Consider the following 71,914-nt stretch of genomic DNA (forward strand, 5'->3'; position numbering starts at 1 on the left):
AATTAGTGCGTGAAAGGAGTATATTGTATTATTGCAAGTTGCTCCTTTCACGCATGAATTTCGTGCGTGAAAGGGTCAAGCTGCATTTTTGCAGTTTGGTCCTTTCACGCATGAAATTCATGCGTGAATACTATTTATGTGCTTTTTTTTTTTCTGTACTACTTTGGTTCAACTTTTCTTTTTTTGTACTACTTAAGTCGCGGATTCTACAAACAACAACTAAAAAAAATTGTGGGCCCCTTTTCTTAATATTAGAAACAACAACTAATATTAAAAAAAGAGCCAGTTGAGGCTCACTTTATCGTCGTCCGTTGGGCCCCTCTTCTTAATAGTAGAAACAACAACTAAAAAAATTGTGGGCCCCTCTTCTTAATATTAGAAACAACAACTAATATTAAAAAAAAAATTGTGGGCCCCATATATATTAAACAACAACTAATATTAAAAAAATAGTGCAAATTAATCATGTCCAAAAAAAAGCACCCCGTATTAAAAAATCAAACAATATTCATGTAATTTCCAAAGTATCTCATTAAGTCAATAATGATGGATTCATTGCCACGTGTGTATTCGTAGCAAACACTAATATAATAAAGTTTTAAATACGGAGCATATTAATTGTGTTTTGAACATAGTATCCCATATTGACAAAATCAAGCAATATATAAAAAAAAGTGAATCCATATTAAAAAACAAACAATTTAAAAAAAAAAGTGCAAAAAAATAAATTATGGGCCCCATAATTCTAATATATATATATATATATGTTTTGAACATAGTATCTCATATTGACAAAATCAAACAATATATATAAAAAAAAAATTTAATCCCATATTAAAAAAAAACAATGTCAAAAAAAAAGTGCAAAAAAAAATTGTGGGCCCCATATTTCTAATATATATATATATATATGCATAAAAATAGCTCATTAAGTCAATAATTATGGATTTATTGCCGCGTGCGTATTCGTAGCAAACACTAATATAATAAAGTTTTAAATACGGAGCACAAACTATAATGTTATATTAATCGTGTTTTGAACATAGTATCCCATATTGACAAAATCAAGCAATATATATAAAAAAAAAAAAAAAAAAAAAAGTGAATCCCATAATAAAAACACAAACAATGTCAAAATAAAAGTGCAAAAAAAATTGTGGGCCCCATAATTCTAATATATATATATATGCATAAAATAGTGCAAATTAATAATGTCAAAAAAAAAAAGTGCACCCCATATTAAATATATATATATAACATAGTATCCCATATTGACAAAATCAAGCAATATATAAAAAATAAAAAAAGTGATTCCCATATTAAAAAAACAAACAATATAAAAAAAAAAAAAAAGGTGCAAAAAAAATTGTGGGCCCCATAATTCATATATATGCATAAAAATAGTGCAAATTAATAATATCAAAAAAAAAAGTACACCCCGTATTAAATATATATGCATAAAAATAGTGCAAATTAATAATGTAAAAAAAAAAAAGTGCATCCCGTATTAAAAAATCAAATAATATTCATGTAATTTCCAAAGTATTTCATTAAGTCAATAATGATGGATTCATTGTCACGTGCGTATTCGTAGCAAACACTAATATAATAAAGTTTTAGATACGGAGCACAAACTACAATGCTATATTAATCGTATTTTGAACATAGTATATATATATATATATATATATATATATATATATATATATATATATATATATATATATATATATTATCACTATCTAAACACAACTACATATATATAGATACACTATAATCTGAAGTGTGCGCACAGGCATAAGCCATCTAGTTAGTTGAAGAATTATGAGTAAAAATCATACTGCCTCCGTCTAAATTTATATGACACCGTTCGAATTTCGAGAATCAAACTTCTTTAGTTTGTCTGTGAATTATGATATACAGTTCAAAAAAATTATGAATTATGATATACAGTTCAAAAAAATTTAAAATAATAATTTATATATTTAAAAACTACATAAAAGTATTGTGGGTCACAATATTTAACAATTTAAATATTTAAAAGAGATACGACTAAAAGTTGTTTGAGTCTTGAAAAAAAGTGTCACATAAATTGAAACAGAGGGAGTATACCACTTAAAATATTTTTTACATAAAAAAAATAATTTTAATAAACATATTTCAAGTTAAGTTGAAATAATGAATAAAGTAATAAAATAAACATTTATTTGCAAAAAGTACTTGGCTTATGTCCAAAGGCTTTAACCTCAATAGGTAACTCGAAGTAGAAGTTATGTCCAAAGGATTACCCCAGTAGGTAGTTCGAAGTAGAAAAGCAAGTTATTTAATTTATTGTCTAATTTGAATGTTGTCCTTAATCTTTTGTAAGTATAACAGTTTATTACTAAAACTAGGGCGTACAAAGTAAACCGACAAACCGCACCAAATCGCTAAACCGAGTTAAACCGAGAAAAAAACTCGATTAGTGATTTGGTTTGACTTGGTTTGGTGTTGAAAAAAAAACCCGACTATAATTGGTTTGGTTTGGTTTTAAGTAAAAAAAGTCAAACCGAACTAAACCAACCCGACATTACTTGTATTCAATTTTTAAATTATTTTATACATAAAAATATTTATTTGTAATGTAATTTATAACTATTTCTTAAATTTTTTCGTAGTTTTTTCATCTATTATCATATTATTCAAGCTTGAACTTAGAATTTTGAATGTCAATAAGTTTTATATCCTATGGATGTTAGTAACTCAAATAAAGTCCAAGCCAAAACCAACTCAACACTAATGCTAACAAAAGAAATTCAGTTTACCACTAGGAATGACAATAATATTGGATATCTATTCTTTAGTTTTGCATAATTGATTTAGAGAGTGAAAATACATAACTTAAGTTTTTTTTTCTTTGTCATGTAATTAATACTTATTTAGCCGTACTTATTTTAGCATGACTTAGTATTTTTAGATTATGGTCATTTTTTTTATGGCTTGTTAATTAGCAATATTTATTTTAACCGATTTTATTAGCTTTTGTTGAATATTTTAATACAACGTCATCACTCTTCTCACATTTTGGGTTATTTTCTTAAGAAACACCTTAATTATATAGTTGTATCTTACTAGGACTAAAGAAATATTTGAAGTAAAAGTTATATCTTTTGTATCAAGACTATTCCGAAAAAAAAACCCGAAAACCCGAGAAAACCGAATAACCCGAGAAAACCCGAGGTTGAAAAACCCGATTTTTTTTTGTTTGGTTTGGTGTATAAATTTAAAAACCCGACGCAATTGGTTTGGTTTGGTGTTTAAAAAATCCGAACCAACCCGATCCATGTACACCCCTAGCTAAAACTAAGTGAAAATTATAAAAATGATTGACTTCCCATTCAAAAGTGTCAAACCAGTTGTTGAAGGGTGAAATATCCTCCGTGCTGTTGCGGGCTGGGCATAAATACCGAAAATTAAAAAACAGGATCGAACCGAACCGAAAGAACCGAACCGAACTAGTTCGGTTCGGTGTTTGGTATTCACCTTCAAAAAATCGAAACCGAAATAGCCGAACCGAACTTTGATGAAACCAAACCGAAAAACCGAAATTTATACATTACCCAAAAAAATTAAAATAGTCCAGACCCATTAAGTTTAAGCCCAAAAAAAACCCAATTGTAATAAGCTCTCTTTTGCTTTTGTATCCCTAATTTTCCACTTTAATTGAGAAAATCAAATATCCTTAACAAAGAAAGGTGACTAGGATGTGTCTTTAGGATTAATGTATGTCATTTATATGTTTTCTTAATTATTCTTACTGTATGTATATAACACCTAGTAATCCTATATTATGGTTATGGCTTTCTGTTCTTGTGTATCCTGTTTGTTTGATTTTAATTTTAATTTGTTAGTTTTATGTTTGTTTGATTTTGATTTTAATTTGTTAGCTTTTGAGAATATGAATTAGTGTAAATGGAATCGCTTCTAATATCATATAAAAAAAATGAATTGAAAAAACCGAGACCGAACCGAACCAAACTTCAAAAAACGGAAATCGAAAGAACCGAACCGAACTAGTTTGGTTCGGTATTCGGTGTCCACCTTCAAAAAACCAAAACCGAAATAGCCAAATCGAAGTTTGATAAAAATCGAACTGAAGAACCGAACGCCCACCCCTAGTTGCAACATTTTGATTCATATGGAAACAATAAACATTTACTAACTATTTATGTATATATTCGTTGGTGGAGCATATATTATTTTTTCGTTTTTATAATAAAAATAAATACACATCTTATAGTAGTACTGTAGTAATGTACATGTGATGCAATAAAAGTTTTTATCTTAAAATGAATAATTTTTAAAACGGACAAAAAATGTGGCGAATTACTTATTTGAAAGTGAAAAAAGCAATTAGCTTTAAAATATCACATTTAGTTGCCGTAAATTTTAATTCGTACGAATAAGGTGAAAAGTTGTACAAAGACATTAATGTAGGGGCAATTCGCAAAATTGCCCTTCTTTTGGAGTGGTCTTTAAATTTTACCCCTCATATTTACGGTCTTTAAATTTTGCCCATCATATTTGTGGTCTTTAAGTTTTGCCCTTAGCTTGGATACCTGAGGTTCTGGGTTCGAACCCCCACTCAGGCATAAAATAAAAAAATAATTTCGCAAGGCAGGGTTGGAGGGAGTGTATGCTGAATCCGGCATAAAGTCCTTAAGGAAAAACTAAAGTTATGCCGGAGGGGGCATAACTTTTCCTCAAGGCATAGTTTAGTTATGCTTTATGGGGCAAAACTTTTCCTTAAGGAACTATGCCTTATGGGGCAGACTTTTAATTAAGGCATAACCAAAAGTATGCCTCATAAGGCAGAACTTTTCTTTACGGCAAACTTTTAGTTATGCCTTAAGGAAAAGTTCCGCCTTATGGGCATACTTTTAGTTATATTTTATGGGGCACACTTTTAGTTAAGGCATAACTAAAAGTCTGCCCCATAAGGCGGAACTTTTCCTTAAGGCATAATTAAAAGTTTGCCTTGAAAAGTAAAATAAAATAAAAATATATGTCTCAAGGCAAAGTCTGCCCCCTCCGACATAACTTTAGGTTTTTTCTTAAGGATTGTATGCCGGATCCAGCATAAAGTCCTTAGGGAAAAACTAAAGTTATGCCGGAGGGGGCATAACTTTTCCTCAAGGCATAGTTTAGTTATGTCTTATGGGGCAGAACTTTTCCTTAAGGAACTATGCCTTATGGGACAGATTTTTAATTAAGGCATAATCAAAAGTATGCCTCATAAGGCAGAACTTTTTCTTAAGGCAAACTTTTAGTTATGCCTTAAGAAAAAGTTCCGCCTTATGGGGCATACTTTTAGTTATAGCATAACTAAAAGTATGCCCCATAAGGCGGAATTTTTCCTTAAGGCATAATTAAAAGTTTGCCTTGAAAAGTAAAAAAAAATAAAAATATATGTCTCAAGGCAATGTCTGCCCCCTCCGGCATAACTTTAGTTTTTCCTTAAGGATTGTATGCCGGATCCGGCATACACTCCCCCCAGCCCTGCCTTGCGAAATTATTTTTTTATTTTATGCCTGAGCGGGGGTTCGAACCCAGAACCTCAAGTATCCAAGCGAAAGGCAAAACTTAAAGAACACAAATATGAGGGGCAAAATTTAAAGACCACCCCAAAAGAAGGGCAATCCGTGCAAAAAAATGTTAATGTAGGCATCTAGAGCCTGTTTGGATGGGCCTAAAAAAGACAGCTTATATGTTGTTTTCAGCTTATAAGTTGCTTTAGATAAACTAAGCCAAATGGGTCAATTATTTTTTTTGGGCTTATTTTAGCACAAAATGCTTATAAGCTAGCCAATCAAACACTTATAAGCTGTTTTCAGCAACTTATTAGCCAATCCAACGGGCTCTTTTGAACTTATAATAAATTTCTTCTTCCCATCTATTGGATTACATTACAACATTACAATGAAAATAAAGTGAAATTTTTTACGAAGGCATTAATGTGAGCATCTAATCGTTTGAACTTAACAACAATTTCTTCTTATCAGCTATTGAATTCATCATTATTTTCGAGAAAATAGCTACAGTGCATCCTAACATTTGACCTGATTAATTATAACGCACTCAACCTTTACGGGTGATCTATTATCCCCTGGACAATTTTAAAGTGAAATTAATACCTCCCTGAAAAGCCATAACCAGATCTGCCTCAGGTGGGTGAATTACACACGCCTTATACATGTATTTTACCACCAAAACCACCAGTCACCCCCTTTCTCACCGGAAAAAATGGCCAAATCTGGCCACTTGTGTATTGTTCTGGCCAGATCTGCAAAATGACAAAAAATGGCCAAATCTGGCCACTTGTGTATTTTTCCATGGGAATTTTCCATATCTTTTCATTGGGAATTTTGCGTTAGTCACACCCTTTCTCATCAGAAAAAAAAGGCCAAATCTGGCCACCCCTTTCTCCCGCTAATAATTGGCCTAAAAATGTTTTAGCTTATCTTTTTCAATTTGGTGTTGGCTTTTTACATCTTAAAATGGTATAGTTTTGGAGAAATGGTCCTCCAAACTTGGAAGAGAATGTGTGGCTTCTAACAGTGGCAACATAGAATATGAAAGGGTGTAGATTAGAATGTGGAGGGGTGTAATTAATTCTCAAACTGATATTGTAAATTGAGGCATAGCAGTTTCCAAAGTGCTTTTAGTGCTTTTTAATAGGAAGAAACTGTTGGTTTTTATATAATTGATTGTCCGTGCATAGAAAATAATTGTCGAAAAAATCGCTGGAAACTGCATATTTCCGGTGAGAGAAAGTGTGTGTAACAAAGAAGAAGAAAGGAATAAAAGAGAAAGAGAAAAAGTAAAATGAAAAGTAGAAATGTTGAAAAGTATTATTTTAATATTTTTATTTGTTTCTCACTCTTTCAAAAAGAGTGAATTACACTCTCTGTGCCACCTCACCATCCAGGAATGTATTAATCTCACTTTAAAATTGTCCAGGAGGGTAAAAAGTCACCCGTAAAAGTTGAGTGTATCATAATTAATCTGGCCAAACGTTAGGGTGCACTGTAGCTATTTTCCCCTTCAAGGATTATAATTTTTCACCAAAAAACCAAAAAAAAATAAAAAATAACAGCCCTTTACTTAGAGAAGAAAGTTATTTTATTTTTCAAATATTTCTAACTATTTCCTCTAGTCCACAATAAGTGATTTTCCATCTTTCAAATTTAAACCAAAATAAGTAATTAAAAAAAAATCAAAACGATATTAATTTCCTTTTTTTGAATTTACCCTTGTCTAGTAAATAATATGAACAAATTTCTAAAGTCTTTTCACATTTTCCTATAAGTAGATCAAGGTAACTTTATCTGAAGTATATAAATCATATGGATAATGCCTTTTTAACCTTAACCAATTTTTCCAGTCTTTGAAGTTTCTTTAGTTTTAATTTAGAATAAAATATCCCTAATATTCTAAAATAGTCCTTTGTTTTAGGCTAATTAATGTTGTCAGTGATTTTCTTAACGATTTTCTTAATGGGGGTGTCAAAACTTTAAAGATAACTTATTGTAGATTGGAGAGTGTTAATACCAACTGTTTCAACTAACAATTAGACATTGTTGTCTGTAGGGGTGTACAAAGCAAACCGACAAACCGCACCAAATTGATAAACTGAGAAAAAAAATTGATTAGTGTTTTGGTGTTGAAAAAAAAAAACCCGACCATAATTGGTTTGGTTTTAGCTAAAAAAAGTCAAACCGAACCAAACCGACCTGACATTACGTGTATTTGATTTTTAAAATATTTTATACATAAAAAAAATTATTTGTAATGTAATTTGTAAATATTTCCTAAATGTTTTCATAGTTTTTTGTCTTTTATCATATTATTTTAAGCTTGAACTTAGAATTTTGAATGCCAATAAATTTTATATCTCGTGGATGTTAGTAACTCAAATAAAGTCCAAATCAAAACCAACTCAACACTAATGCTAACAAAAGAAATTCAATTCTAACACTAGGAATGACAGTAATGTTGGATATCTATTCTTTAATTTTGCATAATTGGTTTAGAGCGTAAAAATACATAGCTTAATTTTTTTCTTTGTCATGTAATTAATACTTATTAGCCGTACTTATTTTAGCATAACTTTAGATTAAAGTCATTTTCTTTATGGCTTATTAATTAGCATACTAACCGATTTTATTATCTTTTTTGTGAAATATTTTAATACGATGTCATCACCATCTCACATTTTATATTATTTTCTTAAGAAACACCTTAGTTATATAGTTGTATCTTACTTGGACTAAAAAAATATTTGAAGTAAAAGTCATATGTTTTGTATGAAGACTTTTTCGGAAAAAGACCCGAAAAAACCGAATAACCCGAGAAAACCCGAAGTTGAAAAACCCAAATTTTATTGATTTGGTTTGACTTATAAATTTAAAAACCCAACACATTTGATTTGATTTGGTATTTAAAAAATCCGAACCAACTCGGACCATGTACACCCCTAATTGTCTGTCTTTAATATATCACTAAACACCCTCGCGCCCTTTCCTTCACCTTGTACAGTTTTCATGTCACCTACTTTTATGCCATATCAAATGTCCAAAATAATTCCAAAAACTCAGAGGTAAAATAATTCCATATCAATTGAACCATAGGTCCTATGACCAAATAAACGTTTTGGCAAAATACAATGTCACACAAAATAGTCAATGTTAAGTTTCAACTAAGAAAAAATTATAGCCGACGCCTCGTCTCCAAATCATACTATTCAAAAGACTGAATAACTCGGTAACAAACATGCCCTGCTACAATACATTAATACTGTGTAAAAACAATTTCTAAGGATCCATTACAAATATTACACCTTGATCCTAATCAGAGGATCACTATGGAAATATAGGGATAAGCTACAACAATTTATATCTCCTAAATCTTACATTTGGAATGCTAGTCCAAAGGCAAAAGAAAAGAAAATTTGTTTACAGTCCCCCACCCTTCTACAATTTTTCTCCAGGTGCAAGACAGGATAATCAGCTTTAGTATACTGCAGGGAAGAAAAAGAAATTGTTTGTTTGCTAAAGAAAATGATACAACATGGATAAACGTTGAAGAAGAAGTCATCGGTTCACCAACCGTGGAGTGTTCCACAATAAGAACCCATCTACCACATCACCACCACACCTTTCACTCTAGATTTAGCCAACACTTCGAGTGCAGCTTGTTAGGCTCATCGCTTTTGATTCATTGCCAGTAGTCGAAGAGTTCATTTGCTGAGGCATGAGCATCACGACTGAGCGCATACCTATTCTCCTTCTGCACCGTGCCATGGCAAGAAAGTTAGGCCAATTTTTGTGACTTCAAATTTGAGTTTTTCTTCTCTCTTTTTTTTTTTTTTTTGGTTTTTGGGGGTGGGGTGGGTTGGGGGGACAAGCAGGATATTTTACTCATCACAACCTCAATTCAGCAGTTACTATTTGAAAGCTCTAACCAAAGCCTGTATATGAATCTAGAGGAAGAGGGCTTGTGGTAGGAGATCTTGCCAACCAAATAAAACTCATCGAAGGACTGTATAAGGCTTATTTTGGCAACAAAAAGTGGTGAGCTTGCATATATGTTGTTTGATGGAATATATTGCCGAGACCTAGTAGTTTTTCTACCCTAACAAAAAGAGCACAGCAGATTTTAAAAATTATAACGTTCTATCCCAAAATGAAAATAATCCTAACTGATCAACAAGTTAAATTGGTGGTAGATAAAACCAACTCTTCTTTGTATCAAAATGGTTATGATGACACAAGTACATTAAAGTATGAGGCATCTAAACGCATTCAAACAATGTAGTAGCAAAAGGCATGAAGATTGATGATATGCTATGGCGTGGAACAAACAGTGGAAAACAGCCCTGTATGGGCTCATCCCAGGTACCAAATCTGTTAAATATTTAGGCAATTCATTCTGGCTACGAAACTGAAACGTTGATTCTATTAACCAGAATTGAAAAAAGACTGGGAGGAGCGGAGAGATAGATAACAGAACAAAACTATTATATTGATCAAGAAATTAGAAAAAAGAAATACGTTGGAATTGCTGAGAAAATGGAGAAATAAGGAATAGTCACAGTAGGAAGGATGGAGCAAAGTTTGTGAGCAAATCTTTGAAGTTGATACTAACTGAGTAACAAGAGGAAGAAGATAAAGATGGAGGTTAGTTGGGAATGGTTACCGACTTATTACAGTTAGTGTATGAAACTTTTGTTGGATAGGGTTGTCTCGGATGGTGGCAAGAAAGCACTTGGAGGAGCAGATTCAAACGAGAAAGACACAGAGACCTTGAAGAGATGGAAACTATGGAGATGGGCTTGTTTTATTCTATTTGTATGTTTGGTGAAAAACACCATACCGCATTATGTAGGTAGCAGAATTACCACCAACTTGGTGTACGTAAAAAAAAAATAAAAAAAATACTGTCTTGTTTAAAATTGAAAAAAAAATATGCTCAGACTTGAGGGAAAGAATGTAGAACTAACCTTTGGATGGATCAACATGTACAAAGAAACTTGCAGCAACAATGAGATAGCATAGGATAAGCATCAACCCCTTAAAATAGTTTGATGTTCCTTCCTGCATTGTATAAAGTAACAATCATAGTTAGTAGCAAGCCTTTCATGGCTGACTAGTCTAGTGTAGGGAGTAGGCTGAACAACATCATTTATTTTATTCAATTTTCTGATTTTCAAAGGGAGGATGTGACAGAAGGGAAGTTAGAAGACAAACCTGCAGCATAAATGCCACAACTAGCACTGTGATAAAGAGTGTAGCAGTCTCAAACAATTGAAAGTTCAAGTCCATTGGTTTTCCCATGAACCAACCAACAACAACACAAAATGGAATCTGCATTATCAAAAGCATGAGATCTACTAATAAGCAACTTGATTTATGAGCTCTATTATAAATATTTAACAAATAGCACCCAGAAGGTGCAAGCAAAAGTATTTACAGATTAATAGCACAAGTATGTAAAATAAAAGTAGACGGTTCATCTTGATTTTCTGAATAGAGCTTTCTGTGTCTTTCAAACACCTCCCTTTCTTTCCTTCCAGATGGACCACCAAGCTTTATTATAAATTTTGAATAACTAAAAACTGACTGCACCAAATATACACCAACCAAAAAAGAGAAACTAAACAAAGAAATAATAAATATCCAGTATGCTCTTAGGACCGCCTGTATGAATTTAAATAAATAATAAAACCTAAGTTTCTTTGTTATCGGATAATTTCTAAAGCTAGTTCAGATGATTACTGCATCACACTTTAGGGTCTTACCACAAACATTGATATCTGAGTAGAGGACCCAATCGCAACTCCAAGTGTAATGTCCTGCAAACAATACCCCCTAAGTAACCTATTCCGGAGCAAATGAGATAGTGAGTATAGTTTTACAAGAACTCACAAGCTTATCTTTCATTGCAAACATGATTGCACTTGCATGTTCTGCAGCATTTCCTACAAGTGGAAGCAAGATGACACTAATAAAGGACACAGGCATGTTCATTGAGTCAGATGCTCCCTGAAATCATGATAGCAACACGAGCAAATTAGGATGAAGAACATACAGCAAATCAAAGTCAAAAGAACTCAAACAAAGTTTTACATAGCTTTTGATAATTAATTACCACAAAGGGAGAAAATATAAGGAGAAGGAAAGCTATGACAGTAAATATCTCAAGGTAAAAAATCGTTAGGCTATCACACGGGTATTAGCATCTAACTTCCAGAAAATGCTAGCCTTTCCAATACACCGGTTAAAAGGGCCTAAACCAAGATTTTTAATAAAAGAAAAGAAAAAGCAACGTCACCTGTATGGCATCCACGAGATACCCAGATAGCACAGATATCCATACTGTCAAAATAGCAAGCCACCCTATAGCTTCCAATTTTGTTATCTCAGGAGCCTCTTCTTCATAAGAATCTTCAGCATTATTTTCTCTATCCTGTTCAGATATAAGAGAATAATTAGATCAAACTAATACATCCTGCTGCAACACAAGTTGGTGTGAAAGTCAGATATCATGGCACGCGTTTATCTGTAATAATGAAATCTTCTGCAAACCTAACTCCTCCATAACAGGCATCTGATTACTATATAGGAAAGCATAGTGTCAATGGCTATTGCTGCAGACGGCCTCGGAGAAATACAAGCTGAATAATAGAGGAAACAAACTAACAACCTATTCCAAGATTTTCAGCAATTTACCTCTTCGATAGAGCTATATAGATTTGGTTGACTCTTGAGCTGAAAATATAGGTAACTTGCATATGCTACCAGCATTATGCAACTGCTAAATCTTGAAAGAGCCAGCTCTGACTTCCCAAAATGCACTTCTGTGTGGGTGAAATGAAGCACGGCCGGAAATAATATGCCCATGACTGCCATCAATAACAATCCTGAGTTCACAAGGGCAGTCGCCTGCAATTTAATGATTTTCATTAGCAGTAGCATATAACATTATAGAGAGCAAATTGGAGCTGAGATAATACGAAATTACACTCTTCATTGCAAATTTCGTGAGGACATGATTGATCAGAAGATAATGACCTTACTAAAAACCTGGACTTTCTGGTGATGAACAATCCCGCCACAGAAGAAGGCACATCCAAGCACCAAGAGCATATTTGATAAAATGGAACCCAGCAAGGATTGTTTAACAACCCTCATCATCCCATTATTCAACGCATATAATGAGATTATCATTTCAGTCGCATTGCCAAACGTAGCATTTAGAAGGCCCCCAACTATACATCAGAAAACAGGAAAAGTCATTCTGATAATCAAAAGAAAGTGTCGTGAGGGGAGGGGGAAATATGTGTCACAAAAGATATCTCTCCAAGTGAATGCAAGTGTTTGCACACTTCCAGCAAATGGCGATGAGAAGAACAGAAGTACAGGAAGAGCATAAACCATTTAAATAGGGAACAAGAAAATCCTATCGAGTGACTAGAGTCAAGGAGGATAATATCCACAAATTTATTTCAAGGGGTTTCAATTTCCTGATGACTCAATTTCTCTGTAAAAAGGAAACGTCAACTCACTTTTTCAAGTTATTCTATGACTGAATTCACATTCAACTTAAACACTAAAAAGCAAGAACTTTGAGAAGCTCAACCTAATTGTTTTTAGGTTTTTGATAACCATGATGTCCGGGACAGTTTGTGTACCATCAACTAACTCCACAGGTACCTGCTACCTCCCACCGGCACAGTTACCATGTAACTCTGTCCACCAAGGTTTGTAAGATGGGAAGAAATCATATAGTGCTTTTGTCCCTGCTGGGATTTGAACCTGTGACCTCATGGTTCTCAACCCACTTCATTGACCACAAGGCCACACCCTTGGGTGCCTCAACTTAATTCTCTCAGTATGTAATTCCAACGGGAGAAGTTCAAAACTTATATTCCTCAAAAATATAAACAAAGATCAAGAAAATGGCAAAACTACCAAAAGAAAATGGGTACCTGTAGGCCCCGTATAGAATGCAAGCTGCCTGTATCATGACAATGAAAGAAGTCAATGAGCATGTAACATAACATTAGTAGAAGAGGATAACTGAATAACTTGAAGAGCATAAGCATACTCAGTTGCATAACCCAAACGCTCAGCTAAGGGTGTAATGCCCACCAAACTGAAGAAAAAGACCCATTCCTGAAATATCAAGATGAACCCCATAAATAAGGTTAAAAAAAAAGGTTCAATTGGAGGGTGTGTTTGGTATGGAAGAATTTCCAACTTTCCCATGTTCGGTAGGTCAAAAATTTTGGGAAACATTTTCTCTAGGAAAACAAATTCCTTAAAAATGAGGAAAATGACTTCCCTAATGAAAGCAGGGAAAACAAGTTCCACAAGTGACATTTCAAATTGATTGTATCCTCCCCATCCTCCAACACACCTCACTTCACCCCCCATCCCCACCACCCCACACTCCTACCCCCACCCCGCCTCCCATAGTATTTGTCTAGATTATATACAAATGCTTTTATAATAATAACTTTTGCTTACGTACCAAAACAAGAAAATAAGTAAGAAATCCACTTATTTTCGTGGAGAACATTTTCCTTCATACCAAACACACCCAAAATGGAAACCAACATGGCTATATTTCAACATGTCCTTCTTGCCAAAGCTAAAAACAGAGATATATGGGAATAGCTTGAAACTCCTTACATGTTTTTTAGTAAGATAGTGCAGCAGTATCGCCAGTGGTCCAAAAGGAAGCAAAACATTGATCTTTGCTCTGAGTATCACAATGTATATACTCCTGAAAGTGCTGATCTGATGCATCTTCCTCAAGACTCTCGACGAGTAAAAACTTCTAGGCAACGCCCTATGAGCTGCCTCAAAATGCATACTCTCTATCTTGTTTGTAGCATGAGATGAGCTAAAGGGGGTCTCTTCATCACATTCAATGTCTACTTTTTCCCCTATAGATCCCATCTCAACACTTACAAAAAAGAGCCAACTGTATGTAGCTGATAACATGATAATGTTGGGTCAATTTTCAGGCCAACAGATAAATCCAAAGTTTATTTCTCAGATGGTCACTCAACTAATAATTATTATCTCGTAAAGTCACTTTCTTTGTTAAAGGAAATTGAAATCAAGAAGAAAGGTGACTTTTTGAGATAATAACTATTAGTTGAATGATCATTTGATAACATGATAATGTTGTGCTAAAGTTCAGGCCAACAGATAAATCCAGAGTAGAGTTGATTTCTCATATGGTCACTCAACTAATAGTTATTATCTCATAAAGTCACTTTCTCTGTTAAAGGAAATTGAAATAAAAAAGAAAGGTGACTTTATGAAATAATAACTATTAATTGAATGATCATCTGAGAAAGAAATCCAGATTTCTCAGATGATCACTCAACTAAGTAGTTATTATCTCAGAAAGTCACTTTCTTTGTTAAAGTAAATTAAAATCACGAAGAAAGGTAACTTTATGAGATAATAGCTATTAGTTGAATGACCGTATGAGAAATCAACCCGATAAATTGATCATTTCACTAACATTACATCAATGAATCAATGGCAAAACCGGAGTTGATTTCTCGGATGGTCACTCAACTAAAACTTATTTTCACATAAAGTCACTTTCTTTGTTAAAGGAAATTGAAATCAAGAAGAAATGCGACTTTCTGAAATAATAAATGTTAGTTGAGTGTCCATCTGAGAAATCAAATCTCGTCAACAGATAAATCCGTAACTTACTAGTATTAAATAGTGAATCATTTAACTAACATTACCTCAATCAATCAATGGAAGATGCTCACACACATAAGTGAAACCTAATTCAGAAAAAAGAAAAACAAAAGAATTTGAGAAACCCATATAAAATATCTCACAAAATTTTAAAAAGAAGAAGAAAATTGCAGTTAATTGTAATTACCACAGTAAATAACGAGTCACCCAATCAAATCCTCAACTGATTTGAACAGCAAAAGGTCAGTATATTAAAGAAACTTGAATCAAAGTTAACATCAAATTAGAAGAAAAATGAAACAAATATATATATATATATATATATATATATAAAGATATTATGTTTTGTTATGTACAAAAGAGAAATAAATACATAGAAAAATCCGTCATTGAAGCGTGAAAAGGCCGGCGACAGGGAGGAAGAAGAAAGTTCTGCGAAGTAGCGCCTAAGTTCATTTTTTAATTTGCTTTACTTTACTTTATTCTAACTATTTAGAAGAGCCGGTTCCGGTTGGGCTCCTTTTTGGTCGTCCAACCGGCTCCTTTTTCATCGTCATTTCCAAGTTAAAAGAAAAAAATTATTATGAGACCCATATATATTAAAAAACAACAACTAATATTATAAAAAAAAAAAATTGGGTTCCATATTAAACACCAGCCAGTATTTAAAAAAAAAAAAAAAAAAAAGTGGAACCACCACATTCAAACTCACAGGAAAAAAAACGTGGACTCCATATTAACAAAATCAAGCAATATTAAAAAAAAAAAAAAAGTGAATCGCATATTAAAAAAACAAACAATGTTAAAAAAAAAGTGCTTAGAAAATCAAACAATTAAATCAATAATGATGGATTCATTGTCACATGCCTATCAACCCATTAATGGGAGCAAATGAAATTATTGTAGAGCAACATACTTAAAATACTTATATATATTAAAATAAGATAGAATTTAATTACTTTTTCATTTTTTCCTTACTCTAATAAATGTGAAAAGAGATTAATGTCATAAAAGAAAAAATATTATTAAATGGAGATCAAATAATTAATAAGGTAAATTAGTGAAATTATAACCGTGCAAAAGAAAACATGACAAGTAAAATGAGTTAAACAAAAAAAAAAAAAAGTGAAACTCACCATCTCCAAACTCACGGGAAAAAAAAGTGGACCCCATATTAACAAAATCAAGCAATATAAAAAAAAGTGAATTCCATATTAAAAAACAAACAATGTAAAAAGAAAAGTGCAGATTTTGTATTCATAGCAAACACTAATATAATAAAGTTTTAGATACGGAAAACAAACTATAATGTTATATTAATCGTGTTTTGAACATAGTATCCCATATTGACAAAATCAAGCAATATAAAAAAAAAGTGAATCCCATATTAAAAAAAAACAATGTCAAAAAAAAAAGTGCAGACTTTGTATTTGTAGCAAACACTAATCTAATAAATTTTTAGATACGGAGCACAAATTACAATGTTATATTAATCGTGTTTTGAACATAGTATATATATATATATATATATATATATATATATATATATATATATATATATATATATTATATGCATAAAAATAGTGCAAACTAATAATGTCAAAAAAAAAAGGTGCATCCCATGAAGGGTGGACCCCATACTAAACAACATCAAGCAATATAAAAAAAATTAAAAAAAAAAAGAGTGGAACCCACCATCTCCAAACTCACGGTAAAAAAAAGTGGACCCCATATTAATAAAATCAAGCAATATCAAAAAAAAAAAGTGAACCCCATATTAAAAAAAAAATAATGTCAAAAAAAAAAGTGCAGACTTTGTATTCGTAGTAAACATTAATATAATAAAGTTTTAGATACAGAGTACAAACTACAATGTTATATTAATCGTGTTTTGTATATATATATATATATATATATATATATATATATATGCATAAAAATAGTGCAAATTAATAATGTCAAAAAAAAAAGTGCACCTCATATTAAAAAATCAAACAATATTCATGTAATTTCCAAAGTATCTCATTAAGTCAATAATGATGGATTCATTGCCGCGTGTGTATCAATCCATTAGTGGGAGCAAATGAAATTACTTTTCTTCAAAAGGTTAAGTAGTCAAATCATACAATTTTTTTTTTATGTTAGCCGGAGATCTAATGTAGATATTAAACTGTTGTATTTATTATTCCGCCATGTCATTTATTTGTTATGTTTACTAAAATAAATATACTTAAAATATTTATATTTTAAAATAAGATAGAATTTAATTACTTTTTTTTTTATTCTTACTCTAATAAATGTGAAAAGAGATTAATGTCATAAAAAAAAATATCAAATGGAGATCAAATAATGAATAAGGTAAATTAGTCAAATTATAATTCTAATCGACGTTTTCTTAAAAAAACATCCAAAAGACAACATGACAAGTAAAATGAGCTAAACCGAGAATATTTACCAAAAATTAAAAAATAGTATTTCTTCGTTTAAATAGAAAATCAATTTCTACTTTGCTTCGTTTTAAACATGTAAAATTAATTTAATAATTTGAATTAGAATTATCCAAATCAAAATTTGATAAAAAAATAATAAGTATTTTGCACCTTTAAATTAATCGAATTAAAATTGAAAGTATGAACTGATGCTTAAATATTGCTATTGTTTTATCTCAAAGAGAGGAAAATTGTTTCCTTTTAAACAAGTCTTCTCTTTTAAAAAATATTAATAAATTTGCCGATTTTGTATTCGTAGCAAACATTAATATAATAAAGTTTTAGATACGGAGCACAAACTACAATGTTATATTAATCGTGTTTTGAACATAATATATATATTATCACTATTCAAAGACAACTATATACACATAGATGCACTATAATCTAAAGTGTTGGGCATAGGCCGTCTAGTTTATTATATATAGTATGGAGTACTAATGATTGTATAGTTATTATTTTTCTAATATAAAGTTAGGACGTGTAAGATGAGATAGTGATACAAGACACCCTTTTTTTTTTTTTTTTTTTTTAATTTTTTCTAATATAAGTTAGGACGATAAGATGAGGTAGTGATACAATAGTTTTTTCTTTCCAATGTTGAAGTACAATAGTGGAGTTGGATATTTGGGAATTTTTTATTACTCCAAGTATTTCACTTTAGCTTGACTAAATTGCCCTTTTACTCCGTCCATCTCAATTTTTGTGAAATTTTAAATTGGATACGGAGTTTGAAAGATGACTTTTTAAAATTTGTAATCTAAAATAAATATGTAGGACTATAAATTATAAGGGTAAAATAAAAAGTTTAAAATTAAATTATTACTAAATATAGAAAAGTGATATTTTTACAATGGATTAAAAAGAAATAAATATCACATAAATTAGGACAATTGACCCATTTGAGGTGTATTTTTTATTCAGGTAGGAAAAGGAAACAACTGATAATTGGGATGTGAAACTTACGAAAAAATGATAGTTCAGATCTACAATAATAACATAATTCAGATGTGTTTTTGACTATTAACTCTTTTGCTTTTTTATAAGTTAGAGAGGGGGGAACGGCGACTGATAGATAAGAAAAAATTTGTCCAGAGCATTTGAGCATTTATCACTAAGTTAATGGTTAAATGATACTTCCTCTATCCCAATTTATGTGGCATTTTTCGGTTCCCGAGATTCAAATTGCATGAATTTTGATCAACATCTTAAGATGTAATTTTTCACCAAATTGATATGAGAAAAGTTTCACCTTATAGTACTTTTCATGTAGTTTCAAATATAAATTTAAATCTTAAAATATTGAGTTAATCTAACCCAATTTAACTTCAAAATTTAGTCAATTTGACTCTCGAAAAGTGAAAGTGCCACATAAATTGGGAAGGAGGGAGTACTATTTATTTACATGGGAAATAATTACCTATATCGGGTGTTTACACCAAAACTGATGTAATATACTGTAGTTAAGTAATTTATTGTAGTAAATATATACATTTACTAACCATGGTTAAGTGATGTTATTATATATTCATACATATGGCATACAATCATTGATTTGGTGTAAACACCCAGTGTGAATAAAGTTTTACTGTATTTACATTTAAGATTTAGCTATTAAAGTTAAATTATTTGACTTCATATAACTATATAAGTATTACCCTAGTGTAAGCCTCTTAAAGTTAAAAGTTATTCTACCTCCAAAATTCAAACTTCATACCCATACACAACCAATTGAACTCCTCGCCTTGTTTTTCAGATATAGAATGAGTTTTAAGCTAGTATACTAGTATATGCAACAATTTTTATTCTCTTTTTATAACCACATAAAGTGAATTTGAATAATATTCAGAAGCTGCACGAGTCTTCTTCATTGCCGTTGTGACAATATTGATACAGAAACAGTAAAACAAGAAAACAACTTATCAAATCACTGTGTCCCTTGAAAGTTCTTTCGGACCAATTATGGTACAAATCGTTTAGCCCTCCCCAAAATTCAACAACACTTCCAAACACTTTCACTAAGTCCAAAATATTCAAAAAGTAAGTTTTACAAAACTAGATTTGAAAAAGGCCTTGCGTACAGGGATTTGGCGGGGTTTGGGGTGGGGGCGCACAAATCAACCTATTTTGCCTAAAAAGCCCAATTCTAATGTGCGCCTCTTTTATTCTAGCTCATTTACTAATTCAATGAAGGACTTCTCAATATAAAGAAGAATGAAAGACTTTCCACCACCTATGAGGAACATTTGCACTTCATAGTGGACAAAAGAGAAGTGAGACAAAAAGAACCACAATGAAACTTTGGCTTTGCATTACCAATAAAAAAATGACTAGAAAAGTAATACATAACTCTCACAGACTAAACCATCTCACCTTCTGTTTTTCTTTTTATTCTTTTCCTATTCTTTTGGTGCTGGTTGAGGGTTGAGGTGGTTAGCGGGTGAAGGGTTGATTGGTAAACGCATACTTTGGTTGTACTTGCAACAAGTTGCCTACTTGATCATGGAGGTCTATTCCCTCCATCTTATTTTCCAAGGCAATCTCAGAATAGATATTCATATTCCACGAAGAGAAGGAATAATCTGACATAAAGTTGGCATGTTGAACTAAGAAAGAGAAACAACAGTTCTATTTGGATTTACGAATAGTATGCTGCACCGCTCGAATTCTGCAGCACAAATTTCTAACTAATATTAGGACCATGTTTCCTTTTGCATTAGACTAGGCAATGTAATATGAGTATAACTTATAAGACAGACACTTCAGCAATAAAGGAAGAACCATCACTTGTTATGCTCGAGAAGAAAGCCTTAATCTTTTGAATTAAACAGGAATATAATTCAGAGTGGTTGCTTTTAATACAGTTCCAGTGCCAGGACCAGGGCAGTACAAAAATTCACATAATATCAAAAACAAATCGCAAGATCCAGCCTTGTTCTCATTCTTCAGGAGTATCAGAGCGGATGGCTGCAAAAAGACCAGTACAAGTATTTGTTAGAAGAACGAACATGCAGCTTTTTCCATGAAAAAGAATTTTTTAAAGTAACCAAATAACACATGAATGGTCCAGCCAACCCTATACTCTATCCCCTAAACCTTTTGACTCTTTCAAAAATGGGGAAAAAACACACTGCAATCATGTAAAAACAAGAACCTGATACTTTCTGGTATATTTCATGTCGGATAAATTATTGTCTTTATCCAGAAAAGAAATGACAATAGGATACAAGCATAAGCCCTTCACTTTTTTTTTTTTTTTAGTGGTCAAGTATTTTTGTTTTTTATGGTCAAGTATCCCATCCCCTTTCCCTTCATTTAAGCTTTTTCATCCACCGTCATCCTCACTAGTTCAATCTTGAGAGGCAATTGTTAGACAACAACCTTGGGAACTAGGATTCGCCTTCTATGTGGATACTGCCATCTACTTAAACCAAAATTTTAGTAGGCAAGAGGTACTTGATATATATACTGGTGGAGTGTAATACGTACCATTGAATAGGTTTCCTTCTTGTGTGAGTTTAATGCCGAAAAAATATATTCGACAACGACCTAGTTTTTTTCTTTTTTTTCGTAAACAAGGACACAATGACCTTTGGGATGTGGCTATCTTTGTGTAGTTTTAATGACATCTAGCCCCATACTGCACATCAAAGCTTGCCAGCGAGGATCTTTACAAGAGGGAAACAGGAAAATAAATGTGGATAGTTCAACAACCTGAATACAATTTTTTCAACAATAGCAACAACTACTACTACTACTACAATACTACTACGCCTCAGTCATAAACAACTTGTGTCGTTGGGTCGACTATATCAATCCTCCCTAACCACATTCCTCGTGCAAATTAATCTCTGTATCGTAAGATTCATCATGAATTGACTAGTTTTAGATTGGCTACCAGCCAACCATAATCCTCCTACTTTATCCGGGCTTGGGACCAGCAATATGAGCAAGCTCAAACTGGCAAAGTTAGCCAAGACTAACTACAATTAAGTAAAAATCCAATGACATCAGGTCTCATTCAATATAATGTCTTTATTAGATCATATGAAACCAACGCAAATAACATGTTGAGTTAGGGTAATGGTACTGCCCCGAGGGGTTTAATCTAGTAGTAAGAGCGCAACACATACGTCACGAGTTCGAACTTTGGCGCATACAAAAAGCCCCTGGTATTTAAAGAGTAAAAGGCAAAAATATGGTACTGCTTATAGACAATTGTTGATGGATTTAAGTAAAATTTCACGGATGGTCAAGCGGTATGATCTATGTCCTTGCAGATAGTTGGGAAAGTTCAGCCTTGATTTGTATCCTCATCAAGACAGATTATTTGTATTCTTATTATGACAAAAGAGTCTATCTGTATCCTTGTGGAAACAAAGGCAAGATGAAAGTGCGTCTCAATGACATGCTATCACCGCCCTTTGCGGAAACTAAAAGGCTGAATAACCAAAAAAGGTAAACTAGAAGACACTAAATGTTTAAATTCAAACGATAAAAGCAAATATAAGAAATCCATGTGAGTCTAACTTCCACATAAAAGAGTAATAGGAAACACAAACCAAGAAAATTAATGACCTAATTATGATCTGCAATAGGCACACCTATTGCATTATCTAACTGATGCTAAGGAGAGCGTGCAAAAGATACAAAACCACCAAATTCTTTTTGTGTTTAGGAACCCAAAAAACGATTAAATGTAGGTGTGTGAGAATGTAAGCATAATCCCTGCACCCAAGGATGTGGCCTACTAATTAATGAAGTAGGTTGGGAATCATGAGGTGCCAGGTTTTTCAACATCTACCTCTTGGTGCACACAAGCTGCCCAGACACTACAATTATAAAAATCATGTAAGCACGATCTCGGAGATACCCTAAGGGGTCATTTGGTAGGAGGTATTAGAGAAATGATATTGGTATTAGCTTTTTTTTGACAATGATAACATTGATATTGGTATTAGCTTTGGTATTATTTAATCTCTTGTTTGGTAGTGTTTTCAACCTACGTATGTTATACACCTTATAAGTAATGTTGGGATTAGTAATGCTAGCACATTATTTTTTATTGACGGTTTGGTTTGTTGTATTAAATGCATAGGGTGAGTTAGAATCTAGCATTACTAATTCCAACATTACTAATACATCCTATTCAGACTATTTTTATACACCCTGTCAAACACCCCTAACAGAGTTAACAACACAAACAAGAACCTCAAATTGAACATACCCACAATCAGATCCCAACCCACCCCCAAAACCCCCAACCCACCTACCCACCATCTGCCACTTAAAATTCTGAACCTTTCCCGTTCTATTACCCATCAAATCAATGTGATAGTCCAACTTCGACATAAAAGAGTAATGGGAAACACAAACACAACCAAAGAAATTAATGACCTAATTATCTGATCTGCAATAGGCACACCTATTGCATTATCTAACTGATGCTGAGAAGAGAGTGTAAAAGATACAAAACCACCAAATTATGTTTTTGTTTAGGAACCCAAAAAACTATTAAATGTAGGTGAGCGAGAATGTAAGCATAATCTCTCCACCCAAGGATGTGGCCTCCTGATTAACGAAGTGGATTGGGAATCACGAGATGCCAAGTTTTCCCCACCAACCTTTAGTGCACAGAGTTGCCTCGTACTCTTTGTTGTTGGGAGGCAAGAGGTATCCTATTTATTTTGTTTAGATAACCACGGTGTTTGGGCTAGTTTGTGCATCTTGACTAGTTCCACAGATATATGTTACCTGCCACCAGCAACAAATTTCAAGTAACTCTATCCACCAAGGCACAGATGGAAAGAAATCACCTAGTATTTTTATCTCTGGTAGGAATTGAACCTGAGGCTCCATGGTTCTCAAACCACTTCATTGACCACTAGCCACACACTTGGGTATCCTGTAGAATTAGTCAAGGTGCACACAAACTGCTCGGACACCACGCTTATGAAAAAATGTAAGCACGATCTCTGATCTATCCAACAGAGTTAATGTAAGGAAAGGATCGTCGATTAGGGTTTTTTTGAAACTGGTAACTTTTTCTATATTTCATATGTAGCAAACAGTACTTAGGTAGTACTGAAACCGTATTTACAAGAAAGTCTAACTTTTACTGCCCTCTCTCTATATTGTATCTAAAACATCAATTATAGTGACAGTATCATTGAGTAGATCTGCTTGCACCAAAAACACAACAGCAAAATAAAGCTTAACTTGATCTTCTGCACCCCATTCTCCACATTCTCAAAACATCTGGAGTTTCTCTCCTTCCAAATTGTCCACCAAATGCAAGCAGGGATAATTCTCCATCCAGTTCTGTCCTTTGCCTGTAAGCCTGTTTCCTCCCAGCTTTTAAGAGCATTTGTAACCTTCCCAGGCATGGGCCAGGAAATGCCTTTGAGATTAAGAATAATTCTCCATAGATGAGCTGTTATCTTACAGTGAAGGAAAAGATGGTTAACTGTCTCTGATGTTTCCACACACAAAAAGCATCTGGAACATAAAATGAAACCTCTTTTCATCAAATTATCTTATGTAAGAGCTGCTTCTTTAGCCAGTAGCCACACAAAATAGGTAACTTTGTGAGGAATTTTTGTTTTCCAGATGTGTTTCCAAGGCCAGTTGGCTATCTGTTGATTGGAATGATTCATCAACTTGTAAGCTGCATTAACTTTGAATAAACCCTTACTGCTGCCTTGCCACCATAATATATCTCCACCTGTCTGTAGTCCACTAAACTGCTCTAATGTACTAAAGAATTCAACCACTCTTTGCACTTCCCAGTCATTGATATGTCTTCTAAAAATGATGTTCCATCCTTGAGGTGTCCACATCTCTGCTATAGTCCTTTGCTGGTTTAGAACTATATTGAAGATATCTAGGAAGACCACATCTAATCTGCCAACTTCATGCCAATTGTCCTTCCAAAAGCTAGTTTTACTCCTATCAAACATTTTGATCTTGGAATTATCCCTCAACTCACTCCACAGTGTTCTAATGGATCTCCATAGGCGAACCCCAAATGGTGTAGTGACCTCCTTAGTCATCCATTTGTCTTCCTGTTCATACTTTGCTTTAATAATATTCCCCCAAAGGAGTTGATTCTCGTTGGTGAACTTCCACAACCATTTCATTCTAAGAGCTTCACTCTGAATCTTCAAGTTCTTGATCCCTAACCTTCCAAGATTCTTGCCAAAAGTGATTGCTTTCCACTTAACCAAGTGGTAACGTTTCTTTTCTTTGTTCCCATGCCATAAAAAATTCCTCCTGATGCTATCCAACCTATTGATGACCCCTGTTGGGATCGTCGATTAGGGTTTCCTAATGGGGAAGGGGGAAAATGAGTTGGATCGGTGTAATAGTAGCTACAAGGGAGCTACGTGGCAGCTTATGAGCCAAGCAGATGGCATGCGAGAGGGCACCTGTTGGAGCTGAGTAATTCATTTAGTCGGTTAAGAATCAACGGCCATGATTAATTCACTTAGCAGTTAAGTTAAATTATCAAATGGTAAGTTAAATAATCAAACGGTGGAGGATTATTCAGTTAGCTTTAACTACTTTGGAGGAAAGAAAAGGAGATAACTTTGAGTTGGTAATTCTTCTATTCAATTCTCCCTAATTCTTGTTCTTCTTCACCTAATCTTCTTCTTCCACTACTGCTCTAATACCCTAATTCTGCTATTACAGGATTGGAACTCAAGCTGGGATTCTCTTCTATTGTTTCGATTGTAATCATTTAGTTGGAATTAATAAAACAGTTCATTTTTTGTGTTCAATTCTTTTTCTTCTTCTAGATTCCTAATTCGTTTAAGCACAGTACAATTAGCAACGCAAACAAGAACCTAAAACTGAACACACACACACACAAAATCAGATCCCAAAACTCCTATGCTTTTCCTTTCTATTACCCATCAAAATAAGCAAATTTGAAAAAGAAAAAAAAATACAACTCCCTCCGTTTCAATTTATGAGAACCCATCTGACTAGGCACGGAGTTCAAGAAAGAAGAGAAAACTTTTATGAGTCACGTATATTTTGAGTGGCTAGATAGTATTGCATAAAGATAAATTGTTTTCAAATATAGAAAGGGATCGTTCTTTTTGGCACGGACAGGTTCACATAAATTGAAATAGATGGAGTATGAAATAATTACTGGAATACTTGGAAATAGGTTCACATAAATTGAAATAGATGGAGCATGAAATAATTACTGGAATACTCGCTCTGTCCCAATTTATGTGGCACAGTTTGAATTTTGAGATTCAAACCTTTTTATTTTGATTGTGGATTTAGACATAGAATTTTTAAGTTTTTTCAAATAAAATTTACATATTTGAAAACTACTTAAAAAGTATTATAAGTCACTATAATTATTGACAATTCAAAATATATAAGACATATGAAAAAATTACAGTCAAAAGAACAACTAGTTTCAATCTCGAAATCCGAAAGGTGACACATAAATGGGGACAGAGGGAGTAACAACAACAACAATATACCCAGTATAATCCCACAAGGTGGTGCCTGGGGAGGGTGGAGTGTACACAGACCTTACTCCTGCCTTCCTAATCTCACAAGGTGGTGCCTGGGGAGGGTGGAGTGTACACAGACCTTACTCCTGCCTTCTAAGGTAGGGAGGTTGTTTCCGATAGACCCTCGGCTCAAGAGAAGGTGCCAAGGCAGTAGTAGTAATAATAATAATAATAATAATAATAATATCAACATATAATACGATAAATGCAGTCAAAGAAAGAAAGAAACAATCAAGCTATAATAGAGATCTAAAAATAAGCGAAAGAAGAAAGGTAATAATGACGGAGGGAGTATTATGTTACAATTGAATCAGCAGAAAGATCTATAATTTCACGCAGCAACCAACGTTATTAGCCATACAAAAAAAAAAAAAAAGGAAACAAAAAGAGACAGAATGCTTACTGGGTTTTTGAGGTTTGCCATTTTCCCATTTGGAAATGGTGTAATGGACCTTCTCACGGGACAGTGCGTCGGATTTGTAAGGCTCTTTAAGGCAATTCCTAAGCAAATTAGCACACAAGTTTGAATATGTTATGTAAGTCATGCCTGCTGATCTCCAAAATGGTGCTGCTGCATTCGATGCCATTTCTCAGCCTTTCTCTTCTTCCCCTCTATGCTCTTTCCTCAAAAGGTATTTGTATCCTGGTCGAACTTCCCTGAGAAAATGACAAAAATAGTCCCTTATGTTTGAGAGTAGGTTCAAAATGGTCCATTCAGTATATACTTAAGGGATTATTTTGAACCTATACTCAAACAAAAGAGACAACTTTGGGCATTTTCTACACTTCTCTTAAAGAGAAACGATAGGGACAATGGTACTTTTGATCCCCTAAATTTTGAAACATTTTGTTTTTGGTCCTTCTATATTTCACTTGGCATAGTTAACCTTGAATTATTATTTTTTAAGAAAGAACTGAAGAAAATGTACTAAATCGGTGACAGGCGAGAACCTTAGGCTCCTTATAAGGCTTGCGCAATCCTCCTCCCTTTGAGCTAGCTTTTAGGGTATGAGTTAGGCCCAATGCTTAATTTGACATGATATCATAGTCAGGCCCGATCTGATGTGGGCCCCAGAAAAAGAAAGGGGTAGAATGCCACCGGACCAATTGACCAGTCCCAGACCAATAGGTGGGGGGGGGGGGGGGGGGTGAAATTTCCCCTGGTCCATAAATGTGCTCGCTCCAGACCGGATAATGGACCATGGATAGAAAGAATGCTCGGATTTGGGCGTGAGCGGAGTGAAGAGAAATATACCACATCGGTATCAGACAAGAATCCTTGGCTCTTTTTAAGGCTTGGGCAATCCTCCTCCCTTTGAGCTAGCTTTTGGGGTGTGAGTTAGGCCTAAGGCCTAATTTGACATGGTATTAGAGCCAGACCCAGGCTCGATCCAATGGGGGCCCCGGGAAAAAGAGGGGGGCAGAATGCCCCCGGCCAATTGACTGGTCCCGTACCGATGGTGGTTGAAAATGCCCCCGGTCCATGACTGTGCATACTCCAAACTAGACAGTGGACCCTAGATAAAAAAGAATGTTCGGATCTGGACGTGACGGGGGAGGGTGAAGAGAATTTACCACATCGGTGATAGACGAGAACTCGGATTCCTTATAAGGCTTGGGCAATCCTCCTCCATTTAAGCTAGCTTTGAAGTGTGAGTTAGACTCAATGCCTAATTTGACAAGAACCTTTAATTTTTTTAAGAAGAGCCACAAATTAGTTAAAAAATGTACGTTTTAGTCCCTTTATACTTAATATCAATACAAATATAAGACATGTACATGTTTAATTAAATGGTTTGATGTAGACAATGTGTTGACTTTGCAAAGATTGATAAGTAATAGGATCAAAGGTGTATATTTCAATTTATTAACGGTTAAATGTGTTTAATCAAATATTATGAGGATCAAAATTGATATTTTAGAAGTATTTATGGACTGCAGAGGTATAGATACACCAATTTTTTAATGAAGGATGTATCTGCTTTAAATCGTAAAGTTGAGGAGCATATTTGTACCTTTTCCCTTAATTTATTGATTCTTCCTATAAATCATATAGCTCCAAGGATGTAAAAGGTACATACAGACATTGGATTACGGGCATACAATGCAACCTTTTCTTTGGTATAGGGTAGATGCGACTCCATACACAAATAAACCAAAATTGTGGTGGGACGATAGAATCCTTTGAATTCTGAAAATGAAAAATAAATCTTGATAGGAAGTATGTCCCTTTTAATGAGTCTTACTATGCAAATTTGAAGTATTTGGAGCTCCAAACTAGATACCGAACATCAGGTAAGAAAAAAAAAAACTTCATATACCAATCGACAAGCACAAGAAAAACGAAGAACCAAGGATTGTTTGGCTATGTGGGTGGACCCTTTTAAACGCTTACAATAGCCATAAGAAGTGCATGTGTAGCTTCTTTTATGAGCACCCAGACCTTAATTCTATTGGGGTATCAACTACCAGAATTCCTAGTTGGTGGAAAAATAAGTCTTTTTTTTTTAATAAGTTGGATTATTGAAACCGTAGGTCAAGGAAGTTGAGATATAGGAACCCTAAAATCCTACTTGAAGTTTTCGAACTTGTTTTCCCTTTTCCAAATATAATTAGCAAAAAAAAATATTGAGATTGAGATGCAGTTCCTTTTCCATATAGAAATAGCAAAAATAATAATTAATGGTCAAAAACACTTAACTATTACTTTTTCGCGAGTTTCACAGCACAACTATTTGTTTCATTTTCCTACATGAACTATCACTATCTATATATTAAACCACATCTCAACTATCAGTTATTCCTTTTTTCTACCGATAGGGTTTAGGGTTTTCAGGTAGAAAAAAAGGAATACCGGATAGTTGAGGTGTTTTAATATATAGTTGGTGATAGTTTAGATACAAAAAGGGAACAACTGATAATTAAGGTGTCAAACTCGTCAAAAAGCATAATTCATAATTGAGGTGTCAAACTCGTCAAAAAGCATAGTTCATACGTGTTTTTGACCAATATCTCAAAAATTAAACTATAAATATTGAGGTGCTGTTTTGCCCTCCACTACAACACTTATCACTTCTGCCGCTCTTCTCCAACTGTACCAAACGATCATAATGTCAAAGAAGAAAGTACAAAGGAGGTCAACATCCATTTACCTTACGATTCATACCATATTTTCCATACTTACTATCCTTCCTGTTAAATCTTTATTGCGTTTCAAATCTGTTTCTAGACCATGTGCTATAATATCTGACAATAAATTCAAAAAGATTCACCATAATCAATCCAAAGCATTGGGCCGTGAATAGTTGTTACTTAAACAAAACTCTACTGGCCACTTTGAGTTTCGAGACCTTGAAAACCCCCAAATAATTCCGATGGAAAAGCAACTATTTCCTCTAAAAAGATTCCAACATGCTGAAATCTCGTGCTCATGTGATGGCTTGGTACTTTTAAAGGACCACAATGAGTATGTTTTGTGGAATTCATCTACCAGAGAATATTGAATTCTTGAATCATGTCCTTATTTAAACGATGACGACAAATATTGCACGAAAGCTTGTGGGTTTGCTATGATTATAACCTTGAGGACAACAAGGTTATATTGATATGTAACTTCTTGTTAGAATATGTCCCAAAAAGGTTTCACGAAATTGTCCCATTCCAACCGGGATTCGATAATTGTCCCATTCCAACTGGGATTCGACTGGCTTGTCCCATTCCAATTGGGATTTTGAACGTCTTCAACCCCTATTTAAAGGATATTTTCAGCCAGAACATCAAGAAAAAGGAGAACAATTATCAAGACTACACACAAGACTATATTCCATACTTAGGTTAGAGAGAGTTTTCATTGAGAGATTGTAATCTTTCGTTTCTTTTGATCTCATTATGCTTCGACACCCTATTGAGATCGTTTTGTACTCCTCACCTTATAGTTGATTTCTCTACGCTTCGCACCCCGTGAGTTTTCCCGTCTTGGGTTTCCAGTTAAATCTTATGTTCATTACGTTTATTGCTTTCTTGCATTATTGTTCTTGTGTTGGTGCATCCTAATCAGTTCCGTTGCATCACTCATTTAATTCTTAACAAGTGACATCAGAGCGTTCAAGATCCAGGATGTCTACCGTAACCAAGTTTGATATCGAGAAGTTCGACGACAAGATAAGCTTCAGTATCTGGAAAGTTCAGATGCAAGTCGTTCTCACTCAGAACGGATTAAATAAGGCTCTTCTTGGGAAATCCAGGAAACCCGAGTCTATGATAGATGATCAATGGGAGGAATTGGATAAAAAAGCGCTTTCAAATATCCAACTATGTCTATCTAAGACGGTTCTTCGCGAGGTTATTCATGAGACTACTACTGCAGGCCTCTGGTTGAAGTTAGAGTCACTCTACATGACAAAAAATCTGGCAAATAAAACTCATCTGAAGAGAAGGTTATACACATTATCTATGGCTAAAGGTACCCCCCATTCAAAATCATCTTGATGAGTTCAACTCTATTATTCTTGACCTAGAAAATTTAGACGTTAAGGTCGAAGATGAGGATAAAGCAATATTGTTGGTGGTCTCCCTACCTTCTACGTATAAGCACTTCAAAGAAATCATGCTATATGGTGGTCATGAAATACCGAGTTATGAGGATGTCAAATCTAATTTGTTGTCCAAAGAATTTTTTTATTTTGAAGTGCGATATGAAGACAAAGGAAAAGGTTTGTATGTTAGAGGAAGATCCCATGATAGAGGGAGTAATAGAAAGAATTTTAGGTCCAAGTCTAGAGGCCGTAAATTCAACAATGATAAATTCTACAAATACTACAAGAAGACAAACCACATAGTTAGTGACTGTCATAAACTGAAGAATAAACTAGAGAGAGAAGAAAATAACAAAATGCTATAGAAAACCACTGAAGCAAGAGTTGTTGAAAGTGATTCCGAAGGTGATGTTTTGATGGCTGTCTCTGTTGATAAGAAAAATTCTTCTGAATGGGTTTTTGAATCTGGATGTACATATCATGTGTCCCCTCACAAGGACTGGTTTTTAACATATGAGAAAGCTTGTGGTGTTTTCCTAATGGGGAATGATCCCCCAAGCAACATTGTTGGGATTGGTACTGTAAAAATTAGGACCCATGATGGTGTTATCAGGACCTTGACCAACGTTCGTCATATACCTGACTTGAAACGAAACCTTATTTCTTTGGGTGCTTTTGAATCTCTTGGATGTAAATATTCAGCTGAAGGTGGAGTTCTCAAAGTGTCAAAAGGTGCTCTGGTCTTGATGAAAGGAACAAGACGTGGGACCTTCTATTACCTGCACGGTTTAATTGTGACGGGGTCTGTATCAGTTTCTACTTCATTATCCGTCACCCGTGTATGGCATATGCGTCTGGGCCATATGAGTGAGAAAGGTATGACCATTCTGAGCAAAAGAGGTCTTCTTGGTAAAACTGGTACGAGTAAACTTGACTTTTGTGATCATTGCGTTTTTGGGAAATAGAAGAGAGTTAGTTTCTCCATAGAAAAACACCATACACTGGGCATTCTTGACTATATTCATTCAGATTTATGAGGTCCCTCTAAAGTTCCTTCTCTTGGAGGAAAAAGCTACATGTTGACTTTTATTGATGATTTTTCTCGTAAGGTCTGGGTTTATTTCCTAAGACAGAAAAGTCAAGCGTTTCCCTATTTCAAGAAATTCAAAGCCCTTGTTGAGAATCAAACTGGCCAAAAAATTAAGAAGCTCAGGATTGATAATGGTTTGGAGTTCTGTAGTAATGAGTTTAATGAGTTCTGCACTATTTATGGTATTGCTAGACATAATACTCTCGTTCATAAGCCCCAGCAGAATGGAGTTGCAGAACGTATAAATAGAACATTACTTGAGAGAGCCCGTTGTATGCTCTCAAATGTTGGTTTATGGCACCGTCGTGATTTCTGGACCGAAGAAATTTCTACGGTTTGTTACCTCGTCAATTTGTCTCTACATTCATCTATTGACTTTAAAATTCTTGAAGAAGTTTGGTCTGGTAATCCCGTTGACTACTCTATTCTTAGAGTTTTTGGATGCACTGTTTTTGCTCATGTTGATGATGGGAAGCTAGCCCCCAAGGTTGTTAAGTGCATGTTTCTTGGTTATGCTTCTGAGTCTAAAGGATATCATTTGTGGTGTCCTAGCTCCAAGAAAATTATTCAGAGTCGGGATGTAACTTTTAATGAGGCCGTTATGTTATCTTCTGGGAAAGAGTCTGTTGTTTCCTCTACGGGTAATGATGATATGAAAGATGCAGTGAGAATGTGGAGGTAGAAGTGAGCCATAAAGCTCACGAAGTTGGCCCTATTTCTTCTACAGTTCCTCAGGCTAGCGAGGAGGCTCCTGTTGATGAGCCAAGTACTAGTAGCACACGTCCCGTCGAGCCACAGGTGGAGGATGATCATGTTATTTCTCATGATAGATCGAGACGAGTTATAAAGAATCCCGCTCGATATGCTGACACTGATAATGATGGGCTTATTGCTTATGCTCTTGCAGTTGCACAAGAAATTTTCAAAGGAGTTGATCCTTCTACTTAGTCTGAGGCAATTTCTTGTCCTAATTCCTTAAATTGGTTAGTAGATATGCAAGAAGAGATGAAAAGCTTGCGCAAAAATAATACATGGGAGTTTTGTGAGCTGCCCAAAGGCCGTCGTGCATTGACTACAAAATGGATTTACAAACTAAAAGATGGTATTCCTGGGGTTGAAGAAGCAAGATGGAAAGCTCGTTTAGTGGTTCGTGGTTTCCACCAAAAGGAAGGTATTGACTTTTATGAAGTTTTCTCTCTTGTTGTTCGTCATACCTCCATTAGAGTGTTACTTGCTATTGTTGCCCTTTTTTACTTGGAATTGGAGCAACTTGATGTTAAAACTGCGTTTCTTCATGGAGAGTTGGAAGAAGAAATTTATAGAAAATAAACCAAGGGTTTTGTTGTTCCTAGCAAGGAGCAATTTGTTTGTCAGTTGAAAAGATCTCCTTAGGGCCTTAAACAAGCTCCAAGACAGTGATACAAAAGGTTTGATTCCTTTATGATTGGGCAAGACTACACACGTAGTAAGTATGATAATTGTGAGTATTTTCAACAATTTCCTGGTGGTTCCTTCGTTTACTTGTTGTTATATGTTGATGATATGTTGATTGCTTCTAAAGACAAGTCTTTGATCAACAAGTTAAAATCTCAACTTAGTTCTGAGTTTCAAATGAAGGACCTTGGTGTAGCTAAGAAGATTCTAGGTATGGAGATTCACAGGGATCGAAAAGTTGGGAAGATTTACCTATCTCAGAGGAATTATTTTGAGCAAGTCCTCGATAGATTTAATATGTTTGATTGTAAACCTATTTTTACTCCGTTTACTGCTCTTTTCAAACTGTCTGCTGAATCTTGTCCTAAGTCCAAGGAGGACATTGAGAGGATGTCTACTATCTCGTATGCTAGTGTTGTTGGTAGCCTTATATATGCTATGGTTTGCACTAGACCTGATTTAGCTTTTGTGGTAAGCATGGTGAGCCAATACATGCATAATCCTGGAAAAGATAATTGGAATGCCGTGAAGTGGATTCTTCGTTATGTGAAAGGATCCGTTGATATTGGTTTGGTATTTGATAGAGCTAAGGCATCGTCTTATGATGTTGTTAGGTTCGTTGATTCTGATTATGGTGGTGATCTTGATCGTAAGTTGTCTATTTCTGGTTACATTTTTTCACTATGCTCTGGTGCTATCTCTTGGAAAGCACAATTACAGTCTATTGCAGCCCTTTCTACTACCGAAGCTGAGCATATTGCTGCAACTTAAGGTGTTAAAGAAGCTACATGGGTGCGAGGTCTCCTTATTGATCTTAGTGTTCAATAGGGGACTACCATTGTATTTTCTGATAGCCAGAGTGCTATTCATCTTACCAAGGCCGATTCTTATCGCTCGAAGACCAAGCATAATAGCATTAAATACCACTTTATCAGAGATACTATTGCTGCAGGGGAGATTGTGGTAAATAAAGTTCATATGTCAGAGAATCCCGCAGATATGTTAACCAAGCCGCTTGCTATTACTGAGTTTAAGCATTGCTTAGACTTAGTTGGTGCTCTTCATGCTTAAATTGCCCTTCGGGGCTTTATGGGGTGACGAGTGTTGATGTTGATGTATTTTGGTCCAAGGTGGAGATTGTTAGAATATGTCCCAAAAGGGTTTCACGAAATTGTCTCATTCCAACTGGGATTCAATAATTGTCTCATTCCAACTGGGATTTGACTTGTTTGGCCCATTCTAATTGTGATTTTGAACGTCTTCAACCCCAATTTAAAGGAGATTTTCAGCCAGGACATCAAGAAAAAGGAGAACTACACAAGACTATATTCCACATATAGGTTAGAGAGAGTTTTTATTGAGAGATTGTAATCTTTCATTTCCTTTGATCTCGTTGTGCTTCGACACCCTTTTGAGATCATTTTGTACTACTCACCTTATAGTTTATTTCTTTGCGCTTCGTGCCCTGTGATTTTTTCCGTATTGGGTTTCCACGTAAATCTTGTGTTCATTATGTTTATTGCATTATTGTTCTTGTGTTGGTGCATTCTAATCGATTCCGCTGCATCACTCGTTTAATTCTTAACACTTGTTTTTATGTCATCAACTCTTTGAATAAGGGTTGTTGGACAACGAAAAGAAGTTTCCCTTGTCGAGAACTATTCTTTAATTATTGCTCTCCGAGGATTAGCATTAGCACTAAAGGTTGAGTATTTTGGTCTCTGGATTGCAATTTAATCAGCCAACTTGTAGATTACACAACTTCTACAATCATATGCTGTGACGTGAAATCAGATGAAGTGGAAAAGCTTCCAATGCCAGAGTTTGCAAGAGTGAATCGTTTCTTTTGTTTGACTACTTTGAAAGGTTCTTAGTTTATATAGCGCCACATACGATAAAGGATTGGATCTATGGATTATGGAACAAGATGGTTGGAAATTGACAAATTGTTAATGAACGCGTTTGCAACTTGCGCACTATTTGCTTACATTTCGCACGTCATATAAAGCTTTTGTGGTGCAGTGAAAATGGTGATCGAGTTCTCTTTTATGAGCTGTCGGAGGAAAAACTTTTCATCTATGATCCTAAACGGAAACAATTTGTTATTGTTTCAGTACCTGATGTGTTCAATGAATACGGATATCCCAAGGCAGCAATATGTTTGGATAGCTTATATTTTTCGGGACTCAATATCAAGGAGGAAGCAACAGTCCCTCTGTCAGCATAAAGGTCGAGATCAACAACTACTACTATTAAACTTCAATTCCAAACTATTTGGGTTTAAGGATTCATTACAAATTAACTATGAGACTTCCACTTATTATATAGTTTAAAATACACACATAGATAAATACTAGTGACATTTGGCCCGGGCTTATTCATTACAAATTAACTATGAGACTTCCACTTATTATATAGTTAAATACACACATATATAAATACTGGTGACATTTGGCCCGGGCTTATTCATTACAAATTAACTACGAGACTTCCACTTATTATATAGTTAAATACACACATATATAAATACTAGTGACATTTGGCCCGTGCTAAGCCCGGGCCCAAACCAATATTAAGAGTTAAATTTGCTATCTTTTTAGTCCGTTCTTTTTGGCATTAAGTTATTGAAAAAATAGTTCAACATTTCCTGCAAATTCTTAAAAATAAAATCATAATTTGAGAGTTAAAGAAGAACAATTTTCTTATTCTAGAGTTTCTTTTTGTTTTCAAATAAATGCATGATATAAAAACACCTCTTCTTTTTAATTCAATGAATTTTTTTTAGAGTATGCACTTCAATAACTCAAATTGAGTTTGAATATATGTAGGATTAACTTTGCTTAATTTTTGTGAATTAAATCAACATACATTTACCAACCAACTTATCATAGAAAGATATTTTGATATTCAAGAAATGCTAACATAATTTTCAACATCACATAAGTAAAGATACTATGATTTGCTAATAGCGAAGAAGTGACAGACATATACATGCAAAATGTGCAACAAAACGATACATCATTTAGCAGGAGTCTATAGATGAAGCTTATCATTTATTTACAAATTCTCTTCTTGATTTTTCTTTAATGTTTTGGGTATTTCCACCTTTGTTGCATTTATATTTTAACTTATTTTTAAGTTCATAACAAAGTACGTTGGTTCATACGTTGGTTCATTCTCTTGTTTAGACATTCCTAGAAGAAAAAATAAATGCAAGCGTCGATTTCAAACAGAAAGTAATAAATAACATAAAACTACTATCCTCAAACCATTACTAATAGCAAGCTCATCATATAAGAATTCGACAGATTGGCAATGAGAATGAATGCCATAATCAATGAAAGTACTGGAGTCCATAGTTTTTTATTCAACAAATAACGTTCCAAATTTCTGTTTTAATTAACCCATTCCATAAGACGGAATCATCAAACACTAAATATGTGCAATGTCAAATGTGTCTTAATCTCTTAATACATTTATTATATCATAGTGCAATATGGGGAAGTCCAAGAAAAATAAAAAGCTAATAAGTCTCGTATTCTTTTCTTTAACTTGAAAAAGTAAACCTATACTGAATGCAATTCCATAATGTTTAATGTAACTTAATATTTACAAATAATTATTCTCAATTATTAAAAATATAATAACACGTTTTCATAATACCATTATGTATCCAAGGAAAGTGGAACTTAGCTAATAACTATTAGTTTTTAATATTGATATTATTTTCTGTATAAAAAAATATTTGGCTTTTATTAGTGGGATCATCAGAAATGGAGTAAAAGTTGTGATGGCACGTTTAATGATTTTTCAAAAGATATTAAGTAAGATTTTAGATTAATATAAAATTTCGGTTTGATTAAATTAACCCCAAAGTCTCATATATGATGCAACGTACTTCTTTTGTCCCAATTTATACGGTACTTTTCGTTTTTCAAGATTTAAACTATGTGAACTTTGGCCAACATTTTAAAACGTATTTATTTATTATATTGATATGATAAGAGTTGTAACTTGTTGTAGTTAATTCAATTTAACTTAAAATAAAATCAAATCAACTCTCGATAAACAAAAAGTATCACATAATTGAGGTAAAGTTATCACGTGACATTATTGAGAAAAACTTAAAAAAAAAAAATAAGTAGCACAAGAGGAGTTGGAGATTGTAATATGAGCCTTATAAAATGTCTCAAAAGTTGCTCTTATTTACAAAATTACAGGGTGACAATTGAAGCAATATGAAATTAACTCAAGGGCAAAACAAAATGAGACAATAAATCTAAAAGTTGGACAACACATGTCAAGCTTTCAATGGGGGATGCAAGTTTGTGAGGACGACAAAACCCCAACGTTCTCATTTCTATATAGTAAGTAATATATATGTGTGTTTGATAAAACAAGGAAAACATCGATTTTTGTTGTCAATGAATATTTTCACCCTTCTTTACCTTTGTTATTTTTTTCCCGATTGCTTTTGTTTGCTCTTCTTTGAGCCGAGGGTCTATGGAAACAACCTCTCTACCTCCCAAGGTAAGGGTAAGGTCAGCATACACTCCACCAGGGGCGATTTTAGGTGCTAAAACTGGAGCACGTGAACATATGGTCTCTCCGTGAGGTAATTTATGTATATATTTTCTAAAATTAGTACTCCCTCCGTTTCAATTTATGTGAAACCATTTGACTGGGCACGAAGTTTAAGAAAATAGAGAAGACTTTTAAACTTGTGGTGTTAGATAAGTCACATATATTTTGTGTAGCATAAATCATTGCATAAAGGTAAATTGTTTCCAAATATAGAAAGAGTTCATTCTTTTTTACACGGACTAATAAGGAAATAGGTTTACATAAATTGAAACAGAGGGAGTATAATATTATCTGTTGGAACCCATGCTATAAAATTGCACTCCAACCTCCCAGAGCCCACTTATGGGATTACACTGGGTATGTTATTGTTGTGAATATTTTCACCCGCATCTGAAACTTTACCTTTTTTATATTGAAGAACTCTCTTTGTTTCATTTCTTGTGAAAGTGTTTGACTATGTACAAAATTTAAAAGAAAGAACAACGTTAAAAATTTGTAGTGGTTAAACATGTCAATATCATGACTCTTTTCATTTCTGCAGCTATAAGATTAATGCCATTAAGAGTAAAATGAAAAATTCAAAATTAAATTGTCTCTAACCTGGAACAAGGTAACTTTATGCTCAGTAGGGCCTGTCAGTGTCTAGGTGGTTGGAACTGACAAACCAACTGTACAAGGGGACACCAACTTTCCTACTAGGTTCTAAGATCAAAGCTCATACTCCCAAATACCTTTGAGTTTTCAACAAATATGATTTCCTTGACTTCTAGGCTTGCAATTGCAAAGAAGAAAAAGAACAGACTCGTCGGATTATTGTACATCAAACATCGCCCAAATAGACTATAAAACTAAAAATCTATGCACATACAAGCATTTGTCGAAGTAATCGAATATCTGAATGTGTAAGAACAGAACACACAACATGTAATTGAGACATTAAAACATAGTATTACGATTTAGAATCTTATATATTTACATTGCATACCACTGACTAATGAAGATTTTCTTGGATGTAGGTATTGACAGATAGAATTTTGCCTAGTGAAGTATAAGGGTGTATGCATAAACCATGTACAATTTACAACCTAGTAGTTCAGGATTAAGGTTGGAAAACTAGTCGACTTTATGTAAGAGGAGTTATCGATGAACTACTCAACTTTCGAGTAATTGCTGACAGCTTCCTAATTCATGCTGCTGCTGGTGTGGAGGAAAGGTGATTAGCAACAATGCTACTATTATGCTTGCCACTTAATTCTGTGCATTTTGTAGCACTGCCATATTTTCCCACTTTTGGTTCAAATAGACAAGTGATCATATTTCCCAAAGTCTCAGCTGTGTATTTTACGTGCTGATCAGCAGTACTAGCAACCTCAAATTCAATGGAGGGCACGTAATTTTGGAGGTAGCTACTGTAAGAAGGGACGATAACGTGCACCACAAGTTGGCTTACTCTCCATCTTAACCCCTTGTCACACAATTCCCAATTGGATTGTTTCTTGTAAATTTCCTCGAAGGCCTCTGTGAATTCGTTGATTCTCTTTTTAACCACTTGTCGATCAATGGCTCTCCCACCCGGGAACAACAGTAGGCCTTCCTCGTTCAGAAAGGCCGGGAGTTTACCCCAGCTTTCTTTCAAATAAAGTGTCTCGTAATACTCCATGTATTCCTCGTGACCTCTAATCCATTCATGTCCCATTACCTCACCTAGTTCTGTTCCCCTCGTGTACTTGCACAAGTACCAATGGTTATTCATCAAGAAGAGATAGGAAAGAGAAACGTCCTCGTATGTATTTGCCCAATTCTTTAAATTGAGCTCGATTACACTTATTATGCTTCGCATCTCATTTAAAAGTAGCCCCTTTTCGAAACTCGCGTGTTTCCAACCCTGATGTATCTCCACAACTTGGATAAGTGTGGACCAATATTCATCCTCAAGCAGCTGATTACAATACTCTACGACAAAGTTAACTAGCCTGGGAACATTACCATCCACTGGAGGACTAGTTGGCCTTTGCAGTTCCACCTGAAGAGAAAGTTCCCAAAATATTTCACAAATCCCATTCACAATTTTCTTGATCAGATCCCTTGTTTGAGTTTGGATTTCTTGACAGGCTCTTCCACTGAAAAGTCTGTTGAAATCCGACCGTAATTTGTTTAGAGAAGCAAACATGTCCAATAGCTTCAACATCTTGACTGCTTCTTTCTTCCCTTTGGCAATTGTGTGGCCAAATTTGATAAAAGAATGAATCCCAGATTGGATTGCAATTTTTGCAAAACAGTCCATACATTTATCCTTAAATTCTGCTTTCTGGAACACTTCAATGCAAAGCCTGTGTTCTATGTCGAACAAATATTTCACAGCAAATTCTAAATGTTTGGCCCATTGATCAATGTAAGGCTCTACACTTAAAACACTATCAAACTCTGTCAATGATATCTCCTCCAAGTAGTCTAAATCAAGTGTCTCTAAAGCTTTTCTCACGTTTGAACTCCGAACCTCAACATAGATATACATAATTTTGTCAAGTCGATTGTTTGCAGCCAATCTGTCAATAATAGCTTGCACATTTTGAATATCATCAGGGGCTATGTCCGTTAACGTTGACCCAAATTCGATCTCCACCTTGTCTAGAGTGGTCATCAAGGGCCCGCCTTTAGCACGAAAACGTTCCTCCGTAGCCTGCAATTCTCTAAGTATACTCAAACATTTGTTCACATTCACAACATACCAACTTTCAGCAACAGATGAATTGATGCAATTGCTGGTTTCAAGCCAAGAAACGACTAATTTGCAGTTATCGGTGAGTAAACGGAGTGCTTCTTCCATCCATTTGAGTGTTGTGAGATAAGCTAATATATCATCAGAAGGATCATCAGTTGAAAGAGAGTTTTCAAGGCCACATATGACATCAAATATTTTAACAACAGATGCAGCAGGACCAATGGCCCTATCAAAATCATGACCACTCATTTTGTATAATGTGCATTTACATGCTAAGTTTCTAAGGGTAGTTGCTAAAAAATCAAGCCTTTGCCCACAACTCTCTAATTTCCAACACTTATTATTAATTTCTACTCCCAACTTTCTTGATTTTTCTATGCTGCACTTGAGAATTTCTCTTGCAGCTTTGATCTTCTCAATGCCCTGCATCTTTTTTTGTTTTTTTTGTTTTGTTGAGAAATCCTGTCTAAGTAAGAAGGAAAGTGACTATTATAATATATTGTTTTCTTTCCTATATAATGCCCACATGCATAAGGCTATTTTTGTTTACCAAACTCAACAAATGAGGTTAAAACAAGTCTACCAGCTTCAAACCAAACTTCACTGCTAAAACAAGAAAACATAGTATGTTGCTACTAGTAGTAAATCCACAACCACCCAGAAGGTAGATCACTTTTATGACAATGTGCTTAAATATCAATATACACTTGTTTCTTTTAATAGTTTTCTTCTAATTGCCTTTGCATCACTCATTTTTTGGGGTGCCTTTTTTGGCTTTTTTTCTCTCCAAACCAGTTCATTGTTTACAAGCCAAGAAACCTCCGAGTTTGCCTCTCTTTAAAGTGCGACTATTGGTAATGTGGCTTTTTGCCGTTTGTACCTCCTTTTTATGAGCAATCCCGTGACAGAGTCTAATAATCTAGAAAATTAAAACGGGTAATGGTCAAATTTATCTGGTACTATTCAAAATTGAGTAATTTTGATTTCTGATAAGCTTTTGGCCTTTTCGGTAAATCTAAGCAAAAAATTACACCGTATATATAAGGTATTTTCTTATTTTTTGTATACATATATAGATTCTGAATATCCTAAACATATGAAAAGAGGTTGGTTCAGTGGTTCAAAATTCATCTTGAGGTTATAAGTTCAAATCCCAAGCACTACACTTTTATTTAGCGCACCAAAAATCCTAAATCCGCCACTGACTATCCTGATGGTAAAAAGTCTCCTTTTTGTCACTTGACTCTTAACAGAACTCCAATTTTAGGGTAATTGTTTACTTAGTCAAAAGTTGAGGGATAAATAACTTAAAAGAATTTGCACGTGTGAATTATACTCACTTCAAACTGGAGCTCCATTAACGATAAGGGCAAATACGAGCAGAGAGCGAGCTAAACTAGTTTATGGCTTTTAAATTCTAAAAAAAGATCATTGACTTCGTGTTAATTTATATATATTAAGTGGACTTTTTAATACAAATACATGGTCAGTATCAAAACTATTGAGTTCTGCTGAACCCGTAACTAAATGCTAGCATCACAAATTTGGATTTTTTTTCCTAAATAAAAAGGAAAAAGGGAAAGTTATAAAGGAAAATGCATAGGTCTGTGACTTTTTTGTGCATGTGGTTGTGCAGGCGTCACTATCTCGAAATAAATAGTGAAAGCAGAGAAAGACTTGTTGCATAAGTGAACTCTTTGGCGTGTCTATTACTAGGATTAATGCTTTTGTACTACGAATTATATTCTCGTATAACAACTAATAACTCCACCCTCTAGTCCATGTGGCATTTAGGAGATGGGGGGAAAAGGAAATTAAGGGAAAATGAAAATACTAAGTAGAGAACACAGGAGAAATTGCGAGAAAATTAGTTACTAATACTTGTCACAATCTATATGACGGTTTTTTATTTTAAAATATTAATTTCGTTTTACTTTTACATAATTTTCACTAAACTTTCAAAATTCTAAACTTGCTAAAAATAAATAAATTAAATCTTCAAATTTGATGTGATATTTTATCTTTTAGTATTTTCTTCCCTGTTACCAATACACTACCCACGTAATGTTATTTTATGTGACACCTTTTTTAGTTTATTTTAAAAAGAATCACATCTTTTTATATTAAAAATTGTTTAATATAAAATCTGAGGCTTCACACTTTTAATCTCTAACACTAGACTAAAGTCTAAGGCTTCAGTCTAACATAGTACTTATCGGCACCCCAAACAAGATTTAGAGCCCGTTTGGCTGAGTTTATAAGTTGCTGAAAACAGCTTATAAGCTCAGCCATTTTGTGCTAAATATGCCCAAAAAATAAGTTGGCCCGTTTGGCTTAGCTTCAAAAAAGCAGCTTATAAGCTATTTTTTTAAGCCCATCCAAACAGGCTCTTACTTCCTCCATATGCCAAATTTGATATATCACTTTAAGCTTTCCATCATCTTGGTCAGAAATTTCTCCAGTGTATCTTTCACTGGTAAAGTTTTGCCTCTCTGCTCTGCTCTGCTCTGCATTCTAATCAAATTAATTGTTAATGGACAAGACATGACGACTTTGAACAGTTCAATATATTTCCACTCTAATAAGTACTAACTAACAATTAAAGAGAGTATACTTATATCTATGACTGTTCATTCAGATGATACAGTAATGTCCAACCAAACAGAATGTGTTAGTAACATGTAGACTCTTAACACATTCTACTCCCTATATAGCCAAAAGGATAAAAAATTACTAGGATTTGAAACTAATAACAGAAAGATACATCTGCATTTAATTTCTTACAAACCCACATGATGGTGCTCCTACAAGAATCAAATGAACTGACAAATTCATGTGCTCGTCACAATTACATTTACATATACCACATGATTTTTGCCTGCAAAATACTCCAACATCAGCTATGATGGTAAACACAGGTACAACTCACTTTTTCCTTCCATAAAATCTGCTGTATTCTCTTTCTTTCCACTTTGCTAAGGCTTTTTCCCGCTAGACCCTCGAATGATATTTCTCACATACACTAAGTTTTTCTTACATGTTCCGACAATTATTTTAGACTCATTTTACAATCACAAATACATGTCAACTGAATTGCAAGAGAAAAACAAACCACCGAATCAGCTACCTCTAGGATCGTGATAAAGAAGCAAGCTCTACATGTTCTGCTCGGCAAAGATAAAAGCATGAATAAGGGTCTGAGCAGCTCGCACTTGATCTGGTGTCCCTGACACAACAGCAGTGCCTTCTGTACAACCGGCTACAGGATCATGAACTACTACTTTAGCACCTGAAATCTGAATCCCAAACACAAATGTTAGTACCTTATCTAAGAAGAGAAACAGAGTTTCCTCGAGCATACTGACCTACCCTTGATATATCACGAAGGTTGCTAGAATCCTCTCCATAAACATGTTTTAACAACATGTGAGGAATTACAACTTCAACAACAATGCCTGGCAAATTAGGTGCTGTTGTCTCACTGCAAAAGATAATTTGACATAGTGGATACACAAAGCGACGACAAGATATGAGAAGGAAACAATAAAGAGAAAATTAAACAAGAATTCATATCAACTAAGAAAAAATAAGAGGAATGTAGATCATGAACTTCCAAGTCAATTGTTCAGATTCTACACCCTTTCTCTTTAATCCCATTAACAATGAATTGAGCACCTCAAGTATCTCCAAGACTCCAACAAACTATCTTTATACTATTGTCGAGTTTTAACTTTTAATTAAAGACCTCAACATTACCTCCAACACAAACTTTACAACTCAAATCTTAAACCAGTTGACCATGAGCACTGCAGGCATTCTACTGACTTGCCCTTAATGTTTAGGTGGATATTATAGAGCAAGGGTTCACTCCCTCTAAATGCAACATCCCCTCCCTAGGTAGTATTGTTTTATCCTTCAGTAAAGTAAATACTATCTCATAATGTAACATATGTATCTATCTAGCAATCCTGTTTACAAGAACTTACAACTTATAGACATATGCAAGTCACAGGAAACTGAAGAACTTAACAGACCTGCCCTCATCCAGCTCAATAAGCAGAGTTACATACTCATGTTTGCCCCGACTTTTATAAAGGTCCAGCTGCCAAACCGCAGGTTAACAGAATTTGAAGACTGCAATAGCATATCCTCTAAGCTTAACTCTTTTAAGACCCCTCTCTCCTGACTTCCACGGGGATGCAGGTTCTTTTACATGGCTTATCTATGTTGTGCATACCAAGATATACAACTTTCCCAACGAAAAATGGAAACCAGTGAATTAAGTTCATGCCCCTGGATAGCTTTTAAATTTATGTTAACAGCTGTATTAAGCCTCACTAGCTTCATGGCTGTAGCCTGCGACAAACCTAATTAAGTCGCTACCAACTAATTGCCCACTGCTCTCAGTTAAAGCTGCACAAGGAAGATCAAACTAGTAGCCCAAAAGGAAATATATCTTCCCAAGTAAATCAGAAACTGGTGAGTCATGCACTACTAACAGGGAAACCAGTAACCCTTTAGTGCATCCAACCCAGCACTCCCTTGGGAAATTCAAGGGATGGCTTCAAGTTACTTTCAGTGATCCCAATCTCATAAGCAGGCAGCCTAAGACAGAGATGCAGACAGAGGAAAACAAGTTACCTGGCACTGTTACAATCAGCCACTCCAGCTGTATATCTAGAATTGACTGCCTGGATAAAACAGCAAAGTAGGAAAGTAAATAGTCAGAAATGCAACTGCTACATGTCATAAAAAAGTATCAATAACTTGTATTTACTGGAAGAGCCCCCACAACCTGAGGACCCCATCTTCCAGGTGAAGGAGGTCTATCAAAAAAGGGAACATGCCCTTGCCTCTCATAGCCATAGAAATGGGGAGCACGATCTGAAAAGAACAATACCGTCTGAATCATGTAAAATGCAGGCAGCAGTTCATACGGTTTGGGTGGAATCCTAAGTATGTTCCATACCATGAGGGTAGCCAACAGGCGAGTGGTAACCAGGAGAAGCGGGATCGTGCCTTGGCCTGAATGATGGGGATGGAATTTCAGAGTAGGAGGGAAAATGCGGCGGGGCAATATTTGAAGCATGTGGTTTCACAGGAAACATTGCATCACGAAGCCTACAACTAATTTGGTACAGAGCATCCTGGACAGACTGCATGCTCCCAATAACCTGTAGAGAATTCAAACATCAGGAGTCAGTTGGAAGAATGAACTTACAATTCGTGAAAAACACATGAAAGGAAAGAAAACAAGGTTGCACTCCTTTTCATTTATCTTTTTCACATACTACTTGTGAAGGTAATTTCCACCAAGTGAGACAGAATGAACTCAATTTATTTGAGAATCAAGTTCATGTAGTAAATATACAAAACACAGACATGGAAAACACGTCTCTCTGATGATCATCAACAAAACACTTTTGATTAGTCTATCTGAATATCATAAATGCTACTCCGTCCTCCTCCCCCCCTCCCCCCCACACCCCACCCCACAACAAGAAATGCAAGTTATATAATAGAGGTACAAATACAACTCAATTATTTGAGATACATATTTATCTAATTAGATATATAACAACCAAAGAAACAGAAAATATGTGTCTTCAATGATCATCAAAAACATTATGATGTCTCTACCAGAACACTAACTTCAGGTAACAGCTGCCGCCACACCCAAAGAGAAAATTCCAGGTAATACGAGTTATATAGCTGAGGTACCATTTAGCAGACAATTTCCAAGACAACCTAGGCTGAGATGTACTTATTTTTGAGAATAAAATTCAAGGAAAATATGTATCTACCTGTAAAACTTCTTCTGTGTGGGAACCATATTTTGGAGATTGTTCTCTGGGAAAAATACGTATGCTAGCACCAGTGACTCGTCGCAATTCGGCAATTAGGATACTTCCATTACCAAAGAGATAACTCATGTGACGTGCATGTACCAGAAGCCTTGAAACAACTGCAGCTCCTGGTTCAAATCCAATCTCAGTAATTCTGCCCTGTACACGCATAAGAGCTTCCTGAGCAGGGGAATGTCTTTGCTCTGGGTTCTGCAGAAATTACAAAGAAGCTGATCTCTATAAAGCTTTGCAAGGATAGGGTAGCGAGGCTAAAAGATCAACACATGCAGTTCCTTCTGACACCATTATCAACTGAACAAGTTCAAAAATCTTCAAATTGACTCTTTGCAGTAGATAATATGACTGCCAAGTGGCACAAAAAAGAAGCGACCACATGCAAGTGGGCCAGTGTCATAAAAGGCAGAAACAGTTGCTTAGTTAATGGTCAGCCTACGCACCTCTCTTGCAGATATCACAACAAGTCTTTCATCCAAATCAGATGCCGAATCAGCAACCTTGATAGATGCACCAGTTTCAGTCTGCATCACCCTAATAATTGAGCCACCTTTTCCTATCAGATTCCCAACTTTGTCAACCGGACACAACACCTTAAACACGACCTCTTCTTCCAAGACCATCCTGTGGTTGATTCCAGCACTCTCAACACCAGAGGTCCTCAAGAACTGCTCTGGCATGTGATAACCAGTTCCATTTTGTGACATCCCTGAAAATTTGGGGGTAGAGGGACTTACTAAATCTACCCTCGAGTTTTCCTGAAGACAGCTTGAAACAGACAGCAGAGCTTTTCTCACAGCTGAATAGTTTCCAGTAATCTGCACATAAAGACATCTCTGAGCAGTCAAAACCATATAAAAAGACGTAATCATACAAGCGAGAGACAGATAATCAATGAAATCAGCACAAATAATTCTTAAATGAAGTTAAGAAATCAATCCGGCATGTTGATGAGTCACATTTATATGTGTATTTATGCGTTTTCTCATGTTTGAGTTATTGAGTTTTAAGTATTATATGAAGTACTTCCTCAATTATTTGTGTTGTTCTGATGATAGATATGCAATGAAGGAGATAAGGTAGAAATACACAAGATTCAAGCAAAAGAGATGCAAGAATTGCAGAAAACTTGGTTGAAGTAAAATTAAGCATAAAACAGCCCAGGCCGTCGCAGCGGTCAAGTTTTGGTCGCTGCGACGCTCCATCAGAATTTGTAAACCAGCCCTGACCGTCGCAGCAGTAGACTTTTGGTCGCTGAGACGGCACGACCCTGAATGCAAATTTTCGGCTTTTCAATTATTAGGGTTGAGCGATGCTTATAAAGAGAGATTTTTGGAGGATGGCTGGGGAGGAGGCCGCACCTTAGTCAAACAACTGCTTTTGGAGAAAGAGGAGAGAAAAAAAGTCAAACTCAAGATTGTCAAGGAGGATTCAAGAGATTTGGAGTTTCCTCTAAATCTTGTTTTCTCTTTAACTTTTCTATGGTTGTTTTTACTCCACCATGTATGGAGTAATTTTCTCGGAGTGGAGTTTTGATGAAACCTAGGGTTTGATAGCGAATGATTTACCTTTTCATCTCATGTGTTTATTTGATTCCTTGAGGAGTTTATTAATTTATTAATCGCAAGATTGGGTTTGGGAGATTCTTTTGTTGAATATTGATTCTATTCGAGAGAAGGGATTAGTATTTTAACTTAGAATTGTCGCATAAATATTCGAAAAAAGTCTATATATTTCTATCTATAGGGAATCATTAGACACTAATTTCGCATCTTTATACATCTTTTTCTTTCTAATTGTTTAACCGAAAGGAGTACAACAATAAGAAAGGATTAGAGGGATTGAATGTATTCGCGAGAAACATTCGTACTTTAGCGAGGGCTGGTGAAAGGTATTGAAAATTGCTAGGTATTCCATAGGTGGATTCTTGACTCAACTCATTTATCTCCCTGCGGTATAAGCGTTAGTTCTAATTGTGTTGGCTTTTTCAAGTCATTATTAATTTTAAAGATCATCTTTCCAAAATTATCGGATTTCTCAAATAGTTATCAAGCAATACAAATTAGCATATTAGAAACCCAATCTGTGGGATCGACATTATCTATACTATCTTTGACTAGCGAGGGCTTTACTTTATAGGTGGTTTTGCGCTCGTCACATATGCCTCTACTATAATCACATATTCAATATAATCCTCACAAACACACACGCATATACTTGTAATAGGACTACTCGGTATAAAGTGGGGGATTGGACGTCTGGGAGCATACATGGTCTGCGGTCCCTGTTTAAAAGGATCACTCCAGCATCTGTTTGCCATCTACTAAATCATCCTGCTCTAGTGGTGGAATTAGAAAAAATAAGGATGTAGATGGAATTGCAGGACTAGGAGATCGAGGATTTGGATGATATTATTCTCTACTGTACCTAATCAACTTTTGAGGTGAGGGAGCCAAACTTGGAGGTGGAAGGATTAAATGATAGTAAAATCTCTGTCATTCTATCTAGAAGTAACTTGCCAAGAGGGATACAAGGGACTTTTCCCCTTTATATCAGCATAAACAGAGCTACAAGTAAGGTGGTCCTTCTGTCTCGTGCGTGCTCCTCCTTGCCCTCCAAGTGTCCGAAGGTCACCTTTGGATGTTGTCATATGACACTTGGTTATGAAGGTTAATAAAATCAGTCAGTAAAATTCCCACCAACTCAATCAATACTAATAAGATGTCGTGACTGCTTAGACTGGGTTGATTTTGTCAGAAGACATAGTTTCGTGGATTCATTGATTAGTACGAATAATCCTATGATTGTATATAGTTTGTGCACAAGTGATTTTTTTTTATCAAGAAAATGAATATTTTGTGCACAAGTGATATTCGAAGTGTCTATATGACTGGACGGGTGCTGTAGAAAGGAAGTCTTTCCCATACAGCTCCTACTTCGTATACCTCTTGTAAAGAGGATCTTCTCATTGTCTACCAGAGGGAGAGCCACTTCTAAACGATGTATTGTATACTAGATTGATATATCTAGTATCAACCTTACTCCTGCATTGCCTTACTCTTTACAAATATATTGTTTATCTTACATAATTTTGTTCCTTTTCCACCTTTCCTTTTTATTATTTTGTATCCATCATGTTCAAGTTCCAGACTTCCAAAACCTTCTACCTTTGCTCAACTTTGTTTCATCTGATTCCCCTCTGGACAGTTCTAAATAGCTCATTTCCTTAATAGGCAGAATTTACAATCCTCGTACATTCGATTGGACAGAAAACATACTGCTATATGAAATTTCAATTAGATGTAACATCTTTACCGACTCCTTTTTTGGTCTTTCAATTAATATTTCAACATATCTCTACAAACTCAAGTATATTAAATCTATTCCAACTTCTTCCTCTTCAATCTCCACTTCGGATACTGCTATTGATGAAACTATTTTGGACAGGTGAGCACACAAGATAACAGATAATCTAGCAGAAAGGAACTTCATTTATTCCACTTTTTAGTTAATTTACACATTGGAAAATTCTCTCTTCCTACTGGTGTTCCTTTAGGTAAATGAAAGTTATGAGCACGGCCAAAGTACCAATCAAGCATTCTTCGAGACAAAGAGAAAGTGTTCGAATACAGTGATATGCAATCTGCAGTTAACAAATTACTCTATATGATAATTGAATTCAATACAGCTGGAAATTAGGATTTAAGTAAGTGCATTGCCTGAATTAACTCGTCACCAGGTGATGCACAAGCAGGCATTTGATCTTTAGGCAAAACCCTAACTTGAGCTCCAGTCTCAAGTCTTATCTTCTCAATTATCTTCCCTCCTCTTCCCAGCACGCAACCAACCTGATTACTCGGTGCTAACAACCTACAAACCACGCTACATTCATCCTTCTTACCCTCGCCTTCAAATTGAACCGCATTACGCTCCTCATCCACCTTCAAAATCCTCTCAAAAACTCTAATCAACGCTCGCTGAGCCTGTGATTAGAGGTAGCAAAATTAGCTCATAAAATCATAACCCGTGCAACCCGCCCAAGTTTGGGCTAGTTATTGACCCACCCATTTATTAGCTCAGCCCATCAAAATTTGGGTTGATATTTAAGCACAAATTGATCCGTAAGAAATCTTGTGAATATTTTCAAAAAGCTTTGATATGTTATATACTTTTTTTTTTTTTAAAAAGACTTTTGGAACTTATGATCTAAAATAAATAATAGATATTTGTGTGACTATAAATCATTTCGCAAAAGGAAAAGTTTTCAGTTAAATTATTTCTATGTATAAAAATATATCATACTTTTTTTAGACAGACAAGAAAAGAGAGTGCATCACATAAATTGGGAGCGAGTGAGTAGTATTTTCTTTAAATAGTGTATTAAAGACTAACTAGACACTTATTTTTAATTTTATTAGGTACTAACAATTATAAAAGAACAAATAAAGCAATTAAAACTCAGTAAGAATAATGCGGATTCGGTTTTGACCCGGCCATTTCAACCCACGCCCAATTCAGGCCAACCTGCCAATTTGCCACCACTACCTGTGATGATGACTCATCATTGACAGCCGAATTAGGTAATTCATCCCCATTCAAATTAGCAGTATCCGAGCTCGAATTACCATTGGCTATAACAACGATTACACGCTCATCGCAACCGGACAGCGAATCATCAATACGAATCTTCGCTCCGGTTTCCTCTCTGACCTGGCGGATAATGGCCCCACCTTTTCCGATTAAACCGCCAGTCTTGTCTGCCGGACAGAGAATTCGGAAACATGCTTCCTTAGGAGAGAGTTTTAGAAAAGGCGGTTGCGGTGGTTGTGGTGTGCGGAATGAATTGGACGGGGACAGTAATTGGTGGCGTCGCTTGGTGGGAGTGGAGGCTGTGGTGGGACTCTCAAGTGTGCTTGTTGTGTCTATGTGGCGTTTTTGCAACAAGGATGATGAGTCCATGAGTGTTGAGAAAAAGAGAAGTTTTGTGGACTGGTGAGACTGTGAGAGGGTTTTTCTCTTGCCAAGAAACTACCAAGATTTAACTTAACGGTGACAAAAAAAGTCTCATAATTAAAAATGTAGACAAGTTTGACCAGTCAACCTTAAATTTATCTTAAAAATATGATTAACTAAAATTGAGATTGAATTATAATTTTTAAAATTTATAATCTTTTACAAAATACACAAAAGCTCATACATATTATACAAAAACTTCTTTCAACCCACACACATTATACAAAAACTCCTTCCAACCCACTTCCCCCCACGACCCCAACTACTTGTTCATTTTATTTCAAAAAAAAAAAAAAAACAGTTCCCAGTTCGTCTCTGTCTCTCTCCGTTGCTGCTGCAAAAAACCAGCGACCGGCGACCACCATTGTTGTTGCTCGTTCCTCTCTCTCCATTACTGCTGCTGCTGCTCATTTCTCTCTCTCTCCATTGCTGTTGCTTCTCTATTATTCATTCTCAGGTAATTTTTTATTTTTTTTCAATTGGTTCAAAAGTTAGGGTTTTGAAATTAGAGTGTGAAAATGATGATTTTGGTTAGAGAAGATGAAGAAGAGCATGGGTTTTTCTTGAATGTTGTTTATTTTGTTGTAGTTTCGTGTATTTGTTGCACTTGTTGGGTTTGTGAGTTTGTAAATAGTGGTTGTGGTTGTGAAATTATAGTTTTTGGTGCTGTTTTTGTTCTTCTTCTCCTTGTTGTTTCGAAAAAAAAAAAGGCTTGCAATTTTGTTGATGTTTTCCAACAACTGAGGTTACCTGTTGCAGCAAATTCAGCACTTGTTTGATAGTTGCAAACATCTGCTGAGGTTGCATGGTTTGGTGTATTTTGTTTAAGTTGTGAGTGAGATTTGTGATGGTTGTGTGTTTGTAGTGAAATATAGATGTTTTATAGTTAAATTTAGATGTTTTTGCTGTTGTTGTTGTTGTTGCTGTTGCAGCAAATTCAGCACTTGTTTGACAGTTGCAAACATCTGCTGAGGTTGCATGGTTAAAAAAAAATCTATTTGGTGTATTTTGTTTAAGTTGTGAGTGAGATTTGTGATGGTTGTGTGCTTGTAGTGAAATATAGATGTTCTGTAGTTAAATTTAGATGTTTTTGCTGTTGTTGTTGCTCTCATGCTATGGTTCAGGAAAAGTTTTGATTTTATCCAACAGCTGCTGGATAAAATCAAAACAATTGTTGAGGTTTTTGCAGCAACTGAAGCAGTTGTTGTAGCATATTAACAGGTTGTTATAAAAAATCAAAACAGTTCCTAAGCTGTTGCTACTGTTTTTCTATTTCCAACAGATTAAGATTCTGCTGCAACAAGTAATAAGTTGTTGCAACAGCTTCGTATTTTGTTGCAACATATTCTTAATCTGTTGCAACAACTGATTACTTGTTGCAACATATTCCTTTTCCCTTTTTACTTTGAATGTTGTACTAACCAATTAAAACTGTTTTTCTATCTCCTGTGTGTAGATAAAATGGCTCCAGTTAAAAGAAAAGGAGTAATAAAAGAGCTAAGGTGCAAACACCATTAGATAAACTTGTGACTGCTATTTGTCAATCAACAAATAAGGAAAGAGTTAGTGAAACTGGGGCTTCAGAAAGAGAGGAAACCCACGAAACCTCTGTTGGGCATGAAGAAAAAAGTGATAAAAATGAACAAAGTGAAGAAACTAGAGAAGAAAGTGAAAAAGATGATGAAAAATCTGCTGAAGGAGATGAAAAAAATGCTAAAGGAGATGAAGAAGAAGTGGGTGAAGAAAAATGAGATGAAGAAGAAGGAGATGAAGGGGAGGAAGGAGCTGAAGGGGGTGAAGGAGGTGAAGAAGATGCAGAAACTGAAAATGGTAATGAAAAAGAAGAAGAAGAATCAACAGATCAGACCTTGGCCGAGTTAAGAAGAAAAAAGAAACATAATGTGGATGCCAATCTTGTTGAGTCTTCTAGTATTGCCACAGATCCTAATAGACCTTCGATTGAGGAGGTCGTCAAGAGTTTCAGCATTGAAAAGTATAGCGTGACGATGCCGCTGAATGGAAATAAGGATTTGTCCGGTGATTTTGTGGTTAGATCAACCATGGGCAAGGTCTTTGACACCTTCAGGGGCATTCTCCGGCAGCAGGGGTTGGAGAATTTCTTTAGGGCTAGCTGTTTTGGGCTCTATTTAGATTTGCCTGAAGATACCAGTGCCCGATTTCAAATGACAATGGTTTCTGAGCTTTTGAAGCGTAAGATTATTTGTGATAGAAAGGATGAGATTTGGATCAATTACTGTGGCATGCCAGTTTGCTTTGGCATGAAGGAGTTTTCCATAGTTACCGGATTGAGATGTTATCCTTGTGAGCCTCTTCCGACTGTTGTATTAACCAAGCCAGCCCGGACGCCCAAGACAGCCAAGAAAGCAAAAGGTTCCAAAGCTAAGAATGATGTCTCTTTGGTAAACTTAGTGGGAAAGAGCTACATTCAAAAGAAATTGTTGCAAGATTTGGAGTCCAAAACTTTCTCAAAAAAGCACAAGGAGGCACTGTGCTTAGTTTGGTTTGTGCACAGTGTTCTTTGGGCAAGAGACGTAAACTACAACATACCGCTTGGATTGATTAAACTTGCTGAGGACTATGACTCCTTCAACAACTATGCCTGGGGTTTTCAAAGCTTTAGCTTGACTGTTGAATATTTGATGAAGGATTTGAAGCCAACGGGGAAGACACAAAACCTATATGGCTTCCCTTGGGCTTTCATGGTAAATTTTCTTCAATGTTTTACCTTTTTTTTTTTTTTTTTCATTTCAATCACTATTTTGATTTTTGATGGCATCTCTTTTTCTAGGCTTGGGCATTTGAAGTCATTCCTCACCTCAGGCATCAAGTCAAGGAATACTCCGAAGAAGTTACCTATCCAAGAATTCTTAGATGGCTCACTGCCAGGAACAACACAAAATTGAGTGTTGACCTTTTCAACCCCCCTAAGGAAGTTGTAAGCATTAGAACACAACAGATGACTAGGTGTTGCAACAGCTTTTATAATCTGTTGCAACAACACATGCATCTGTTGCAACAAGTTATGCATCTGTTGGACAACGTCCAACAGATAATTAACCTGTTGCAACAAGTTACCCAACAGATGAATCTGTTATATCATGCAACTACTTTTTTACAACAGATGAGTAACCTGCTGCAACAAGTTACTCATCTGTTGGAAAATGTCCAACAGATGATAAACCTGCTGCAACAAGTTGACAATCTGTTGGACAATTTCCAACAAGTACCACAGCTGTTGCAACATATCACTTTATTTGCTAATTTGATAACTTCTGAATCTGTTACAGTAAGTTTTTACAACAAGTACAATAATCTGTTATAACAAATTACTAATCTGTTATACAATATCCAACAGATGAGCAACCTAATGCAACAAGATACCCATCTGTTGGAAAATTTCCAACAGATGAGATGCCTGCTGCAACAAGTTACCAATCTGTTAGACATTGTCCAACAGATGTGTAACCTTTTGCAACAACCTGATAACTTGTTTTAAATAGGTTTTGCTTTTTATGATTTAGCACCATTATGATATATCTACTTTCTTGTTGTAGGTTGTGAACCCATGGCTTGTCCCAACAATAAGAGAGTTGGAAATGTCATGCCTTGTCACCTTTGTGCCCATAGAATCTGTGCCTGACAGATTGATTGATGGGTTCAAAGGGGAATTGGATGGAGTGACAGCCATCACTAGGGTTGATGATATTGTAGCTGGTGGTGGTGGTCATGTTATTGTTGGTGCTGGTGGTGATGTTATTGTTAATGTTGTTGGTGGTGTTGATGTTGTTGGTGGTGTTGTTCAGCCTGTTGATGTTGTTATTGGTGGTGGTGGTGTTGGTGATGATGTCCCAGCAAGTATTGGTGGGGAAAAATTAAGAGATGATGATGTTAATATTGGTGGATTTACTCCAGTTCCTGGATTGAGTGATTTTTCCGGATTTGGTGGTAATTTTAGTGGTGGTGGATTGAGTGGTAGAAGATTTGCTGATGTTGGTGCCGGTACTTCTAAGGTGTCGTCATGTGCTTGTGAGTGCACCACTTGTAAGGATAAAATGGATAATTTGATTAGAAAGGTGGAGGAATTGGCGCAAGCCCAAGAAGCCACAAACACTTCTATGCAGAGGTTGATATCCAAGAGAGGTATCAATCCATCAAAGAATCTTTCCTCACCTTATACTCTTGTTCATGTTCGGAGGAGGGGCAAAGCAATTGCCAAGGCACTTGCATCAGTTAGATCAAGAAGATCTGTTGCTACTCCCAGTAAGTCAATTGAGACTCCTCTTCTTGATGTTGGGCTAAAAGTGCTAAAGAAGTTGGACATTTTCAAGCCTGTACATGCCCAAAGAAAGAAAAAGGTTGAGACTGCAATCAAGTCCAAAAATAGTGGGAGAACTATGTACTCAATGCATGAATTTGGAGCAGCAGACTTCAAGGCTTTGACAAGCATGGAAATTTGGTGGGAGGATTGGGTAAGTTTCAACACTTGTATATATCTATCTAATTCTGTATGTTGTTGCAACAAGTAGATAATCTGTTGCAACAAGTTAATTAGTTGTTGCAACAGTTCCTTTATTTTGTTGAATCTGCTGCACCAAGTTAACTAGTTGTTGCAACAAGTAGATAATCTATTGAATCTGTTGCACCAAGTATCTAACTGTTTTACTACTTTTACTTTAGTATGTAGATGAAGTCCTGCTTCTAATGCGTATGAGGCAAATCAATTTCCCTGAGTACTATGATTCCACTGACATAATCCTGGACCTCAACTTTTACAACAACATGTCCAAGAGTTACGCAGAATTGACAAAAGAGAGTACAGTTCCAAATGTTGTGCCTCTGAAGGTTAGACTTGCTGAATTCAAGTGCGATGATGATATGGTCGATTATTGTAGGGGTGTCAGACCCTACCCGGGAGGCTGCTCGTGGGCTGGTGCAAAGAGGGTTTTAACAGTGATGAATATTAATGTCACACATTTTGTCACTCTCGAGTTCATGATTGAAGAGGGAGTGGTAAATGTGTATGACTGCAACGTTCCTATCTACGAAGAATCTGACTTCTTTTGTTTCATGGAGCCGGTAATGGAATTGTGGCCCAAGTTATTGCAACAGAGTGGAATGTTCGCACACTTGCCTACAAAGTTACTCAATGAATCGTGGGAATTCAATAGGCTACAGAATCTCCCCCGCAATGTCACTAGTAGGGCATGTGGTTCGTGGTCAATTGCTTTTATGGAGGCTTTGCTTACCGGCACAACTGTGACAAAACCCGAAAGTCTAATCAGCGACAACTCTGTAGGGAGGATGCAATAGAGATGGGCATTAGGTGTCATTGAAAAGGTGTTAGAGCCCTAAGATGGGTTGATAAACAGTTCATTGATTTTGTGTTTTTTGGAGCCAAAATGTGGCTTGTTGAACAATTTAAGTATATATTAGGAGTTTTTTTTATGACATTATGTAATTTAAGTATATATTAGGTGTTCAGTACTTTTCTAAGACATTTTGTTAAGTATATATTAGGTGTTAATTATTTAAGTTGTGTTCAGTACATTATGTTAGTGGTTTCAGTAGTTTTAAACAAGTCACAAAATCTAACAGTTTTTTAAGAAGTTGCAACAACTGACCCATCTGTTGCAACAAGTTTTTAATATGTTGCAACAGATGAGTAAGTTGTTGCAACAAGTTGGTAATCTGTTGCAACAGATGGTTCAGTTGTTGCAACATATGGGTCAGTTGTTGCGACTAATCTAACTGATGTTGAAGAAGTTGCAACGACTAACCCATCTGTTGCAACAAGTTTGAAATCTGTTGCAATAGATGAGTCAGTTATTGCAACAATATTTAAATTTGTTGCAACAGATAGTTCAGTTGTTGCAACATATGGGTTAGTTGTTGCGATAAATCTAACTGCTGTTTTAGAAGTTGCAACAAGTTGATAATCTGTTAGAACAAGTTTGTGATCTGTTGCAACAGATGAGTCAGTTGTTGCAACACATCTTTCAATTGTTGAAGAAATTGCAACAACTAATCTATTTGTTGCAACAAGTTTGTAAAATGTTGCAACAGATGGGTTAGTTGTTGCAACAAGTTCATAATATGTTGCAACAAGTGCATTATCTATTGTAACGGATGAGTAACCTGTTTAAAAGCTTCACATTTAGTAAACAATAAATATCATTGGTTTTCGTTGTTTACACCTCAATATGGGTGAATCAAGTAGTTTTCATCAAATTACACCAACGATCGCTCGATTTGGGAAGTATACGCTTAGTTGATCATATATCCTGACTCAGAATACCATCAAATTGGTTAGGAACATTTAGTAAACAATAAATATCATTGGTTTTCGTTGTTTACACCTAAATATGGGTGAATCAAGTAGTTCTCATCAAATTACACCAACGATCGCTCGATATGGGAAGTATACGCTTAGTTGATCATATGTCCTGACTCAGAATACCATCAAATTGGTTAGGAACATTTAGTAAATAATAAATATCATTGGTTTTCGTTGTTTACACCTAAATATGAGTGAATTAAGTAGTTCTCATCAAATTACACCAACGATCGCTCGATATGGGAAGTATACGCTTAGTTGATCATATGTCCTGACTCAGAATACCATCAAATTGGTTAGGAACATTTAGTAAACAATAAATATCATTGGTTTTCATTGTTTACGCCTAAATATGGGTGAATCAAGTAATTCTCATCAAATTACACCAACGATTTCTCGATTTGGGAAGTATACGCTTAGTTGATCATATGTCTTGACTCAGAATACCATTAAATTGGTTAGGAACATTTAGTAAACAATAAATATCATTGATTTTCGTTGTTTACGCCTAAATATGGGTGAATCAAGTAGTTCTCATCAAATTACACCAACGATCGCTCGATTTGGGAAGTATACGCTTAGAATTTCCTATCAAATCAATGAAATTACCGCCTAATCCATTAAGGATGTTAGTAGATAAATATATTTATCACTAAATATCATTGAGTCCCTTTGTTTAACACTAAATATCATTGAATCCCTTTGTTTAACACTAAATATCATTGGTTCCCTCTGTTAATAACTAAACATATGTGACTTATATCCTAGTTGTTGCAGCAATTTCATGATTTGTTACAGCAATTACATAATCTGCTGCAGCAATTGCATAATTTGTTGCAGCAGTTGCATAACCTGTTGCAACAAGTACATAATCTGTTGCAGCAATTGCATAATCTGTTACAACAGTTGCATAACCTGTTGCAACAAGTACATAATCTGTTGCAGCAGGTAACATAGCTGTTGAACAAGTTATATTACTTGTTGGATGAAACAACTCATTCCATTTGTTGGATGAAACAAGTTAAGGACTTTCTGCAACAACTCATTCCATTTGTTGTAAAAACTCAAAACACTATAGGAACTTACTGTAACAAGTCATGTCACTTGTTGGAAAACCAAGTTAAGTTAGTTGCTGCAACAAGTCCGATTACTGGTTGGCAAAATCCCAACAAGTTACACAGCTGTTGCAACAGAATTTTTACTTGGTGGAAACTATTCAGAAATTGCAAAACCACAGAACATACATTGGTGATTTGAGCAAGATCAACATATCATTTAAACCAATTTTACTAACAGAAACAACATAAAAATGTCATAAAATCCAATTTCACAAACACGAACAATAGTAATTATTATTACAAGACATTGCAAATTTAACAACTAGGGAACAATTCGGTTTGGGCATGTAGTTTTTTTATGGCCATCTGTTTTGCATATGGAGCATTTGTTTTTCCTTGTTGCAAGTGATTCCCCGATTTCACGCCTCCTCTTTGTCCGTCTTCTTCCCGGTTTGTTCAGATCAACATGTGGAGGAGGTATTTCTCTCTCTAAAATCTCCATAGGAACTTCCCAAGATTCTTCAGAAGGCACGGGATTCATTTCCTCACAGTATGCAATTATGTAATTCTCCACCCTGTAATATGGAGATGAGTAGTCATAAATCCGCCTTCCAAAGTCTTCATCATATTGGACTCGAAGCGCTACCATAGCATGCGGGCAAGTTATTTTGTCCAGGTCAAAAACTCTACAAGTACAAGATCTTCTTTGCAGATTGACTGTTGCAACTGAACTGTGGCCGATGACGCTAAACTTGTAGTTGACACTTTGATGGGCCAATAACTTTGTCGTAACCTATTTTAACCGGGTTAAATTAGAGTACAACATATTGGAGATTCCTATTCGTTTATTTTAAGGAGTCGCCACCTAATTAATTTAATGGTGAATTAGGACACCTAATTATTAACTAAGGTAAAGCTAACTAAACCTCTGTTAATAGTCTGCTTAATCAGTGTGATTCTAGGTAAGGGTTCTATATTATCCTAAAGGGAAGGTGTTAGGCATCCTTTAGAATCCGTTAACTACGGTTATCCGGCCAAACTTAGGTTAATTAATGAAGGTGAGAATTTGTATAAAAGAGGACTTTGAATGCCATTTTAAATAAAACTTGTAAATATTACTAAGGCTTTAGATAAAATGTTGTTTAGAAATAAAACTTATAAAAGATAGTTTGCATAAAAGAGGATTTTAAATGCTATTTAAATAAAGCTTAAAATGTTGCTAAGACCTTATATGAAATATAGTAAATGCTATTTAAGGTAAGACTTGTAGGAAATATAATGATTTGCCCATAAATAATAGCTTTTGAGAAGAGATTTAGCAATTTTGAACTTTGGATAAATTATGTTATATGAATATAGCAATGTAGAAAAATCTAGACTTATGAATAGGATTCAAGAGGAAGTGAGTTTTCTTTTTCGTTTTTATTAATTCTTATGAACTATACTTAGATAAAAATATGCGTGATTGATTCAAACTTGAAGATTTATTTATAAAATATACTTGAATTTATACTGTGTATTAGTGACGTTTTGAAATGTATATGATAGTAAGAATAAAATATGATTCCATTAACTCAAAATACATAGTTATGCTATTTTGCAAATCAATTATTCCAATAAAAATAAATATTATATATGCTATAAATAGTTCAACATAAAAAGAAACGTGTGGGACTAATGACGAGTTTTCTTTCTTAAATTCTACCCATTATACTAAAGCTAACCCACTAAATTTTTACTAAAATTCATCTAAATCAGGAAAACAAGACAAAGTGAAGGGTTAGTCATACGTCACAAATTAAATGCATAAAAATTAAAATAGAGGAGCAAATATAGTTTAATGGGCTCAGCCCATTTTAGAGCTGCCACGATCGGCTGCTGTGATCTGTTTGCTATTGGGCCTTGGCCCAGAAAGTCTTTTATTTTGTTGCGGGTCGGCTGGACACGAGAGGAAGTCATGTTGGGCTGTTTCTACTATTGGGCTGCGGCCCAAGATTTTTGTTTGCTGTGGACAGAGGGCTGGAACAGAGAGGAATGACGTTTCGTTGGGCCTTGGCCCAACACCGAACGCGGAAGAAGAACGAATCCCTTGGACTCGTATGCGATGGTCATGCATAAAATGAAAGGAAAGAATTAGTATACGATCAATAAATAATGTTAAACATATGAAATATAAATTCAAAACAAATTAGCAGATTATGTATGTATGTTTATTTAAGTATACTTCATGTATACACGTTCATAGCTGTTTTAAATAAAGGTATACCAATAATATACGTAAATATGCATAACCAACTGAAATATACTTGCAACAACGCACAGAATTTAAACAACCCCAATGATACCCGGGACTTGCTAATACATGTTTATTTGCACAAAATGCATATCATCAGACTGAGCGTATTAACAATATTCAACATTTTGAAGAATTTAAATCAAAACACTTTGCATACATAGCACATGCATAATTTAAAAGAAAGTGGGCAGCCGGCACACAACACATACCCAATCTGAACACGACGGGCTTGTGATATACGAACATCTATTGAATTCAGGAGGGATATTCATGGTATTCGGATATTCTAGTCCACATTTTCCATATTATCAAGACAAACACTAATGACTACATCAAATATCACCCCTACCAACAGCTCATGATTCATCTCTAAGAAACAGATTTTCGGTCCAGTGGTACCAATTCTAAATTTAGTCAACGTAATGTATTATTCGAACACAAGACTTAATATATCATGGAATAACAAATAAAACAGCAGCCGAGGTGAAAGAGAACTGGCGAGTTACAGCATAAACGCAGAATTCTAATAGATGCTGAACCATTACTTCTTAACATAAAGTAATTTATAGTCATATAGATAGAAAAACAGTTCAATACGTGGTTCAGAGTTGAAATCCTTTTCCTCAGTCTTTTTCAAACAGAATTAGTCTACATTGGTTCATATCAATATTCTATACCAGAGATGAGTATTTTCAGTTCCAAACTCAATCATCAGCATTTATGTTGCTCTGAAATGGGAACAACCAGTGACCCTAGACTATCATTGATGTATCACAAACCACAAAAGGAAATCAGATAAGTGCACAGGTACTGGTACCTTAAGCCTATTTGAAAAATCAGAAGGGAATAGGGAGAGGACAAGCATGAAAAGTGAAAGAAAATGCTAAATGAAGTTATGTTTCATATTGAGCTAGAGGGCAAAGTATTCTGGTTCTTCCATCATATAAGCATGATAACATACATATTTTAATTCATTTTTTTTTATGCAATCATTTGGACAAACAAAGGACAGGGAGATGTGAAAACAGACCCAAACCTAACTTAGCGCAAAGGTTTGACAGATTTAGAACCTTCAAGCTTCTAGAGATGTTTCAAACTCACGTCAAGATTGATTGCTTTTTTAGACTTCCCATATAGGTAACCATTCAATCCACAACACCAAATTAAGCATTGGACTCCTTGTCCTTCACACCAAACTACAACAGATCCTTTTTTAAAAGATTTTCAGCCAAGAGTCACAAATAAGCAAGCCTATATCCATTTGTTAGAACTCAAACTTCAACGCTTGGTGAGCATGGATAATTACATGGACATAACTATTTACCTATTTTTATTCCCACTTATATCGAGCTGTGACTGTACTTTGATAAAAGAAAAACGAAAGGACACGGAACAGTTTCAGGAATAACTATTTTGAAGGCTCAAACCAGCAATACCATATGAGCACAAGATTTGGATACCCTTAAACATGATTTAAATTCATTGATTGAGGACACATAATCTAGACTGGACTAAACACTCCATTTATGCACACCTAATATGAGTAACACCAACGTTAATCAACTCATATAATCAAGTTTATATCAATAAAAGCATTGTAGACTTAATATAACCTCATCATACCCAAAAAAAACAGGACATATACCGACCATATAGAAACTAAACAGCGCGATTCTGAGATAAACACATAGACACTGTCAACTACTAAGCGCGATTAAGACACAGGAATTTATTTAATCTATCAACATATAAAATACTTCACAAACCACTAACTGAATTAACATAATAATTGCTAAATCATGAAGACAATATCTAATGCTAACACATAACAACTAAGAAGCTAAAAATGTAGAAGATGAAAAAAATAAACAAAAGGGGATTGACGCACCTTCTTCGGGTGCAGCGAAGTGAGGCTTCGGATCCTTCGATCTACCTCGAAAACTGCCAAATCCGAGCTTGCGATGCTCGGATTCACAACAACACAAAGCAAATAAAAAAAAAAGAAAAACAAATGTTCTAGTATTTTGACTTGATATTTTGAATTATCACAACCACTGAAAACTAATCTTTGAGGGAATTTTAGGTGGCTCAAGAACTTGTATTCTTCAGGGGGATTTCCCGATATGTTTTTCGAAAAGGGATCCTTTTTCTTCCTGATTTCCCTCCCCCTTCAAACAATTCATCTCCCTCTATTTATAGGGTTTTGTGTTGAATAAAAGAAAGAGGGCAGGAGCGGGGGAAAGTGCGGTGGGAGAGACAAGCGTGGGGGACAGCGGGAAAGTGGGGAACAGAGGCGCGGGAGAGAGAGACGAAGGGGACAAACGGAAGTGGGGGAGCGGCGTGGTGGAGAGAAGAGAGAGAAGGGAGCGGGAGAGAAAAAAAAGAGTAGGGGGCGGCGTCTGATGAAGATGAGGGAAACCCTTTTAGGGTTTCCTTTGTTAAATGAGAATTGGGTCGGGTTGTGAGTTAATGGACCGGGTCAATTTTCTTTTGGGCTGAATTGGCTAAAAATGTGGGCTGGGCGGATGAAAATAATGGGTTGACTGATTTGGGCTGGATGGAAGAAATAGTTTGGCTTCTAAATTTACATAAGAGACCCATTTTAAATTAATCATATACTGAGTGTGCTAAAATATCCCCTAATATAAGTATGTGTTTATTAATATTTAGATGAAAATAAAATGACGCCGTAATAGCCGGGCGATAATATATTTGAAAGTCAACAGTAAGTAAATGCTATTATTAAATTACACGAAGATAAATGCAATGAGTGTGCATAAGCTGGTAAAATACCGAAATGATAAAAATTGTGAATTATAATAATAATAATAATAATAATAATAATAATAATAATAATAATAATAATAATAATAATAATGGTAGTAGAAACGATAATAAAGATAATGACATGATAATGTAATGTCGGTATTAATAAAAACTAATAATTATAGTAAAAATATAAATATATTTTTTAATTTTTCAAAAATATTAGAAGCATAAATAAGTATTTCGGAGGAGAGGCGGGACAAAATTGGGTGTCAACAAACTTATTACCCAAGTTGACAAATTTTGATATTTTTTTTCCATTAAGGGAACAAAGATGGTTGGTGAGTCGATGAACTCCATACGCCTCTCATGAAATTTCTCAGTAAACCTTCTGTTTATGGAATCAAATAGAGCAGTAATGGGAAATTCTCTTTCAACATTGAACATTGAGTTCACCGACTCAACAGCGTTTGTCGTCATAAAATTATACCTGACAAAATAAACATATTAGTGTTGGAACATGTGGCTGAGGCTCAGCTGTGTCAAAAATCACAACAAGTACAATATCTGCCGCAACAAGTTACCTATTAGTTGCAGCAGATACGTTACTTGTTAGAAACAGAAATGTGCAAATACCTATTTCCGGGGCAGAATGCCCTGCTCCATTTGTGGAATCCAGCACGTTCAAGATGTTCGGCGGCCCCAGGAACCAAATCTCTGATTTGATTGAAATGGTCATTGAAGACATCAATATTGTACGCTTTTGCTGCTTTATAAAATTGAGATACGACCGCCCCATTGTGAAAGGTGGTTCTCAGATTTTCCCCTAGGTGCCTCATGCAAAAACCATAATGACATGTAGGGAAGACAATTGAAACCGCCTTTTTGATACTTGGATGTCTATCAGAAATTATGCACAATTCAAGGGTATCCTCTATATAGCTTCTCATTTGTTCAAAAAAATATTTGTACGAAGCATCACACTCCTTGTCCACTACACAAAATGCCACTGGAAAAACATGATTCTCCGCATCTTGTGCGACTACTGACAACAACACTCCTTCGTACTTGCTCCTCAAGAATGTCCCATCGACAGCTATGACCTTTTTCATTTGCGCAAAACCAAGCATCCAAGCCTTATAGGCTACAAAAAAGTACTTGAACTTCCCATTTTCATCAACCTTCAATGTCGTCTTACTTCCTGGATTTGCAGAACGAAACATATAACGGTACGCATCAAGCACCGCATACCCGTGCTCATGTGTCCCCCTTGTCAAAGCCTTTGCTATCTCCATGCCCTTCCAGACCTTCCAATAACTTACCTTACAACCCAAATCTGTACGAATTGATTGACTCATATCTTTTGTAGATGGGCCTTTACCGTAAGGAAACTTATCTTTGAAGTATTCACCAATGACTTTCGCAGTAGCGTGTGGATTATGGCTCGTAATGTGCTCAGAACCACGTGTGTGATGCTTTATGTAGGTTCTGATACAAAATCTGTCAGAACGTAAAAGATTCACAGCCCTCAGCCACCACTTGCACTCCGGATGTACACATCTGAAGCAATACACAGTACGCGAGTTAATCACCTTTTTTATTCTAAAAATTTTCTTCAAGCAAGCAAGTTTCAACCAAGTGGGTAGTTCTTCCTTGTTCTTGAATGACATTCTTTTATAAAAACCTGTTTCATCATCTTGAACATGGCTAAACTGTATTGATTGTGTCGTGCCTACTGTATTGCTCGCAACTTCGGGTATAGGAATCGGGTCAGCCCCACTTCCATTATCTGGGATATCCACATCCACCCCATCTAATTCATCATTTAACACATTTTGTTGGTCTTGAGATAAATTGTGGTTCTCTACCGGGCTTCCAACAACGTATACCCTTAAAATGGGCCTAGCTACATCATTCAAATAAGCACGCAAATGAACCTGATCAGTTATCTTAAATGACAAGACCCTCTTATTTTCAAAAGAGTTGTGCATGTAAGTGATGGCAAGATCTTTTGGTTCACAAGTTAATTCGCAATAGGTGATGATTGGGTTCACAAAATCATCGAACATAATATCTCTTTAGACAGTCATTGCTATCGTCTCTAACGTGTCACTACCCTTCCATCGCCAAATATATTGATTGTTCTTCTCGATCCATTCACCATGTCAATCAACCCCTATTGTTATTGAGTCCCCCATTAGTGGTGTTCGAGATACCTGAAGATATTTTGTTTAACAAAAAATTGGTCATGAGAGTACATACCAATCTATAACAAAATGAAACAGCTGCAGCAGTTGTTGTAACAGATTATTGACTTGTTGGAACAAGTGGACTACTTGTTGCAACAGGTAATAAAATTGTTGCAACAAGTCACTAATCTGTTGGAGTCAGCTTCAGTTTCTTTGGGGTAATGTTTCAGATTGTTAAAGATGTCCAACAGATTATCGAGTTGTTGCAACAAGTGTATTACTTATTGCAACAAGTAGTACACTTGTTGCAGCAAGTCAATAATCTGTTGGAAGCAGCTTCAGTTTTTGGGGTTTTGTTTCAAACAAAAACTGAAGCTGACTCCAACAGATAGTTGAGTTGTTGCAACAAGTGGAACACCTGTTGCAACAACTATACAACTTGTTGCAGCAAGTCAATAATCTCTTGGAAGCAGCTTCAGTTTTTTGGGTTACGTTTCAGACAAAAATTGAAGCTGACTCAAACAGATAGTTGAGTTGTTGCAACAAGTGGAACATCTGTTGCAACAACTATACAACTTGTTGCAGCAAGTCAATAATCTGTTGGAGGCGGCTTCAGTTTTTTGAGTTCTGTTTTAGACAAAAACTGAAGCTGACTCCAACAGATCGTTGAGTTGTTGCAACAAGTGGAATACCTGTTGCAACAACTCACTCAGTTGTTACAGGTTATTTATTTAACAATTACAACAACTTCATAATCTGTTGTAGAAGTTGCAACAACCACATTATATGTTGCAACAACTACAACAGCTACTGTAAGTTGTTGGAAAATCAGTGGATTTATACCCAGGTGAAAAATTGAAATAAAACAGCATTGTTGTACTTACCAAATGAGCGGAAAACACTTATGAAGTAATTGCCAGTGCTACACCAACAAAATCCAGTCAAAAAATTGCAAAATCGGGTGGTCACGTTTTTTTCTTTCTTGAGCAACAATGGCGGACGAAGAAGAAGAAGAAGAAGAAGAAGAAGAAGAAGAAGAAGAAGAAGAAGAAAGCAGAACAATGGAATGAGTTATGAAGTAAGTCCCAGTGCTACACGAATGAAATCCAGTAAAAAAATTGCAAAATCGGGTGGTCTTGTTTCTTTCTTTCTTGAGCAAAATCCAGTCAAGACGAAGAAGAAGAAGAAGAAGAAGAAGAAGAAGAAGAAGAAGAAACGAGCAACAAAATAAGAAGAAGAAGCAAGAAGAAGAAGAAACGAAGCAAAAAAGAAGAGCCAAAAATGGTGGAAACGGCGCAGGCAAACAGAAAATTTGGCGCGTTTTTTTTGGCTCTGTAGGGTTTATATGTCTTAGGTCAAAGTGTTAAAAATAAAACTTGGAGGCAAAGTGTAAAAATAAAGCTTGGGGTCAAAGTGTTAAAAATATAACTTTGGGGTGAGTCAAAACTCCCTAATCACTAATCCAAAGTTTATCACCCCTACTCAATTAAAAAACTAGAGTTACCCCAACTCAATTTTAAAACCTATTTGTCACCTATAATTAAAAGGCCCAAGAAACTATTTGGTACTCCCTCCCTCTCAAAATATTTATTGCATTTTTCATTTACAAGTTCGTTGAAAAAGTATTTATAAGAATAACATTTTAACTATTTAACCCTCTTAATATATTTCATCATGTTTTCTCCTCAATAAATATCTACTAATTAATAATGAAACCTATTAAATATTGGTATGTGAATTTATAAAATCAGTTGATGTAATTAAAACAAGAGTAAAATAGAAAAAAGCTATTTAATTTAATTTTGGATAAATAAAACGACAGGTAATTTAGGTATTTTTAGTAAGTACGTCAAACATTTTGAGATGGATAGAGTATTTACGTTTTTCTCTCAATTAATTCATCCGCTATATTTTCTTGGCGAATAAAATGACAAAAATAAAGGAGTCTCTATCCGTTGGAAGGTTCGTCCAAAACAATGGGCCAATATATAGATAATAACCCTTATATTTATCAATAAATTGAATTTAATTGCGCACATGATCACAAGATGTGTCCTTCATTAATTATACACACCAGGAATTTAGGATGAATTGACAGAAGATTTATTGAAGTTAATGCGTGTATTTAAAAAAAGTGATATTTTAGGGAGTTAAATTATATATGTAATGAGCACCTGATAAAAGGCACGTATTTTTTTTTATATATTTTGAGTTGAAAGCGTCTAATAGAAACACTTTATTATGCGTATATTATTTGGTGGATTAAAGCGCCACCTTTTCCGATTACACCGCTGGTTTTGTCAGTCGGACAGAGGATACGGAAAAATGTTTCGTTAGGAGAGAGTTTGAGAAAAAGGCGGTGGCGGTGGTTGTGGTCTCCGAAATGAATTGGACGGGGAGAGTAATTGGTGGCGGCGTTTGGTTGGAGTGGAGGCTGTAGTGGAAGTATCAAGTGTGGTGGTGTCTAACTGTCGTTTTTGCAAGAAGGATGATGAGTCCATGAAAGGGAAGTGTTGAAAAAAGACTAGTGTAGTGGACTGGTGAGACTCTGAGAGGGTTTTTAATCCGCTTTGTTTTCTCTTGCCGAATAAAATGACAAAAAATAAAGGAGTCCCTCTGTTGGAAGGTCATCTAAAATAGTTGACAGAACTCAAATTAACCATTAGACATCGTATTCAAATTATGTCAACACAAAAGCAAAATGTTACTATATTTTCCACTCATATTTAAAAAAAAAAAAAATTGATGGAAAGCATTCATTGCTAACTAAGTTAACCATGACTTATTGAGACTAATGCATATACGTAAAAGAAAGAACATATTTTAAGTGATTAACTTGTGTGTTCAATAGAAACAGGCCATAGTTTGAGTATATAAATGAAATTTACTGTCAAGTTTAAAGAGTTATTGATGTATTTTCCCTTAAAAATCTGTACTCATTGACATGGGACTTAAAGACTAATAGGTAAAAGAAGTACGTACCTAAATCATTGAATCCCTTAGACATAAGAGATCATTTTCTAAGCCTCGATGAAATCATACGCCCGCCACTGGTTAATACAAAATGATTTTAAAAATCCACTTAGCTGAAAAGAGCTACATTCAACTACACGACCACTATTCGAAGTCCTCGAACGTTGTTATGAAATCAACACCCAATAGTACTTGATTTATCGTAATTCTACGCTTGCCATTGTCTAAACTACGATGTTCAAATAACCAACTGTAGACTAAAATTGTAAATCAAATGGAGACCAGCATTTTCATGAGGTTCACCCCCAAGACCTTAATTATTAATTATTGCACATCCGTTCAATAAATTAAAGAACAAAGAAACATTGTACTTACCCAAGTGACCTCGCTTAGGTATAAATCCGCAATCACAGCTTTTATTCTTCAAATCTGATGATAAACTCAAACTAAAGATAATATTACCTAAATGAACCTGTCACTCGCCGTGCTATTGAATAAACATAGATACACCAACCATACAAAAGACTGAGCAAACACACTTTTTTTTTCCATTTTGATCTCTCCAAATCTCATGGATCCAGATGTCCATCACGGAAAACTGCACACAACTGACTTGATGTGTTCTTACATAGTAGAAGACCGCAGAATTATTTGCTGCTCAAGAATTTGGTCGATCCCTACAAAATTGCACATTTCAGCAAATCGTGATTATCGAGTCTCATCCTCAAGGTTGCGGAAACCAGCAATCAAATCATCATGAAGTTTCTGAAACTTGGCCACCAGAGCAGGCTCTCCTTCAGCTGGATCCTCAAACTTTTGGGACCTGTGTGAAATGTAGGTGTAAAAAAGCAGGAAAAATGGGCAAGGGGGAGGGGGAGGAGGAGGGGTAAAGAACAGGCAATGTATTGAACTGGCAGCACAGCAACATCTTTTTAATCTTTTACCGGTTGCATCATGGGGGACATATCTGCTAGACAAAGTAATATGATATCGTAGAACAAAGTTCATGTCTACGCAGTAACTTACACCAAACGGTAGAACAAATCTCCTAGACGGTGCTTAATGAGAGTGTAAGTGATTTTCTGTCCATCCATACCAGCTCCTCGTTCAACAGCCTGCACAAAAGATTATAACAGCAAATGTTACAAGGAAATCCCAAGGTTCAATTTTCTCTACCTACTGGTCTAATGACAATTGTCCCAAAAGCTACCTAGAATCGTACTAAATGTCACAAAAGAAGATGTAAGAACATAAAAATAACAATCATCATCAGCACATAGCATTATCTATAGGAATGAGAAAATGCACTCTGAAGGAAACACAGAAAGAAAATCTTGATGCATCCAGTGCTAGACTATTTTACCTGGTTGGCCAAGTTATAGAAGTGGATAATGTTGCGCAACATCCAAACAGATTTGTAGAAAGGGCAGAACTTATCATATCTGTCATAAGACAAAAAAGTGAGTCCATGACAATCCCAATTCCTTCCAGAACAAGGTATCACAGTTGATTTATATAACTTACGGCGTAAAAGCATTTTGTGCAAGGTAGTCCTCCCTTAAAAGCTTTGCAGTTTCCAAGGTAATCTTATCTGTTTCAGCTAAAGCATCCTTTCCGACAAGCTGCAGAAGGCAAGATCATCTTAATAACTTGATATATATCAGTAGTAATAAATTAGATAAAGAGCTGTGGACCAGCCTTAGAAACCAGATAAATAATCAATTTCAGTGGAATAGATTAGGAAATGATTGATTGAAGGAACCACAAGGGAAACAATGAGTTTTAGAGTAGCGCTATAATGACGTGCTTAGTAGTGCTGCATCATTGTTGAATATTCTTAACTTTGAATTCCCTTTTCAGGTAGATTCTTTACAAACCCATTCAAGATGCATTAGGTCATGTGGAACTAGCTCCAGTGAGACTGTAAAGCTCCTCAATTGTCCTTGTTCAAGGTCAGAGAATAAATGAATTAAAGAAGACATAGAAAATTCATATTCACCCTTCTTGACTAACAAAAAGTAGGAATTCGAAAACCTTGGATGGCAATGAAAGCCAAAGGCTCTCCGACGCTAACGTCAATTCAACGAGTTCTTTAAATTAAAAGTTGAGACCTTATAATGTATTAAGAGTTACGCTTCTATTTGAAGAATTATTTTAGCAACTTTTTGATTTTATGCATCTCTTTGTAGAGTCACACAGGGAGAATCTACTACTAATATTAGTTACATTAGAAGTCCTGAGAGTCTCAATGGAAGTTGTTTTCTAGGTTGTATATGCTGGGTTTGGGGTTCATGAAAGAGGTTATGAGGGTGGGGTGGGGGTGGGTAGGAAGAGGAGGGTCACAAGAAATGTGTCATCTGCATACGCAGAATTAAAGCAGTTTTTGCACACAGCAGCACTAGATTCTTTATCATGCTCTATTGCTTTGGCTTCTCTGTCTGAACAGAGAAAACCCATAGAGCCTATCTGAGCTTCCTCACTCTCAAATCAGCCCATGGAGCCACAAACTTCACTCTAGGCTCACTCCATAGCCTGTTGAACCTACTCTCTCCTTTCATATCCAGGCCCACTCTTCAGCTTGTTGAGGCTGATCTCTCTCTCTCTCTCTCTCTCTCTCTCTCTCTCTCTCTCTCTACATTAAGTCCACTCTTCGATCTTCTCAAAGAAAAAAGACAAGAAATATTTAGTCCATGTGTAAACCTAAGAACCGGGTTACACATGCGGGAAGGTGTTAAGAGAA

General features: G+C 35.3%; 5 protein-coding genes across 13 annotated transcripts in view; all 5 read right to left on the minus strand.

Moving 5' to 3' along the window:
* Positions 1–8,751: 8,751 nt before the first annotated feature.
* LOC132603774 (vacuolar cation/proton exchanger 2-like) lies at positions 8,752–15,799 on the minus strand. 4 transcript variants are annotated; one of them, XR_009568512.1, is made up of 15 exons: positions 15,646–15,799; positions 15,460–15,495; positions 15,317–15,358; positions 14,235–14,539; positions 13,648–13,715; positions 13,529–13,557; positions 12,612–12,808; positions 12,270–12,482; positions 11,872–12,006; positions 11,466–11,582; positions 11,339–11,392; positions 10,788–10,904; positions 10,541–10,634; positions 9,148–9,327; positions 8,752–9,058 (listed from the first exon to the last, which is right to left on the minus strand). XR_009568512.1 is itself a non-coding variant. In XM_060316988.1 (14 exons), exons 4-14 carry the CDS (start codon positions 14,502–14,504, stop codon positions 9,317–9,319), a joined length of 1,305 nt encoding a protein of 434 aa, XP_060172971.1. In that variant the 5' UTR covers positions 14,505–14,539; positions 15,317–15,358; positions 15,460–15,495; positions 15,646–15,799; the 3' UTR covers positions 8,752–9,316. The 4 variants fall into 4 exon arrangements, 3 of the variants coding, with proteins under 3 accessions (XP_060172971.1, XP_060172973.1, XP_060172972.1); XM_060316988.1 differs by having other exon boundaries at positions 8,752–9,327; XM_060316990.1 differs by lacking the exon at positions 15,460–15,495 and having other exon boundaries at positions 8,752–9,327; positions 15,646–15,795.
* A 4,749-nt stretch (positions 15,800–20,548) lies between these two features.
* On the minus strand, positions 20,549–26,951 carry LOC132602409 (ATP synthase subunit epsilon, mitochondrial-like). The gene is made up of 2 exons (XM_060315269.1): positions 26,702–26,951; positions 20,549–20,728 (listed from the first exon to the last, which is right to left on the minus strand). Exons 1-2 carry the CDS (start codon positions 26,883–26,885, stop codon positions 20,700–20,702), a joined length of 213 nt encoding a protein of 70 aa, XP_060171252.1. The 5' UTR covers positions 26,886–26,951; the 3' UTR covers positions 20,549–20,699.
* An 11,823-nt stretch (positions 26,952–38,774) lies between these two features.
* Positions 38,775–41,664, minus strand: LOC132603776 (exocyst complex component EXO70A1-like). Its single transcript, XM_060316991.1, has one exon. The coding sequence runs from the start codon at positions 41,090–41,092 to the stop codon at positions 39,128–39,130; it is 1,965 nt and encodes a 654-aa protein (XP_060172974.1). The 5' UTR covers positions 41,093–41,664; the 3' UTR covers positions 38,775–39,127.
* A 1,159-nt stretch (positions 41,665–42,823) lies between these two features.
* On the minus strand, positions 42,824–51,560 carry LOC132603777 (KH domain-containing protein HEN4-like). Of its 6 annotated transcripts, none has more exons than XM_060316993.1 (10): positions 51,049–51,560; positions 50,244–50,507; positions 46,968–47,342; positions 46,468–46,719; positions 45,633–45,837; positions 45,459–45,547; positions 45,305–45,354; positions 44,033–44,144; positions 43,791–43,959; positions 42,824–43,170 (listed from the first exon to the last, which is right to left on the minus strand). In XM_060316993.1, the coding sequence occupies exons 1-9, from the start codon at positions 51,481–51,483 to the stop codon at positions 43,819–43,821; spliced, it is 1,923 nt and encodes a 640-aa protein (XP_060172976.1). In that variant the 5' UTR covers positions 51,484–51,560; the 3' UTR covers positions 42,824–43,170; positions 43,791–43,818. The 6 variants fall into 6 exon arrangements, 5 of the variants coding, with proteins under 5 accessions (XP_060172976.1, XP_060172977.1, XP_060172975.1 ...); XM_060316994.1 differs by having other exon boundaries at positions 42,824–43,177; XM_060316992.1 differs by lacking the exon at positions 42,824–43,170 and having other exon boundaries at positions 43,387–43,959; positions 51,049–51,559.
* A 17,901-nt stretch (positions 51,561–69,461) lies between these two features.
* LOC132603778 (V-type proton ATPase catalytic subunit A-like) overlaps positions 69,462–71,914 on the minus strand; it is an 8,623-nt gene continuing 6,170 nt past the window's right edge. Inside the window, exons 17-20 of the mRNA XM_060316997.1 lie at positions 70,699–70,796; positions 70,538–70,616; positions 70,201–70,289; positions 69,462–69,997 (exon numbers count right to left, since the gene is read on the minus strand). Of these exons, the coding sequence (XP_060172980.1) occupies positions 69,883–69,997; positions 70,201–70,289; positions 70,538–70,616; positions 70,699–70,796 (381 nt within the window). The 3' untranslated portion in view covers positions 69,462–69,882. The remainder of the gene's footprint in view (positions 69,998–70,200; positions 70,290–70,537; positions 70,617–70,698; positions 70,797–71,914) is intronic.

The sequence above is a fragment of the Lycium barbarum genome, chromosome 7 (genome assembly GCF_019175385.1).
Source record: "Lycium barbarum isolate Lr01 chromosome 7, ASM1917538v2, whole genome shotgun sequence".
Taxonomy (NCBI): Eukaryota; Viridiplantae; Streptophyta; class Magnoliopsida; order Solanales; family Solanaceae; genus Lycium; species Lycium barbarum.

Excerpts from the sequence above, each read along its gene's own strand:
- LOC132603776 (XM_060316991.1), bottom strand. The coding sequence starts at position 41,092 with ATGCAGGGCATTGAGAAGATCAAAGCTGCAAGAGAAATTCTCAAGTGC.
- LOC132602409 (XM_060315269.1), bottom strand. The coding sequence starts at position 26,885 with ATGGCATCGAATGCAGCAGCACCATTTTGGAGATCAGCAGGCATGACT. Across the intron at positions 20,729-26,701 it reads TGGCAAACCTCAAAAACCCA|CCATCCGCTCTGATACTCCT; the intron begins GTAAGCATTCTG and ends GTCTTTTTGCAG.
- LOC132603777 (XM_060316993.1), bottom strand. The coding sequence starts at position 51,483 with ATGGACTCATCATCCTTGTTGCAAAAACGCCACATAGACACAACAAGC. Across the intron at positions 45,548-45,632 it reads GCCTGTTGGCTACCCTCATG|ATCGTGCTCCCCATTTCTAT; the intron begins GTATGGAACATA and ends TGTTCTTTTCAG. Across the intron at positions 44,145-45,304 it reads GCTGATTGTAACAGTGCCAG|TGAGACAACAGCACCTAATT; the intron begins GTAACTTGTTTT and ends TATCTTTTGCAG.
- LOC132603774 (XM_060316988.1), bottom strand. The coding sequence starts at position 14,504 with ATGGGATCTATAGGGGAAAAAGTAGACATTGAATGTGATGAAGAGACC. Across the intron at positions 12,809-13,528 it reads ATTCTATACGGGGCCTACAG|TTGGGGGCCTTCTAAATGCT; the intron begins GTACCCATTTTC and ends TCTGATGTATAG. Across the intron at positions 12,007-12,269 it reads TATATAGCTCTATCGAAGAG|GATAGAGAAAATAATGCTGA; the intron begins GTAAATTGCTGA and ends ATATCTGAACAG.